Source organism: Ictidomys tridecemlineatus, chromosome 9, assembly GCF_052094955.1.
Source record: "Ictidomys tridecemlineatus isolate mIctTri1 chromosome 9, mIctTri1.hap1, whole genome shotgun sequence".
Classification (NCBI taxonomy): Eukaryota; Metazoa; Chordata; class Mammalia; order Rodentia; family Sciuridae; genus Ictidomys; species Ictidomys tridecemlineatus.
Window position 1 is genome coordinate 146,906,296 of NC_135485.1, and position 70,399 is coordinate 146,976,694.

General features: G+C 53.9%; 1 protein-coding gene across 1 annotated transcript; it reads left to right on the forward strand.

Moving 5' to 3' along the window:
* The first annotated feature begins 6,508 nt into the window (after positions 1-6,508).
* Positions 6,509-33,267, forward strand: Qrfpr (pyroglutamylated RFamide peptide receptor). The gene is made up of 6 exons (XM_078022170.1): positions 6,509-6,968; positions 23,216-23,374; positions 25,902-25,963; positions 29,424-29,659; positions 30,727-30,824; positions 31,489-33,267. Exons 1-6 carry the CDS (start codon positions 6,629-6,631, stop codon positions 31,887-31,889), a joined length of 1,296 nt encoding a protein of 431 aa, XP_077878296.1. The 5' UTR covers positions 6,509-6,628; the 3' UTR covers positions 31,890-33,267.
* The last annotated feature ends 37,132 nt before the right edge of the window (positions 33,268-70,399 follow it).

Sequence of the window (70,399 nt, forward strand, 5' to 3'; positions counted from 1 at the left end):
CAAACAACCATGGTCACTTCTCACGTCACTGTTCCTAACGCAACTCTGCCCCTCCCCTGCTGTGGTCCCACGCTTGGTCATTAAGCAGTACCCAGTCTCCAGAAAAGGCTGCCCAGGACCTGGCGGCCGGCCCTGCCTCCTGGGTGCGGGCCTGGCAGTGACGGCTGGTCTGGCCACTGGGGCTCTGCGCGGCTTCCTGGCCGCGGCCTCCCCGAATCACCAGACTCTGCGGTGCGCTTTCCCTGCCTTTGGCCAAAGAACCATCTGCTACTCAGAGCCTGAAGCGAAAACTGACTTTGCATTTTATGACGCTTGGCATTTTCCGGAAAGTGGAGCCGGGCGGGGAGATTTCTGTTTGAACTGGCAGTGTGTCGGCCACGCTTTCCCGGCGCTCCCAGCAGTGGTGTGCCACGTGCTCATGGACACACCCTGAGAAGAAGTAAAGACACCTGAGCACACACAGCATTCGGAGCAGAGCCGACGCCCCCCCCCCCCCCCCCCCCCCCCCCCGACAAAGCGTCTGCTCATTGGTCTTGGGCCCCATTAACTGGGCGATTATTTACGAGTTTGCAGTATTTTTATGATCATTCCCATAGAATGAGAGTCCATAAAACAAACCCAGATCACCTCCCAAATTGGGGCCACAAAGCTGATTCTTTCCAATTAGTTCTTTATCTGCAGGTTGATTAGCTGTCGTTAGTGGGTAGATTGGACTCGTTTGTGATTTCATTATAAAATCATCTCATTCAACAAAAGCCTGCTATTATAAAGCAAGGGAGTCATGGTTTATATCAGTGGTTCCCAGATTTGATCACGCAGAGTCCTTGGGGGGCTTTTACAGGTACTGATGCCCAAGTTGACTCAAATTAGGATCATCCAGTCTCAGCGGGTGGGACTGGCATGTGTCAAAGTCACCCAGATGATGCCAGCATAGAGCTGGGTTTGGGAACAGCCACATACAGGGAGGGTTTAAAATGGTAAAGGGATTCAGTAAGCTCTGAGGAGGGGAGCTTGATCTCGCCGTGTACCAGGCGGGCAAAACAGGTAAAACTGCTCCCACTATTGGGGATTCTATCCGCATCATCTGCATTTTATTAGCACTTTATCAATGTAAGCGTATGTGATCCTCCCTGTCACCCCATGATACTGTCCACATGTTAAAGCTGGTGAAAATAAGGGCCAGAAATCAAACAGCTTGGTTACAGCTGCCCATGTAACAGAGGACGGTGATTTCCACCCCGTTCTTCTGGCTCTGACGAACTTTCCCACGTCCAGGGGGTGGGCGCAGGGCGGCTTGGTCCTGCTCCCACTGTGGAGAGGCCACTTCTGAGAGCTCCACCTGAGGAGCAGGGGTGTGGACGCTGGGGCAAGCGCCAGCTCCTATCAGGGACTGCTGCATCCGACTCGGAGCAAGCCCCCTGCTCCCACCTGCAGGCCCCGTCCCAGAACCTGTGCGGCTCGCTGGACGCTCTCCTCCCCCGTTCCATGGCCTCCCCACGTGCCCACCGACTCGTGCCCACCGACCTCCCTTCAGCTTCCTTGACACCTGGATTCCACAGAAACCATTGCTTGGTCCCTTAGGGCTCAGGGAAGAGGAGCTGCCTTCCTGGAGGGGCAGGGGGCAGAGAGGAGGCCGCCCAACCTCAGCCCTGACAGGCCCCGCCTGTCCCTCCCATCAGAATCTGCAGCCACTTCCGACTTTGATGGGCCATGACGTCCCTGTAAACCTGCTGTGAGTTCAGATCCTCGTCAGCGGAGAACGCCTTAGCACCCTGACCTCCCGATGTCAGGGTCACAGCACCTGCAGAGCACAGGCTGTTCCCACTCACGGCCCTGCAGCTGACCGGGAGCCTCAGCTTGCTGCCCTTGAACATCCCGGGAGAGTGTGGTCCCGACCGTCACTGGCTGGTGAGAGAGCAAGAGCCAGATTCAGAGCAGTTGTGCTTCCTCCCCGTGATAGTTGGGGGCCTTCTGAGTTTCTGTCCTGCCCCGTGGGGACTGGATGGCTCCTGGCACCTGTCCCTTGCCAGCCCTGCAGTGGGCTGGGGCCAGCTGGGCCTGGCTTGGCCCTGGAACAGGCCTGCGAGGTGCCTTGGTGAGTTGACATGGCCGTGCGTGGACGTTGCGCACTGCCTGACCGTCACGGCGCTGGGTGGGCATTGACTGACTTCTGGGTCCACACTGCATCACGTCTGTCTTTCTCTTCTCCACCCTGACCCCTCATTCAAGCCTCTGACCTGGGAGGCGCCCCTTTCCTATACCCTCCGCTCACCAGCATCTCTTGTCCAAGGCCCCAACTCCAGCTGCCGGCCGGGTGGACACCTGCTGCCAGGTCTCTGGGGACTGTTCTCTGCAGCTGCGTGTTCCGTGAGCCCCTCGCTCCAGCCAGCTACTGGAGGGGCCTCAGATTCGCAGCTTGGAAGCCCTGTCTTCCTTCTCAGGACCCTGGGAATTCACCTGGACCTGGTCTCACGGCTTTCTTTGGCTTCCAATTCAAAAGACTTTCAGGGGCAGCTCTTGGGTCAAGTTGGCTGAAGTCTCCTGAGGCTTAAGAGTGACGCCATCCGTTGCCACCCCGTGCAGAAGGGAGGGGTCCGCAATACGGCTGAGGCCTCGACCTTCACACCCTGGTGGACAGCGTCTCTGTTCAGCCCCCAGCAGAGCTGGCCTCAGCCTAGCAGGCGACTGACCTGCGGGGCTGGAGTCCCCCAGGTGAGAGGGGTCAGGTGCTCGCGGGACTCTCTTCCTTGGGCCACCTCACAGGCAGCAGCTCACGCGGTCACATGGTTCTGAGTCTCCACAGGAATCCTGCAGAGGTGCCACCTAATCAGGCCATCGGTTTGCACCCCATTTGGCATTAGGAATGGCCACGTATGGAATGTCCACTGTGGCTGGCCACACCACCCACTGTGCACTGGATGCTTGTCCACTGCAAACTGATGCGTCCAGTTCCCCCCAGAGGGCGGGGCTGAGGAGGTGGACTCTTGGCCCCGGGGCCTATTTCTTCCTTGACAGGAAGGCAGAGCTCCCCCCAGAGCCGCTGTGGCCGCCTGTGGCCAGCTCCGCCCTGCACTCACCGCTTCCTTCTGACGTCCCTCAGTCTCCCTCCCTTCCCTCTTTCTAGCCAGGTTCTGTCCTAACAGTTTAGACGGGGTGGGGGCTGAAGACAGTGCGGTGGGGGCTGAAGAGTCTCACTGCCGGAATTTTGCAAAACAAGCTGGTTCACCTTCTTTGCTTATTTGTTAATCAGGTATTTTTGTTGTTGAGATGCAGGAGGTCTTTGTGTGCTTTGGATAATAATGCCTTATCAGATACGCAATTTGCAAATATTTTCCCCCATTCTGTAGATTGTGCTTGCAGCCTGTCATCTCCTTGGGACATGAGAGTTCTACTTTTGGGTTTGTGGCCTGTACTTTTCTAAAGAGTTTTATGAGTTTTATGGCTCTAACCTTATGGTTTTTTTATCTGTTTTAAGTGAGAAAGAAATCTCTAGGCCCAGATGGCTTGATGAGAGATTTGTAGAAAATTTTAAAGAATTAACACTAATTCTATACAATCTCACCCAGAAAATAGGGAATACTTTCTAATTCACTTTATGAAGCTACAATTACCTGGACACTAAAATTGGGGGGTGACTTCAAAAATAAAGAACTTATAGCCCAATATTTCTCCTGAAGATAGAATACCTTAAAACTCATAGATAACAAAACTCAGCAAGATACATAAAGAAGTTACAAACCCTGACCAAACGGACTTCATCTCAGACTTTCAGGGCTCACTCAATATTCAAAAGTCAGTCCATGTAATCTCCCACATGAAGATGAAAAAAAATCACAGTTGTGTTAATTGGTGCACGAAGGTTTATTTGACAACATTCAATGCCATTGATAAAAATTTCAAGTCAAGAATGGAAGGGAACTTCCTCGACTTTGTGAAGAACATCTGGAACCAATATCAGGCTTGATAGTAAGGAGGAACCAAAACCCCCCAGGGTTAGGGACAAGACAAGGAGGTCCACTGGCCCATGTCCACCTAAGGTCATAGTGGGTATCTGACCCTACACAAAGCAAACATGAGCAAACAAATAAATAAATAAAAATGAGATTAAAAGATGCAGACCAGAAAGGGATAAATAAAACTGTCTCCTTTCTCAGATGGCATGATTGTTAATAAAGAAAAGCCTGAGAAATTTACAAAAAGAAAAGAAAAACTCAAAAAAATTAAGCAAGTTTATCAACTTTGCAGGATTTAAGACCAACATACAAAATAAATCACATTTCTAAATATTAATAATGAATACATGTAAGCAAAAGTTAGAACTATACCTGTACAAATGCTTCAAAATAGAAATACTTGGGTGGGAATCTAACAAAATAGTATACGGGTTGTATGCCAAAACTGCAAAACGCCGTGGAAAGAAATCCAAGATCTAAAAACACCAAGAGATGCACTCTGCTCATGGATCAAGAGACTCAGCAGAGCAAGGTTTCCTGCAGACATAGATGAGCTTACTGCAAAATTTATATGCATGGGCACAGGCCCTAGGATAGCTATAATAAATCCGGAATATAAGAGTATAATAGGAGAAATCACTCCACCCACTTGAGTATTTATTCCTGGATGTGACTGTGGAGCAGAATGGTGAAACCAAAACACTTAGAAATAGACACGAGACAAGTGTGTAAGACACAGGGTGTGGTGAGTTGCAGGAGGAACACCCCAAGCACAACCAGTAAAGAAAAGTCCATCGGCCTGACAATGGAGCAGCAAGCCCTGCTCTGTGACAGGTCCTGGAGAGAAGTGCAAGCCACAGAGGAGGAGGAAATATCTGCAAAGTGTTTGCTTGGCAAAGGGTCGCACGTGGAAAGTAAAAAGGACCCTGACTCAACAGCAAAAGGTCGGACAACTCCACTGTGGAGTGGACAGAGACCAAGGAAGGCCACTTGACTGCAGTCGGGTGGCAAATGCCACCTGGACGGTCAGTGCCACCAGCTGAAACTCGCAGTTAAGATCCCAGGGTGATCCCAGGCCCCGAACCGTGGGATGCCAAGTGCTGCAAGGGCACCTGGCCCAGGGGTTCAGTGGAGCAGCGCTGGGAAGGCACTCCCGCCATCTCTTTTTTTCTTTTTTAAAGATATTTTTATTAGTGCATCATATTTACACATAACAGTGGGGTACATTTGATATGTCCTACATGCATGGAATATAATTCGATCCATTACAGTCCCCCGCTCTTCCTCTTTCCTCTCCTCCTTCCTCTCCATAGTTCCTTTTAGGATAAATTTTGAAAGAACAGACCACAGACCTTGATAACAAGTTGGGTATGAGAGGAAAAGGAGATAGGAAGATAAGAGATGACCCCTAGTCTGCACTTTTCTGGTTGTGTCGATAGTAGTGCCATCTACTGGGGTAGAACTGAATGGGTAAGATGAGGTTTGGGGGGAAAAAGATGTTTAGTTCAGTCCCTCTTCCCTGCCCTACTTGCTCTCTTAATTCCTTGACACTCTGCAGCCACCCTCAAAAAGAACATTTGCTCCATCTCAGATTCCACCGTCAGAGAATCTATACTTTATGTTGATACATAGAATTTCCTGGTCTCTATTAACTCTACACACTTCTCCTCAGGAAATCACTTCTTTTCCTGTGGCTTCAATTACTGTCTTTATGTCCATGACTTCCGATATTCTATTTCTAGCCCTACACTCTTCTCTAAGCTCCAATCCATATGGCCAACCATCTATTGAATGAATATCTTCCCTGATATCCCACATGCACCAAATTCTACTTGAACCAAATCAAAATTTTCATATTACTCCCTGTATATCTCTCTTCAGTATTTCTAGTTGAATCAGTGTCCTACTGTATGACCAAAGTTCCCTGACCCAGGAGCACATAGGTCATCTTTATCTGCTCTTAGTCCCCATATATGACCCAACTCTGACTCCCATACATGCTACTTTCTGTTTAATATAGAGTAGTGGTTAAGAGATTGAGTTCTAAAACCGCCTGCCTTCGCTTATATTCTAGTTCTGCAATCTAGTAGTCACTGAACTTTCTGTGCCTATGTCCCCCACCTGAAAAATGGGGATGATGATAATAGTACCTATGCCTACTTCATAAAGTTGTAAGGACTCAATAAATTAGTCCTGGTCCGGCCATCTCTTTATGCGACCTTTTGACGACAGTTCAGAGATGGAGAACCGATTAGTGGTCGCCAGGGGTTAGCAGTGAGCGGGGAGGGGCAGGGTGCGGCCACAGAGGAGTTTGGCGTTTTGATTTGGGTCGGTCTGGTTTCTGGCTTGGTGTTGAAGGATAACCCAGCAACTGCACAGTGGAGTCAAGCGAGCGAGGCTACAGGACAGCTGTGGCCCACGTGACTTCTCCGCAGGGGAGGCCGTGAGCCGGGAAACCCTCGGTGCCCACTGTCACTTGCACGCCGGACCCGGGGCGGGGCGCGCGGGGCGGGGACGGCGCTGTGCGGGCTGCGCGCGGGCTCTGCGCCCGGGAGGCGCGGCGGGCGGAGCGGGGCGGTCCGGCGCCAGCCTGCGGGCTGCCAGGGGAGAACTTTTTGGAGCGCGCCTGCGGGTCCCTGCCCCTGCCCGTGGATGGGCCCGGGCGTCGGCGCGGCATGCAGGCGCTCAACATCACCCCCGAGCGCTTCTCCCGGCTGCTGCGCGACCACAACCTGACGCGCGAGCAGTTCATCGCGCTCTACGGGCTGCGGCCGCTCGTCTACACCCCGGAGCTGCCCGCGCGCGCCAAGCTGGCCTTGGTGCTCACCGGGGTGCTCATTTTCGCCCTGGCGCTCTTCGGCAACGCGCTGGTGGTCTACGTGGTGACCCGCAGCAAGGCCATGCGCACGGTCACCAACATCTTCATCTGCTCCCTGGCGCTCAGCGACTTGCTCATCGCCTTCTTCTGCATCCCGGTCACGATGCTGCAGAACGTGTCGGACACCTGGCTCGGGGGTGAGTCCGCCTCGCGGGTGCGGCCCCCCCCCCCACCAGGGTTTCTTCCTCCCCACGTTACCGCCGGAATCGGGTTCTTCGGGTTGTTTTCCATTCTCTTGCACGGAGTCGACTGTCAGTAGGTCAGGATGCTAAATCGTTGGCCCTCCTCCGTGGGGGACTGTGAAACAGTGTGGAAAGTTTTAAATTGATTGACAGGTCAGACACTTCCTGTGCTCTCGGACCGAACTGCTGCATCCGGCATCTTTTGCCCGCCGCGACTCACTGCATCAAATTAATGGAGAATTGTGGGTCCGTTCATACAACTTGGGTTTTGAGGAGGAAATGACTTACATTTCCGTGTGAGATTGTTGAGGAGATGATGTGGGAGCTGGGTTTGAACAGTAGTAATTCAGACTTGTCAGCAGAGAAGGAGGGGGTGTTCTAGAGGGGGGTTCACTCCAACATGGGGAAGACAGACAGAAGAAGAGGGTACTTTAAGACATTTCGGGAATGTGCAGTTTGTATGTGGAACGGTGTTTGGAGGCAGTGGGCTGACGAAGCCTACCTGTGGTGCCGTGGGATGACAGCTCCATGTGGGTGACCAAGTCAGGTGGCGTCTTTACTGGGAGTCAGGAGACCCGGATGGCTACTTAGGCTCTAATGCACTGTACTTGAACATGTCTGGGCCTCAGTTTTGCAAAATGATACTAGGGATCAGAGAGGCTGGCTGGTCAAGTGAGGCCCCCAGCCGTTCTGAGCCATGTCGGGGAGGCCAGGACAGAGGGCGGCCCCTGCAGACGGCAGAGGGCAGCGCGGAGGGTTTTCTCGTCCCCTGTTTTCCTATTCATGGGGGCATTTCACGTTTGCTTGTCAGTACTGGAAAAAAGGGCGGTATGCTGCGGAAGTATTCTGTAGGTTGGAGAGAGGTGAGTGTTAGTGAGTGTGCTTGAACGAGGCGGGCCCGCGGGGTCCAGGTGTTGGTTTCTCCCAGGTGTTTAACGGAGGCAGTCTGTGGTAATCTGCAAGGCCACCTATCCACACCCTCAGTTTTGCAAAATGAAAAAGTAGAGGACACCTCGGCTGAAGTACAGGGGAGACTCCTCTCCCGAGAAATGGGTGCTAAGCAAGAATTAACCTGTGTGTTTTAAGGTAGAAGAGTTGCAAATGCGCTTGATGAAGGAACAAAAAGGAGTTCAAGAGCACGTGATCCAGGAGCTGACAATTAATTCTTAATTTATTATTTGACAGAGCCGTAGAGGCTCCTGGGGGGCAAAGGGTTCCACCTGGGAATGCAGGAACCAGGGGATCTCCCAGGTCCCCGTGGGCCCCAGAGACCAGCGCTGCACCCTGTGAGCAGATCCAGGGTGGACAGGTGGAGATCTGTGGTGGAGACGGGTGGGTCAGGAAGGCCCCGGGAGGAGGTGGTGTTTGGGGCTGGGCTTGAGTAATTCAGACTTTGTTCAGTAGAGGAGGATGGGGTGTTCCAGGAGCGGGGTTCACTCCACAATGTGGAGGAGAGGAAGAAAGTGGCGTGTTTTAAGAGCGCTGTGTTGGACATTTAAGAATGCACATCTTTCAGAGGGGAGTGGTGGGAAATAGACAGATTGATACAACTGGGAGGAAAATGCACGTTATGTAAAACCTACTGCAGGATTACCTCTCTTTCCTTCATGGATGAGGCAAGAAAGACGAGGCCACAAAGATCACCGGGTGGTGGCAGTGGCAAAGGGAAGACGCCCAGGAAAAGGACAGGCCTGTCCGGTGCAGGGGCTCAGCTTGAGCACATCACCCTTGCTGAGGTCACAACAGGTCCTTCCCCTCTCTCCAGAGAAGCAGGGAATATAGGTTTTTATGATGGCAGCAAAGTGTCATTGAGTCACAAAAGACACCTCTGTGAGCCTGCTCATAACTCACTACCTCCTGTTGGGACTTGGGACTTCTGTAGTCCAGCGTCCCTGATGTTGGCTGGGCTGGCAGCCACTGCTGATCCTCTTTCGGTCCACTCACCTCCCTCACTAGGACCAGCACACCTCCATGTCAGCTCCTGCATCTTGACAAGGTCCTGGTGATGGTGGCAGGTTAACCCCTGATCGGCAGCCTCCCCATGTGATATGCACTGCCGAGGGAGAGGCCCTGGGACCTGCCTGCACCAGGATCTGCTCAAGGGCTTTGGACCTCGCCCCTGCCGGCCTCCTGTCCTGCCAGCTAGCTTGACTCCATGCAGCCGGCTTGTGCTGACTCAGAGCCCCCTGCAGGCTCTGCCCAGCTCCCCTTCAGCAGAGCATGGTGTTGGCTTCAGTCAGATGTAGTGGGAGTATTTACAGCCTAGAGTTCAGCAGCTACAAATCAGGCCTGCAACACAGACCCACAAGTCAAAGGGCTGTTTCCCAGCACCCTATGAGCAAACTAGCACAGTCACATAAACATCCAGTTAGCTTAGGTTACTCTCACTGGAGTCAGGAAGACACCTCTGATGAGCAGCCTCCTCCGGCTGCAGCAGGATGGGGGTCAGAGTGCAGGGCCTTCCACCCACAGGCCTCAGGATCAATTACCAGAGCAGCTCCTCTGCCCCAGCAGAGGACAGTCAGCAGCCTGTGCTCACGACTTTCCCTTTATCCCTGAAATGAGGATGGGATTGGGTTGCCAGGGCACTTAGAGGTAGTTCTCAGGAGTTCTCTCTCTTGTCCCCTCTGATCTATTTTGTCAGGTGCCACCAGTGAATTTCTCAGTTGCCCTCTAAAAATCACATTTCCTGTCTTTACTTGCAACTTTCTTATTTCTCTCCTTCTCCTCCTCTTAGTTCTTCACAACTGCAAATGCTCCTCTGAGTGCACTGGTTGAGCATGTTTTGCTTCTAACTAAATTCAGAACAATTGATTTTGCCTGGGCTGAGCCTCAGGGCAATGCTCTCCTCTCTCCCTAAACTCCTGTTCCCTCTTTCTTCCTTTCTTCATTCTCCTGTGTCTCGTGTTCTGTCTGGGATGGCTCTCATGCCTCTTCCTTTTGGCCAGTGTCCACTGAAGCTCGTGACTGTCTCCTCTTTATCAGGCATCTTGGCGTGAAGGCTGTGGCCAGACCCTGCTGCCTTGTTGGTGGTTTTGAGCTTAGCATCTGACCCTCCCTGAGCCGTGGCCTTCCGGCTGATCTGCAAACAAGGCGTGCACCCGGGGGCATCTCAGCAGCAGCAGTACTGCCTCTGCAGCTTGTTCTTTTGCCTGCAGTCTAAACTCATCTGTGGCACATGAGCCATCCCTGCGTCTGGCCAACCTGGGTATTTGCTCTGTGCTTGGGATGTGGTAGGTTGACACAGCTGTGTCCTTGGGGAACAGCCAGAGTTCTGGTAAATCAGCAGGCGAAGGAGGCATTCGAAGATGGGAGAAGGAAGCATTTGAAGAAGCCCCGTAAAGGTCGGGGTTCCAGGGTGCGCAGTGCGAATGCTGGGAAGTGAAGAGCTTGAGTGGGATTGAGGGATGGCCCAGGAGAGGGCAGGATTCGTGGCCGCTGAGCTCATGCGGAGGGGGCAGTGATTCTGAAGATGGAAATAGACATCAGCTCTGGTTCTAGGCATAAGTAAGGGGAGAGGGGTGCTGCTTGGGGAGGGTGTGGATAGGTGGCCTTGCAGGAGCCTAGGGAGGGATGGTCTCCCCTTGTCACCCTGAGCTCTCTGGTGCTCCCTGCCCTCCTGTCGTGGCAGGGAGAGAGCTTTTTAACAGTGGCTGGCAAGTTGACTAAATGCAATTCCAAGAAAGGAGTTCCATCCTGAGTGGTGGGGAACCACGGGAGATGTACATGTCCTCTCACCTCCCCACATCCCAAGGCACTTGCCTGGGTCAGGAAATGGGGACTGTCCATTTCTTCTGCAGCTGCTACGAGAATGAATTCCCCTCAACAGTGGCTCTCAATTTTTCATATCTCTGGTTGGGGAGCTTTTCATATCTCTGGTTGGTATGTCTGCCCAGCACCTGCCCGCCCTCAGGATTCTGACTTTAATTGGTCTGAGTGTGATAACTGGTGTCAGGTTTCCCCAAGTTCCCGGAGTTAGAAAGGATTGTTATTTGCAGCCAAGGCTGAGAGACAGCGTAGGTGCTACCAGCACCAGCACGAGGGCGAGGACTGAGGACCAGGCTGCAGGAGTAATAGAAGCGGAGTTTCCAGAGAGCTGGAGCCTGAGGCGTGGCAGCCGTACAACTGTGGTGTCTGGAAGTAGGACGAGGAGGGGAGACCCCTGGAAGAGCAGTAATGTGTTGGTGACATGAGTCCCCGGAGGACCTTCGAGGCCATTGCTGATTGCAGGTCATGGAAACCGGACCTTTGTGGGGTCTTTCAAGATGAATGTGGAGGACTGGGACGCAGCTGGGGGGGGGGTGCTTGGTGGGTATACATAAGACCCTGGGTTCCTTTTCTGTTCTGTCCCTCCCTTCTCGCCTTCCTTCCTTCCTCCCCTCTTTCTTTTTCTTTTGATGCTGAGAATTTAACCCAGCTGCACTTTACTGCAGAGCTGAATCCCAGTCCTTTTGTTATTTTGTGTTTTGAGACAGGATCTTTCTAAATTGCTGGGGATCTTGCTAAGTGGCTGAGTCTGGCCTTGACTATTTGAACCCTCTGCCTCAGCCTCCTGAGGGGCTGGGATTACAGGTGCCCCACCCCTCCTGGCTAGAGGCCCTGGGTTCAATCCCCAGCACCAAGGGGGAAAAAAATTTAGAAAGGAGTAAAATGGTACAGAGAGTGGAATACAAGATATGCTAAGACAAGAAGCATTTCGTTGTCTGGAGAAGAGGATGCAGCTATAAATCAAGACACCTCCCTTGAAGGTTTCAGTGCCTTGTGCCCAGAGCCACGGCGACTGGCGTGGGTGTATGAGGGAGTGGGCAACCAACCCCAGGCTTCACCAGAATGGCTCCCGTGTCTATTTTTAATAAATAGAGCTTTGCATCTGACTTTAGATGAGAAAGAGAAGGATTTTACTGGAAGGAAAGGAGGGGAGGAACATGCTCTGCACAGGGCATGAAATATCCGGGTGGCTTTCGGAGCCTGGTGAGGCTTGGTGAAGGGGTCCAGGGGGCTCTGGGCTTTAACCGTGGGACTCCAGTTCAGAGCAGAGGCCTCACCCTGAAGCTTCTCCAGGTTCAGTTTATGATTCAGTTAGTGATCAGAAAACACCCATCACCTTTCCCTTAATGATTTTCCCTTTTCCACGACATTTCAGAAATGTACACCTGGTCAAGTAGGTGTAAGATCAGGAGCGAGGGGGTTCAGAAAATCTCCCGGCAGGAATGATGACAGCTGTGCAAGGAGAGGAAGGAAGGGACAGCAGGCTCAGGCGGGAGGTGAGGTCAGGCTGGTGCCTCCCAGGGGAGAGGGACGATGCGACCAGGCAAGAAAAGCTTCAGTCTTGGGAAGTGGAGGGCCGCCAGAGCCGGGATTTACATGGCAGATCTTTTCTACAGAGGACGGCAGCGATTCGCAACTGCAATAGACATAGAAATGGGTCTATCAAAGAGAGAGACTGAAGACGTCTAGGCCCAGCCCCTCGGCAGGGCTCACCTGCCTTAGCCTCCACCCACCAGGGCTCACCTGCCTCAGACCCCCCCACCAGGGCTCACCTGCCTCAGCCCCCCCCACCAGGGCTCACCTGCCTCAGCCCCAGCCCCCCACCAGGGCTCACCTGCCACAGCCCCCCCCACCAGGGCTCACCTGCCTCAGGCCCCCCCCCACCAGGGCTCACCTGCTTCAGCCTCCACCCACCAGGGCTCACCTGCCTCAGCCCCCCCCACCAGGGCTCACCTGCCTCAGGCCCCCTCCACCAGGGCTCACCTGCCTCAGACCCCCTCCACCAGGGCTCACCTGCCTCAGCCCCCCCCACCTGGGCTCACCTGCCTCAGCCCCCCCCCACCAGGGCTCACCTGCCTCAGCCCCAGCCCCCCACCAGGGCTCACCTGCCTCAGGACCCCCCCACCTGGGCTCACCTGCCTCAGGCCCAGCCCCCCACCTGGGCTCACCTGCCTCAGGCCCCCACCCACCAGGGCTCACCTGCCTCAGCCCCCCCCCCAACCTGGGCTCACCTGCCACAGCCCCCCCCATCAGGGCTCACCTGCCTCAGGCCCAGCCCCCCACCTGGGCTCACTTGCCTCAGGCCCCCCCACCAGGGCTCACCTGCCTCAGCCCCCCTCACCAGGGCTCACCTGCCTCAGCCCCCCCCCCACCTGGGCTCACCTGCCTCAGGCCCCCCCCACCTGGGCTCACCTGCCTCAGCCCCCCCCCCACCTGGGCTCACCTGCCTCAGCCCCCCCCCACCTGGGCTCACCTGCCGCAGGCCCCCACCCACCTGGGCTCACCTGCCTCAGGCCCAGCCCCCCACCTGGGCTCACCTGCCTCAGGCCCCCACCCACATGGGCTCACCTGCCTCAGGCCCAGCCCCCGCCCCTGCAGGGCTCACTGGCCTCAGGCCCAGGCTTCCCCGACATGTTTTGTGATCTTATTCTTAAGCTGTTTTGCAACCTAGCATAAATGGCCCCAGGAACTACAGACTCACATTTCTTTAGAACTTCCTATCTCAACCCAAGGTCCATTGTCAGATAAATAGACCAACTTGGTCCACACTCGGATGAAGCATCCCTCACCTGAGCAGGAGAGAAGCTCTGACACTCAGTACAAGGTGGATGAAGCCTGAAAACATTATGCTCATGGATCCACATTATTGACTGCACTTCCATGAGCCATTTAGAATAGGCAAGATTAGAGCCGTAGAACACAGATTCAAGGTTATGGGAAGAGTGTGGGGGCAGGGGCGAGTGGAAAGTGAATGTTTAGTCCTATGTTTGGGACCATGAAAGAGTTTAAGTGGTGATATCTCCATGACATTGTCAATATAGTTAATGTCACTTAATCACATATTTTAAAAAAGGCTACAGTTGCCAGGTGCAGTGGTGCACACATGTGATCTGAGCTTCTCAGGAGGCTGAGGTTGGAGGATCATGAGTTAGAGGCCAGTCTGGCCAATTTAGTGAGACTCTATGTCAAAATGGAAAAAAAGAAGGGCTGGGGTATAGCTCTGTGGAAGATGCCCCAGATTCAATCCCGGGAGGGTGGAAATCACATATTTGTGATGTACTTATTCTAAAAAAGGAAAGAAAGAAAGAAAGAAACTTTCTTTCTCAAAAGGACACTTTCTGGTAGCTCCAGAAAATTCTGGAAAAGATTCCAGCCAGTTAGGTCTCATTCTTCTCATGGGAAAAAAAAAAATGTTGTGATCTAAAAAAGAAGTCCTCTGCTCAGATCTAAGTCCTGTGTCCCATCATGATGGGGGACACAGAGGGAGGCTGTGTTACTTCCACTGAGGGACTTGGACGCAGTGCTTGATGGCTCTGGTGGGGACAGATGGACATATTCCACAGAGTGGACACTGTATTCCATGGGGCTGGATCCAACCCCTGGGAACCCAACTCTGGGAACATGTGTCCCTGGTGGTTCCTTTGTTCTGGGTCTGTCTCCATGGCCTAAGTCCTGACTTGATGTTTGAGGTCAAGGTCACCCAGAGCTCAGGAAAACTCCTCTTTTTCTACCTCCTTTGGCATCTCCCTTCCCTGGCCTGAGCAGGACACTGGCATCTCCCTCTGCTGGCCTGGGATGGCCACTCTGCAGTCCCCTGGCTGCTCCCTCCCGTATCTGTGTCTGTCTCTGCTGGCTTCAAAGCGGCCTGTGAGCAGGGCTGTCTTGAAATCAAGGATTCCTAATGATGAATCTGAAGTAGTCGAGCAAGTGCTTTTTTTTTTTTTTAATCTGTCTTTGCAAACTAAAACTAAGGCTAAGCTCATTCTTCCTGTGGCTGGGTTGCTGAGACATTTCCTGTCCTACCAGAGAGACGGTAGGTAGACTCTTAAGGACACCAGGAAGCTCAGAAGATGGAAGTCCTCTGCAGGGAAGGGGCTGACTGGCCTGGGGCTGGGGAGCCCACAGTTCTGTTGGAGGAGACTGCTCCTCCCAGAGAGCTAGAGCCAGGCTTCCCCGGGGCCGGAGACTCAGGGCTGGGCATCCAACTCACGTCACTTCTGTGATACAGCAAGTCCCACCCAGCCGAGCCCAGGTTTAAACCGCGGAGGATACCCTCCACCGCTGTGGGGTCCATGCCCCATCATGAAGGGGTTGGACAGTGATGGGAGGAACAGCCCGTGGCTTTTGGCTTTATGATCTGTCAGTTAAGTCAGTCGCCTTAGCTCTCGAAGCTGGGAAGGGTGGCCCCGTAGGCTCTGCTGGGTGGGGCTCCCGGGCAGTCAGGTGGGAGAGGGGACGGTCACTTCTTCGTGCAAACCCACTTTGGGCAGTGCGGTCCACCATAGCTCTCCCTCATACTCTGGTGCTGGTTTGGGACCTAGAGGGACATTTGCTGCAATTGTCCTTCGAAAGTTTTCCTGGAGATGGACTCTGCCAACTGTCCTCCGTGGCCTGCGCACACGTGGACCATGGCTGGTGTGAGAGTGACCTCCAAGCCGCTCAACAGCAGAAACTGTGTGCTGGTTGTTAATTATCTTTTCTTTACTAAGATTCTGAGAGCAATAAAGCATTCGTTTGTATGAAGAGAAATTTTATTAGATCAAAATTTAATCTAAGTTTTATTGTGAACCTGGTTCATGCAGTGACTTCTTCAGCGGGTCTGAGGAGGAGACGCCGGCGCGACGTTCTGCCACGGCAGCTTTCATGGCAGAGTGACAGAGCCCTGGAAATTAGCCCTGCCTGCTGCACACCATGAAGGAAGTCAGGACAGAATAGAATAAAAGGAAACTCTGAGCAAGATGCAGACTGTTAGAGTTTAGATTAGCCATAAATAGAATCGTTGGGTGTAACAGCCAGATGCTGACAGCTGGTTAATTCAGTGAACACGTTACTCAGACCCAGTTTGACTCAAGTTGCATTTTCAGTATTGAGGAAGTAATACCTGGATTTTGGATTTTGAAGACATGGTTCGCTTGCTGTCTGGAACGTAAGCTCCAAGAGGCCAAAGGCTCCTCGTTCTGTGCATCCAGCCCGCCTCTGCTCAGCACAGGAGGGTTCAGCAGCACACAGGAGATTCTCAGTCTTGGAGTAACTTAAGGGGCGTCCTCTGGTCCCTGTAATCCTGTCCCAGGCTTTTCAGGAATCGTGGGCTTTATTTGTGCAATGTTCACAAGGATGAGATGGTATCTATTTTGTGTACCTTGCATTTGGGCCTTTTTATTCACAAAAGCAAAGATTCTGAGCACGGCATATAATTGGGGTTTGGCAAGGCTACTTTGTAGCAATAATGAAAATGTGAGTTTAAGGTAAGTGGCACCTCCAGAAACTCCCGGGAGGCCCCAGCAGCCTTCGGTCTGCAGAGCTCAGCAGGAGGACAATGGGTCTGGGCTCAGGGCACGATGGGGACCTTGCTCCTCTGCTGCCAGCACAGTGGGGCTTGTTAAATCTGAGGGCTCTTCACTATGTGGCATGAATCCTGTCCCCAGCCTTCTGCCTTCCCCTTTACCCTAGGAAGTGGTGTACATCCTGCTGCTGTGGGTGGCTCCGGCAAGGCACAGTGTCACCTCCAAAGAAACGCAGTCCAGTGGCCCACACTCACCCTGACTTCAGTCTCCAACTTGCATTTAGAGAAGTTGAAAAGGCGTCCGGCTCCTTACTCTGGGATGTTTCTCCAGCCTCCTTCTCCCTTCCAGGGTCTGTCCTGCTGCCCTCCCCAGCCTGCAGGGCCCCTGTCTGTCCGGGTCACGCCCTCCGAGGTGCAGGGCTGCAGGATCACTGCAGCTTCCTGCCCAGCCAGGCAGCAGGTCCCTGCGAGTCTCCTCCTACGGGTTTGTTCCTGGTTTTCCACTCTCCTCTCTTTTCTCCCTACGTGAGTTGGCGGGTCTGGGTCTCGGGAATCCACAAAATAATGTGCTGGGATTTTGTCTTGTGGTGAAGGGATCCAGAGAGGGACTTCCTGTGTAGCTCTCTGTCTGTTTCCTCTTTAAACTTTTTCCTCTCTTCTTGGATGAGGGTGTATAGCAAATACACTTCTTTAAAAAGAGAAATGAAAAGACTTATTAACGCTTTTCTATGATTGTTAGAAAGTCCGACCTACAGATGTTCTAACTATCTGGGAAGCTGTCGAGAACGGAATTGGTTACCTTTCTTTAAAAACATCTGGGAAAGGGGCTGGAGCCTGGACACGGGAGGGCAGCTTTAGGAATCTCTGATGGAAACTGGCCAGGGCAGACGTGCAGCTGCCGTTGTGTGTAGCTGCTCAGGCTCTGCTTGCCTTTGGTGTCTTTGCAGCCTCTTTCACCAGGTAGATGCAATGTAGAGGATTACAGAAGACTGCAGGTGTTTTTTGGGGTGCTGAGGAGGGAGCCCAGAGCCTCCCACATGCCTGGCAAGTTCTCCAACTCGCAGCAGCACCTCAGCCCACAATGATTGTTTTTTAAAAAGTTTCCAACATAAGGAGATAAGCGAGCAGCGGTTGCTCCAGTGGTCAGCAGACGGTGCCGTGTCTCGAGGAAACTGCATCGGCTCTGGTCATGGGGGGGGCAGCAGGACTCGTGTGGGAGGCAGAGAAGACGCGGGAAAGGAGAGAGTGCTTTGATGAGGCACTCTGCCTGCAGCGCAGCACATCAGTGGACCCAGATCTCCCAGGACCACTCTGGCCTGGTTACCATGGTGACAACAGCAGTGGAGTCTCAGATGAGCCTCTCCTTTTCATGAGCTGGGTCTCTATCTGTGTTACACTTTTCCTGTTCTACCACGGACCAGTGCCTGCAGCGTCACCTCCACCTGGAACCTTGCTAGAAACCATCTCAGCTCCTGGGTCCGAGTCTATTTTCCCAGAAGTCCCAGGGGATCCACATGCACAAAGGAGATGGAGACCACTGGTGCATTTCCTGCGGTCGCTGGGCTTCAGTTTTGCTTCTGAAGGATGGGGATAGAGGACGCTGGCCCTGATAAGAGGCCTCCCCTGAGCACTTCTCGGCAGACGGCGTGGCTGTCCCTTCTCCCTCTTCTCTGTCGTACCGGCGAGGCCATCACTGGTAATCAGGACCCTGCATTAAGGTCTGTTTTCCACAAGGCCATCACACCCAGGAGGGGCGGGATTTCCTGCCCAGCCTGCTGCTTGCCTGCTGGATTTGTGATGGCCGATCCAAGCCCACGTCAAGTGGTGAACTGTCCTCAGCTAGATGGGCTCTTAATGACCCCGCTCGCTCTGGCTTAGTCCACTTTTGTTACTATACTGAAATACCCAAGGACGGATAATTTATAAGGTCTATTTGGTTCACTGTTCTGGAGGTTCAAGCGTCCCCTCTGGAGAATCCTAGGGCAGCCCATGGCCAGGGGCAGGGAGAGCAGAGGTGTTCTCTCATCTCTGTCCCTTCTTATAAAGCCACCAAGGTTCAACCATGGGCCTGCCCTGAGCTAGCCCTAACCTCCTTGTGGCCCAGCCACACAGCCAGCTAAGTCCCCTCCCTCTCAGTGCCTCGCAGTGGAGGCTGGACTCCAACATGGTGCCAGAGGGCCTGGACCACAGCACCTGGTCTTCAGGAAGCACCACTTTTCCTAATTCTAATTAGGGAAATCTCTTCTCTGTATCCTGTGGCTGGATTTTCACATTGAAAAATTGAAAAGATGTTATTGTCTGAAAACATTCTTCTGGCCAGGCGTGGTGGTGCACACCTGAAATCCCAGCAGCTCAGGAGGCTGAGGCAGGAGGATCGTGAGCTCAAAGCCAGCCTTGGCAACTTAGCAAGACGTTGTCTCTAAATAAAATATATTTTTAAAAGAATGAATGGGAATGCGGCTCAGTGGTTAAGTGCCCCTGAGTTCAATCCCTGGCACCAAGAAGTAAAAATTAAAAAAAAAAAAAAAAAAAAGACGTCTTCGAGTGGATTTTGATGAGGACAGCATCCCCTCACGGCTTTAAGGAGTTGCATTAGTGAATCATGAAGTCTTCCAGATGAGCACTATTCAAAAGTCCACCCATCTCCATGGCCACAGTGGGGAACAAACCTCCAACACCGCAGCCACACCCAGACACCAGCACCTGTCTTCTCTGTGTCCTGGGTTCCCACACCTGTAACACGTGGACGAGGACAGCAGTGCAAGCCCCACAGGACTCTCAGCCAGCGTTGCCCTGAGGACGGCACCTGGACCCCCTGAAGCACTCGTGGCTGTCGGCGGTGCCGAGGCTGCCCCAGTCCAGCTCTCGGTGCACGGGAGGCTGCGTGGGACCAGTTCCAGGGTTTGTTCTCCTGAGACTTTCTCCTGGGAGACCATCGACTCCGGCTCTGACAACTGCTCTCTAGGCTTTGCTTTGTTTGTTTTGATGGAGGGCTCTATAGCTGTTTTCATTAAACCGGTTTCCCAAGGATTCCTTCTTCCGTTTCTTTGATTTCATGACTTCTTATCTCTTGCATTTTACTCTTGTTTTTCATGAATCTTTCCAAGTAGCTTCTTAAAAAAAAAAAAAAAGCAAAGCAATCTATACTTAGAGGATCCAAAAGCCTCCACTAGAGACCTTCTATAATTAATTAATGAATTCAGCCAAGTAGCAAGATATAAAATCAACACCCATAAATGAAATGCATTTCTATACATCAGTGATGAACCCTCTGAAAGAGAAATTAAGAAAACCACCCCATTCACAATAGTCTCAAATAAAATACTTGGGAATCAACTTAACAAAAGAGGTGAAAGATCTCTACAATAAAAACTACAGAACACTAAAGACAGAAATTGAAGAAAACCTTAGAAAATGGAAAGATCTCCCATGTTCTTGGATAGACAAATTAATATTGTCAAATGGCCATACTACCCAAAGTGCTATATAGATTCAATGCGATTCCAATTAAAATCCCAATGTCATTCCTTATAGAAATAGAAAAAGCAATCATGTAATTCATTTGGAAAAATAAGTGACCCAGATTAGCTAAAGCAATCCTTAACAAGAAGAGTGAAGCAGGAGACATCACAATACCAGACTTAAACTATACTTCAGAGCAATATTAACAAAAATGGCATGGTACTGGCACCAAAATAGACATGTAGACCAATGGTACAGAATAGAGAACACAGAGACTAACCACATAAATACAATTATCTCATACTAGGCAAAGGCACCAAAAACATACATTAAGAAAAGATAGCCTCTTCAACAAATGGTGCTAAGAGAATTGGAAATCTATATGCAGCAAAATGAAAATAAATCCCTCTCTCTCACCATGCACAAAACTCAAAGTGGATCAAGGTCCTAGAAATTAGTTCAGAGACCCTGCACCTAATAGAGGAAAAAGTAGGCCCAAATATCCATCACATCAGATTAGGCTCTGACTTCCTTAGAAAAATTGCAAAATATAAAATCAAGAATTAATAAATAAAATGGACTCAAACTGAAAACCTTCTTCTCAGTAAAAGAAACAATCAATGAGGTGAACAGAGAACTTACATTTTGGGAGAAAATTTTTGCCATATGCATGTCAGATAGAGCATTAATCTCCAGGATATATAAAGAACTCAAAAAACTTAATGCCAAAAATACAATCAATAAATGGGTAAAAAGCTGAATAGATACTTAAAAGATATACATTCAATCAGCAAATATATGAAAAATGTTCAACATCTCTAGTAATTAGAGAAATGCAAATCAAAACTACTCTAAGGTTTCATGGCAGTTATCAAGAATAAAGACACAGTAAGTGTTGGCGAGGATGTGGGGGAAAAGGCACACTCATACATTGCTGGTGGGACTGCAAATTGGTGCAACCAGTCAGGAAAGCAGTATGGAGATTCCTTAGAACCCTTGGAATGGAACCACCATTTGACCCAGCTATCCCACTCCTTGGTTTATACCTGAAGGACTTAAAAAGAGCAGCTCACAGCAATGGCAATGTTTATAGCAGCTCAATTCACAATAGCTAAACTGTGGAAGCAACCTAGGTGCCCTTCAAGAGATGAATGGAGAAGGAAACTGTGGTATACATACACAATAGAATATTACTCAGCATGAAAAGAGAATAAAATCATGGCATTTGCAGGTAAATGGGTAAAGTTGGAGAATATCAGGCTAAGGGAAGTAACCAATCCCAAAAAACCAAAGGCCAAATGTTCTCTCTGATAAGTGGAAGCTGATCCAAAACAGGCATGGGAGAGGCTGGGAAAAACTGAGGAACTTGTATTAGGCAAAGGGAAGGGAGGGTAGCGAGGATTCAGTGGGGCAGGACAGATGGTGGAATGAGATGGACGTCATTATCCTAGGTACATGTGCACATATGGTGTGACGCTACATGTGCATAACCAGAGAAATGAAAAGTTGTGCTGCAATTGTGTATAGTGAATCAAATGTATTCTGCTATCATATATACCTAACAAATAAATAAACTAATAAAAAAATTTAAAAAGCAAAAGCTGTACGGCCTCAGCTGCCCGTCTGCGTCCTCAACACAGAGGCTCCTGTCCGAACGGTCCAGCCAGCACAGAGGTCTGGGCGGCATGTCAGATGAGGAGCAGAGAGGGAAACTGAGGAAGTGCAGGCTTAGGAGGGGTGAGAAAGCACTTTTCATCTACACAGGAGCTGCTGTTTAGGAAAGGTGGTTTTCTGGCTCTGGGATTCTCTGAATGCAAAACCAGAAGAGGTTGGAATTGAAAAGCACCCCTTCCTTCCAACTAGAGCCTCTTCAGAACCGAATGGGATACCTTTGGAGCTGAAGAGCATCCTAGTGATCCACTTTCTTCCATTCAATGAATATTTATTGAGGGCCTACTGTGTGCCATTCTAAATGTTGAGGATACATCAGAAAATAGACAAAAGTCTTTGCTCTTGGGATGTTTATATTCCAGTAGGGGCAGGGAGACAATAAATAATAGCAACAAATTAGTAATTACATGTGCATCTATCATACCTATGTATGGCTATGGGAGAAGGTGAAAGGGGTGGGGAAGGAGTAAGAGAGACATGAGGACATGGAACGAGAGAGGCTGCTTTAAACGAGGGCCTTAGGGTAGCTCGGCCTCAGTGGGAAGGGACTGCGTCAGTCAGGGTTCTCCAGAGAAGCAGATCATAGAGATGGACAGAAGGAGATTTGTCCTGAAGGACTGGCTGAGAAGCCCTGCAATCTGCCACCTGCAAGCTGGAGGTCCCGGAGAGCCAGGGCGGCTGACCTCCAGGGACAGGAGGAGATGTGTCCCGGGAGGCAGAGGGCAGTTCACCCTCCCTGCCTGCTCTTGGCCTCTGCACTCTGCCCGTGGGGTGGACGGCGCCCCCTGCACTCCCGACTCAGTCTGTCAGTTAAACCGCTGACTTCTTCCAGAAACTCATCCTGAGATACAGATGGTTCTGACAGCTCCCTTTGCCCAGGAACTGACACTTGAAATCAGCCATCACAGTGACACGTGAGCAGACGCGGGGACCACGAGAGGGAGCAGTCCTGGGAGAGGAAGCCTCGTAGAGGCCTCAGGTGGGAGGCGCCAGCAAGGCCTCTCTGCAGGCTCTAAGCTAAGCCTGGAGCACACTGGACGGACATGAGCAGATCTCTTTCTGCCTCCGCATGAAGTACTACATGACCTCTAAGGTCTGTTCCAGGTCGTTATGTGCCCTGAGCTTCCCGCGCTCTGACAGGCAGGCGGCAGGGAGCAGGGTGGGTGCCAGAGCAGGGCCAGACCAGGGCTCACAGATCCCGATGGTGAGGTGCCCAGACAGGTAGCACCAACACTTAAAGGACTGGCAGTGGACTCAGATATTTCTGGAAAAGTATTATATGAAGCAAACAAAACCTGATTGTGGGCCAAATCTCGTCCGGCTGCCACCAGTTGGAAGCCTTTGCATTAGAGAAGATAAAATCAGCTAAGAGTGCCAGGCACAATGTGCATAGGGAGTCTTGGACAGGAGTCAAAGAGAAGAAATCGGTGACATCAGAGAGTTTAATGACCATTGTTCCTTTGTGACAATTTGACGGGGAACCAAGAGGGAAGAAGAATCAGATTCTTGTGTGGTTTAGACCCCAGGAGGCCACTGCTCGCTGACTCTCCCTACTTATCATCAATGGCTAGATATCAGTCTGTCCCCCCACCCCGCCCCCCACTGTGGTATATACATGTGCATGTGGCATTTAGGAACTGGGAGCCCAACAGAGAGAAAACACAAGCTGGGTACCATCTCCACTGCTGTGGGTCTGTGTGTTGCCATAGCAATGGGGTCCCCAGCAGAGGCTTGGGACGCCCACCTGCGGCAGGTGGCCTTGGTCTGAGTGTGACGTGTCCCTGCTTCCTTCCGGCAGGTGCCTTCATCTGCAAGTTGCTGCCCTTTGTCCAGTGCACCGCCGTTGTGACGGAGATCCTCACCATGACCTGCATTGCTGTGGAAAGGCACCAGGGACTTGTCCACCCTTTTAAAATGAAGTGGCAGTACACCAACCAGAGGGCTTTCACAATGCTAGGTGAGGCCATGTGCTGAGCTGGTAGGGCTCAGGGGACCATGTGCGTGCCCTGGAGGGACGCACCCCGGGGCCTGCAAGCTCTGAGTGCCCGAGGTCTGCAGCCCCCCGACCTGTTTGCCTCTAGCCCCCCATCTCTCCTCAGGCCTGTCCCAACACTGACTTCCTGGGGTCACCTCTCAGGCAAACTTAACTCCCACTCCTCTGTGGAAACCCACCAGAGGCCGTGCCTCAACCTTTAGCACCCCAGCTGTCAGCCTGCGGTGAAAGGCACCCAGCTAACAAGGGCAGGCAGGTCCCCAGGGGACAGGGGACAGGAGGGCTGCCAGAGGTGCGCCTGGTGGTGAGTGCTCAGCAGGAGGCTTTGGCTGTGAGAGAGCAGAGTGGGTCCTGGATGCCCAGTTGGCTCCAGCTGCTCCCGATTAGCTGCCACGGTGAACGTGCCTCATGCCAAGTGGCACATTTGAAGTGCGTCCTATTGCCTGGCACAGTGACTTGGGAGAACTTCCCCGCTCAGTCATCCATAGCTGGATGAGCTTCGCACTGATGGGATTTATGCTGCTAAATCAACAGAGGCCCAGGAAGCAGCCGAGTGGGCATCAGAGAGAGCAAGTTTCACTACTAGATCAAGTGAAAGGTGTCACCAAGCACTTATTTCTGCTATGACAATTTAGTTAGTATTGGATTGTGGAATTACAGAAGGGATTCCTGAGGGCTTTGCAATCCTAAACTTATCTTGAATAATTGGAAATGAATGGATGAATCAACAGGGGAAAATCCATTAGTTTCAGTTATCTTCAAATTTATGCCATGTCTTTCCTATGAAGATTCAAAGGTCTCTGGGCTTTTGATAACTGACCACCTTGTAGCATTAAAATATGTGAAGTGGTGTGGTGGGGAGGTGGACGAGGAAAGGACACACGGAGGCAGTCGCCAGGCGGGAAAGGGAAAGAGGAGTTGGGTCTCGACACACGGAGGCCACGCTGACAGTGGGCCCGAAGCAGACCAGCTCCAAGGTCCTGGAGAGCAGCAGGTCCTATGGTCAGAGGCAGCCGGCCATGGGACCCTGCTGCCTGACAGCTCCCCACAGGTGGTTTCTCTGCCAGTGAACCAGCCCTGTCAGTCACACCTGGGTGCCTGGCCTTGTGCCTCCTCCTAGTGATGCTGCCCTCCCAGGCCCCAATCGGGGACCTCCCAGAAGTGGTCCTGGGTTGTGAGCCTGTCCCTCTCACCCTGCACCTTCCATCCTGGGCTAGTGGGGAGCCCAGGAGGACTGGCAGTGAGCCAAGCCCAGGAGACCCGATTCCCCCAGAATTTGCTAGGGATGGGGAAAGGACGGGACACTGGGCAGCTCCACACGACTAGAACCGGATAGACTGGGGGAGGGGGGCTGGAGTGCAGAGAGGCTCCCGAGCCCCAGGGCCACCTGGGGTCATTAGGTGGGGAGGACCTCTGCCCAAGGTGCCAGTTCCTGGGTCTCCTCTAACAACCTGGTGCCGCCCGAGTCTCGGCTTCTTGGAACCCAAGGAATGTGCTGTCTTATAATGACTCGCCCAGTGAAAGAAAGCCAGAGTTTGATTTTCCCCAAATCAAAGATGGCCCTTGGTTTGGCCTCTTCTTGATTTGTTAATATTCCTAGGCTGAAATGCTCCTGGGTAATGACACCGTTTTTCTTCTTTGCTGAGAGCCTATCAGTAAGGTAACTCCTCTCAACAAACTCACAATGGGGGGCAGGGTATTTAGAAAGGGCGGCTGGTTTCTAAAGTCACAATTAGGTGTTTCCTGGATCAGAAAAACAGTGTCCAGGTTATGTGGCCTAACATAACGCAGTTTAGATTCAAGAAGAGAAGGTGGACGTGGCCTAGGGCCGGTATGGAAGTGGCTAGTCTGTTCAGCAGACATGGGTCAGCGCCCACCGAGGTCCAGGAACTTTCCCTGGAATTTTATTTGGGGCAACAAAACAGTAAGTGGATCGTCCTCGACCACGGATGGACGGTGAGGACTGGCTGGCCAATGCTGATACGCGCAAGGGGGCAGTGCCAGGGGTGTGGAGCAGGGGGCCTGTGTGGAGGAGGGGCGGGGGTGGAGCAGCAGGGGGTGTGCATGGAGCAGCAGCAGCACACAGGGGCATTGAGCAGGGGTGAGCGTGGGGCGGGGTGGAGCAGCAGAGTCGGGGTGTGGAGCAGGGCGTGGAGTAGCTGGGGGTGTGTGTGGAGTAGGGGTGTGCAGCACAGGGGTTCCTGGAGCAGGGGGCGGGGCGCTGGGGTTCAGGAGGCAAACCAGCTGTGCTCGGTCCTCACTAGAGGACTCAGAGTCCGTGCCCAGAGTCGGGTTTACCTTACAGACAGGAGAACCTTATTAAGGAGTTTTGACATTTAAAACTGGTCGAGGGGGCCAAGGGTTGAGAACCCATGAGCCCACTGCGCTGCCCAGGGCAGGGGAGGCGCAGGGTGGTCGCGGGGCGTGGTGAACAGGGAGTCCTGGTGGCCCACCCTCAGCGCCCTCTTCTGATGACTTCTGCCTTCTGCAGGTGTGGTCTGGCTGGTGGCGGTCATCGTGGGCTCCCCCATGTGGCACGTGCAGCAGCTGCAGGTAGACTGGGGGCTGGGCTGGTGACGGATTGTTGAGCCATTTCTCACCCCTCTTAATTGCAGTCATTTTCTTTCCTTCAAGAGCATTGCAGAAAATTTGTGTGACCTCAGTTATTTCACAGGAAGTCTTTTAACCCGAGTAAAATAAGACTCCCCCACTCTGCTTTATCCAGCTCTTCTTGATATTGTGGAGATTTTAATTAAAAAAAAAACATTTTTAAATTTACAAGGTCACTTAATGCATTCCACAGCAAGGTGAGCATGCTGGTGTCTTTCCATGTCATGCTGCATTTTAAGAGTTCAATGATTGCTTTAGATTTTTCTTATATTTTTAAGTCACATAAAATTTGTTTTTAAGATTGTCTACTTAGTTCTTTCTTACCTGCCTCTGCTCATTGACAAATTGAAACTGGAAATATGTCAAGGGATCATCTCTGACTTCCCTCCCACACCTTGTCTGATAGGCCCACCCGGCCTGGGCTTCAGGGAGAAGGGAGCAGTGTTCATTGCAGGTGGCCCAGCCTGTGGCTGTGCCTCAGTGTGTCCTGCACAGGGAGCCTAGCACAGGCGGGCTTCAGGGACAGGATGTGCACAAGGCAGCCTTTAAAGGGACATGCCCTTTGTGCTGTGAATAGAGGTAGGCAAACGTGAAACTTTAGGGCCAGCAAGGATGTCAAGTGGGCCCCAAGATAATGGCACAGTTGGAAAGTAGCCAGTGCTTTTGGGGTTATAAGTAGCTGTGCTGAGTGGGCTGGACTGTGTGGGTGAGAGCACAAAGCCACTTCGTTCCATCTCTTGCTGCCCGAGTGGACCCCACAACTCCTCCAGCCACTCGGGTGATATTTTCCTCTGGTCACTTTCAGCCCCTTGTCAAACACCATGTCCGGAGACAGTCACATCACTCATACTTGCAGTCATTTAAACGTTGCCTTTCCCTCCGCTTGGAGTGATTTCAGGCCCAGCGCTGTGAGGGGCTGTGGTCAGCGCCTTCTCTGCCCGCCTCCTGTCTCTCTGCCACGTCTCTCTGCCACCTCTCTCCTCGGGAGCCCACACAGAGGGTGGGGGATGGAGGGCAGAGGTCCCCTGAAGGTGGTGCCCTCTGGGGATGGCTGTAGCCTGTGATGGACTCTTTGGTCCCTGGGTCTCCCCAGGATACCAGCACTGAGGCTTCTGATGGCTTCCCTCTCCAGCCAGCTGCTCAGGAAGACCCCTCATGGCCACGCAGCTTGGACCACAGCTCCTGCAGCTGACCTACCCTTATCTCAGCAGGAGACCCAGGACGTCAGCTCTTCCCTGCTGTGGCCAAGTACTCAGAAGAGCCACTTGGGCTCACACTTTCAGGGGTTTCTGTCAGACAGCTCCGTTGCTCTGGGCCTGATGTAAGGCAGAGCATCATGGTGGAAGGGAGTGGCCCAGGGAACCTTGGAAGCCAGGAAGCAGAGCGAGAGCCAGGGACAAGGTACAGTCCCCAGGGGCACTAAGGACCCACTCCTTCCAGCCAGGTCCCTCCTGCTGCAGTGTCCACGTCTCCTGGTACTCCCTTCAGCTCCGAGGACCTCGGTGGGTGATCTGATGAGGAGGTCAGGGCCCTTGTGGTCCAGTCCCTACCCCAAAGCCCCACCTCTGGCCACTGCCGATCAGGCCAGCCCTTGAGCACCTGAGCCTTTGGGGGGTGTTCCCTGTGCAGACCACGACCTGGAGTGCATTTCTAGCCGACGGGAGAAAACTGGGTCTACCAATCTCTTCAATAAAGTCATCTTATTGTGTACTCTAAATGGATTTTAATGTCCTTTATCTAGTTTGAGAGAATGTGTACTGTGTGATCTAATTGGCAAAGCTGCCCTGTCGAACCCAGATCAGCCAAATCAGGTTTGCCTCCTGTTCTGTTTCATTCTTAGTGCATTAGTAGGGCCACCTTCTTGCTCCTGGCTTCCACGGGGGACGGGCAGCAGCTGTCTCAGCACTGCTCCCGAAGTTCTGGGCCTTGCTGTCTGGCGGCCTCCCAGGAGTGATGTCTGACAGTTTCCGGGACCTAGAAGCAAGGAGGTGATTAAATCAAAGCCACCGTCCCTTCTGCCCCCTCACTGTGACCTGTGAATTCACAATGCCCCAAAACTTGTCAAAATACCATCTCCCCAAATGCCAGGCCTTACCCTGAACAGAAACAGGCTTTGACAGGGAAGCGAGAGGTCCTGGCATGGCTCCACTGCCTGGTCCAGGGCTTCACTGACGGCCACCGTTGGTGCTCCGTGTAGATTTGAGTAGGGAGAGGGTAATTATGAAAGAGGAGGTGAGAATGTGGGCCCAGCATGTCCCAGTCCCAGGACCAGCCAGAGCAGTGGAGGACCTGGTACTGGTGTCACAATCCCATCCAGGTGTGCTGTTGGAAAGCCTGGGCTTGTCCCAGTGCTGCAGAATCCTGTGTGGAGGCCACCAGTCTCCCATGTAGCAGTGGGATGTGTTGGGAGGTATCCCCCTTGACCCTCTAAGGTCTGCTACCTGAAGTTGGAATGGATTTCCTTTTTTAATCCCATTCCTGGGGAGAATTTTTCCCCCACTAAAGGTTACTGTTCCTCGTTGTATTCCCTCAACACCTGGATGAGAACTTAGATTTTCTTACCTTTTCAACGGATGTTGATGATTAGTGACAGAGTTTGCTGGGGGTGCAGGCAGAACATGCCTGATACCTAAGTATTCACCCGGAACACTCCAGGGTGATCAAAGTGGTTTTGACAGTTGGACAAATTCCCTCATTTTTATTCCTGTCACTCAGACATGACTTTCAAATGTGCTATAAACGTTTAGTTGGTCCTGAAACGAGCCCTTTTAGTAACCATTGACGTTGTCATGGTTCCTAATAATGTTTTTGAACGTACAAGATGAGTCTGCCAGAAACAGTATGAACACGACGGCAAATAAATACAATCGGACAGGAGTTTGAATCCAATTTGCTTTTTATCTCAAAATTGACCAGTTGCCCTTTTTGATCTGTTTCCAAGCAACCGGATCATTCTACTATGAGACTAGTAAAACATGTGGCTCTCAGCCTCTTGCTAGGAAGAAGTCTGAGGACTCCCAGGTCTGTTTCCTCAACAACTAAGAAAGAAAAGTCTAATTGATTGGTTCGGTGAATATTGAGCTAGCTGGCATCTGATGCAAAATGTTTTCAACATGAACTTTATTAATTGTGCTTTTTCCAGCCAACTGAAAACTCGTAGCCAGGGGAAACAAAAGTTGAGAAAGACAAAAAATGAAAATAAAAGCACAAAACTCTTAAGAACTTGAGCACTTGTGTGGAAAACACTTCTAACCAAGCAGTCATGGAAAAGTGATTCTGGGGGACCCGCACAGCGGGTGTCTGGGGGGCTGAGCAGGGCTGCGGTGTGACTGCTGGCTCTGGGCCGCGTCTGTCCTGTGGGTGCAGATGCTGGTCCTCTTGACCGTGTCGTTTTTCTGCCAAGATCAAGTACGACTTCCTGTACGAGAAGGAGCACGTGTGCTGCTTGGAGGAGTGGGCGAGCCCCGCGCACCAGAAGGCCTACGCCACCTTCATCCTCCTCATGCTCTTCCTCCTGCCCCTGCTGGTCATGCTGGTCCTCTACAGCAAAATCGGCTACGAGCTTTGGGTCAAGAAAAGGGTGGGGGACGGCTCCGTGCTTCGGACTATTCATGGGAAGGAAATGTCCAAGATCGCCAGGTGGGTCCCATGCTACATTCCTCTCTAAGTGCTTTTCCTCAGTTATGCTGGGGTGGGACATTCGCCAGGGCTCCCAGAACCCCTCGTGATTTACCAACTCAGATTTAGAGCCTGGCTGGCCTGTAACCCTGAGGTTTTATGAGATTGTGCGTGAGGCAGGAAGAGCAAGATTGCCTGCTCTGAGGTCAAAACAGGCGCTGTGGCTGTAGATAGAAACATCCCTGGGATTGGGCACACCGCTACATTTTTATCTATGTGTGACGATGGCATGGCCGTAGCTAAGGGCTGGTGCCAGGACCTGTGGTCCCCGGGGGTCTGCCCTGAAACTTGCCAGCTGTCATGAAGACCAGCACCTGGAGAGCAGGTCCTGCTCTCCCCAGACGTCCGAGGGGCCTGCACAGCCCATCCTTAGGATGTCCCTCACATACATCAACAATGTGTAACGGTGCTTTGAAACTGGAGCACGTTATTTTTAAAAATTAGTATTATTAATATTTTATTTGTACCTGAAGTCTGTACTTTTGGGTTTTATTCACGCATAGCAATTTTAAGACACAGTTTACTGGTATGGTACGTGCAGTCCACATATTTTATCTTACCATCTCTATTTATGACTGCTGGAGCAGTACGTGGAGAGGCCTGGCTATTCCACAGGTTCCACAGGGCCAGGTGTGCAGTGCCCTCTAGTGCCCATCTGTGTAAAGACCTTGCTCCCTGGACGTAATAAAGGGTTTCATGTTTGTTCCGTCCTCGGGCTCACACATTTCATAAGGATTTACAGTTTCCTGTCACGGGTATGAATGCTTTTCAACATGCCGTGAATAAAAGCTAGACTGCCTAAATTCAAATCCAGAGTGCCCCCCCACTGGCCATCTGACTCTGCAAAGTAGTTCAGCTTCTCTGTGCCCCTGGCTGCATCTGCCCGGGGCTTGTTGGGAACTGAGTGGCATGTTCTTGCCGAGCACTAGCCGAGCACCAGCCCACAGTGAGCACAGGCTGTAAGGGATGCCACCAGCTGGACACCTTTGCCGGGCAGAATGACGACCCGTGTTTCCCTGTGGGTCCAGGAGGAAGAAGAGAGCCGTGGTTATGATGGTCACCGTGGTGGCCCTCTTTGCCGTGTGCTGGGCGCCATTCCACGTCGTTCACATGATGAATGAGTACGGTGAGTGTCTGTGCTGGGCGAAGGGCTTTCTCGCTTGTGGGCTGCTAATGGGCGATGAGTCACTGGGATGTGTTCTCTCCACTCGGATAATCAAATGCCCGACATGGAATGCAGGACCTTCCTGGGAAGGACCGCCAGGCAGTCAGTGACAGGCAATCAGGCACCACTGTGACCAGGCTGTCCCTGATTACAGAAGACAAAGAGACGCTTTGAGACTCTTCTCCCCGGGACCCGTTGCTTCTCCGTCTTTAACGTGGGCGAGGTGGCACCTCATGGACCTTCTTCATTTGGAGCTGGCCTTCCCGGCATAGTGTCCTAAGGCCGAGGGTTCCAGCCAGACCCTCAGGGAGTCCTCCCTGGCAACCCAGGCTCCAGTGTGGGTCTTGGTGTGATTGTGTTCCTGGCACACCAGCAAGCATTCACAGGATGCTTGGAGCATTGGGTTGAATGACAGTCCCCGTGATAGGCACCAGGCGACGTGTGTACGACTGTTTCTCAAGAATGCAGCCTCGTCCCAAAGGTCATAAGATGCCAGGTGCCTCCCCAAGTGCTCTGGAGGCTTGTGGGCTCTGCCCCTTATGTGAATGTAAGTTTGGGGTGAAGGCGGGCCAGGAGCAGCAGTCTGTTTTATTCGTGGTAAAACAAGCATTCTGCTTTATTTCAGGTGATTTCGAAAAGGAGCACGATGAGGTCACCGTCAAGATGGTCTTTGCCATCGTGCAAATCATCGGCTTTTCCAACTCCATCTGCAATCCCATCGTTTACGCGTTTTTGAACGAGAACTTCAAAAAAAACTTCTTGTCTGCAGTTTGCTGTTGCCTAGTAAAGGAACCCTGCTCCCCAGCGCAGAGGCCTGGGGACTCGGGGGTCACCATGACGCGGAGGAAGGCAAAGCCATGTGGGAGGCAGAACCCCGTAGAGGAGACCAGGGCGGAAGCCTTCAGCGGTGGCCACATCGAGATCAAGCTGTGCCAGCAGCTGCAGGGCCCCAGGGGCCTCAGGCGCCCGCTGGCCCTCCTCAGCCCCGAGCTCTTGGAGAGTCCTGCTCTGGGCAGTGGGCATTAATGGGGTGGCTCCCGGGGTCAGTGTCCTGCAGATTGCCATCTCAGGTTATTTTGAGCCATGGTCAGAGACTTTATTTTTAAAATGATGGCAAGAAGGAAAATCAATTTTTCCAGTTAAACTTACCTTGTACATGAAGACGCGATTTTGAAAAAGTATTAGAGCATCCTGGTGATCATTAAGGTGGTCTTTTAACTGTCGTGTACAATGACCTTTGTTCATGGCTAGCGTGTCCCTGAGCAGTCAGTGGACTGTGACTCTCTGTGAATTGCTGCACCTTCTTCCTTGACCACCAGGTTAACCGGTGGACGCCACGCTGGACTGTTCGTGCCCTGGTGGAGTTGGTGTGGTCTTTTGCACATGAAGTCTGTGCCATCAAGTCAAAGAAGATGGAGAATCAGCGAGACCCAGGGGCGATGCCTGTGTTGCCGCTTCTTGTAGCTGTGGAGGGACCACTCTCTGGTGGTGGCTGTCACCTAAACTCTTTGTCTCCCTGTGTTCCCTCCCTACTGCAGTCCCTGGGAGCTCAGTGTGGAGAGGGTGGGAAGGCCCCTGTCCTGAGCTCCTGGGCTCTGCGGCCTGACCCTGCTCTTGTGTCTCATGTCCCCTGAGGTCTTGCCCTGCACAACTTCCCTGTGTCTGTTTTATAACTTGTGTCTCTGCTTCAAAGAAGAGTTGGGGGTCCCATTTGCTGATGGACTGTGAAGTATCGAGACCCCTCTAACAGTCTCCACTAGTGTTTCTGCCCCTTATTTTCACTAGCAGAATGCAAGACTTTTCCTACATACAAGAGATTTTCTGCGTAGGAAGTAGACGAGGGAGGGTCCACACCACGCCTGAGGGATTTTGCTGTGCCCAAGGCTGACACCCAGAGCTGGGTCAGGTGGGGAAATGGAGTCCCCATTCATGTTCCTTCCCTCAGCCTCCTCGAACCCAATCACCTTCTCTCCAGAATTCCGACTCCTGACTGTCGGGAACCCCAGGCCACCATAGGGCCCCACATTTCCCCTTTAACGTCTGTGATTCCCAGAGTCCAGTGTCCGCCTCATGGCCAAGGAGGCTTTCTGCCCCAGTTTTGCAGCATCCACTCATCCAGCGGGGTAAAGGGAAGGAAGGGAAGTCCAGCAACTCTCAGGGCCTTTTAGGATTTGAGCTTTAGGATTTGGGAACCAGAGAACCTAGGCCATTCAAACCCTCGAGTTACCTTTGACTTCATGTGTCGAAGCATGTGTGAAAAAGACGAGGAAACCGTGTGGTGGTGGGAGCCCTGCCGAGGAACTATGGGAAAGTAAAGCAGAGGAGGTGGATCGCGTGATTAACTGCCTGTCCTGCCTAGTTGTCCTGTGAAAAGACACTGTCATTAAACACTGAACCATGAGAAGTGGGTCAGAGTCACTGATGTGGGAATAGTCATGACTCCAGGCCTGGTGCACACGTGCTCCCTATTGGACGGTGAAACATGGCTGGATCAACAGCGCTGACCTTTTCATTATTAGTTTTAAACTTCTTAAGCCTTGCAGAGCTTGGTCTAGAGACATGCAGGTGTTAGGTGACAACAGACGTTCACCTCTGCTCACGTTTGTGTGAGGTAGAGGCACAAGTTGTCCTGGAAGCTGTCCTGCTCCTCCTTGACACACACACTCTCCTTGCTCTGTTAGAAAAGTTCAGGGAGGAGCAACGTGGGGCCTGTGTCTGAGAATTTACTTCTATTGGCCGGAGGTCTGGGCCCCGTCTGGACCCTGAGTGGGGAGGATGGTGGGGAGGCGTGGGTTTGGAGGGGCCCCTGAACTGGGCGGACACCGCCCTTCTCCCATCTCCCAGCCTCCCAGTGCCTCTCAGCCCTGTCTTCTGCCCCTGCAGTGCTTCCCCATTGGTTCTCCTCTGCGGACCTCACTCATTTCACCCACCTGGTTTTCCTTTATCTGGGGCCTGGAGTGAGGACTACAAAGGTTTCCTGGGATCCAGGATGTAGGACTGAGGTACAGAAAATCGTCTTCCATGTATCGACATGGGGTAAGACATCAATGAAAGCAGGAAAAAAGGTCTGTTTCACTGCTCAAACCTACAGTATGAATGTTGAGAGCCACAGCCGAAGGGGCCCCAGCAAACTTCCAGCTGCCGGCTGATGATTGGCTCACAGCGGCCCCAGCAAACTTCCAGCTGCCCGCTGATTGGCTCCTCTGCGGTGATGCTCATTGGGCTGTTTCCCTGCCCTTTCAGACCATGGAGCTGCTCATTGGGGGACTTTTTTGGCTCCGCCCACACCACCCAGCCAATCAGCCTCAAGAGCAGGAGGAGTGGGGAGGTTGAGAGGCTGGTGGAAGCCGGTGGTGGCAGTTGGGCTCTGAGGGTTGTTCCTGAGGAGCTGTGTGGTTTGGCGTGTGGTTCTAAAATAAAGTTCGTTTCTTTGACAAGTGGCTCCTGAATTGTGCCCAGCCAGACTGCAGCATTTGGTGGCTCGCACGGGCAGGGACTGAGGGTAAGTGATAAGGTAAACTGCTCATTCCTGAGGGCAGGGCGAGAGGAGGGGAAGCCATTTTAAGATTCCTCTTTTGTTTTGCTTCACTTTTGTTTTAAGTTGCCTGTCCCTGGAGATGAGTGAGACGGAAGAAAAACCGCTCACATCTGAGGAACAGATAGGGAGAAAGGACGGATGGACATTTCAGGAGGATAGAAAGGCTGATAGAATGATTTTTTGTTGTTTCATTTTTGTTTCATTCTGTCTTGGTTTTGTTTGGCGTCATCTTGTTGGGTTGTATTATAGTAGCAATATGGGATCAGAAATTAGTAAGAAACAAACCGAAAAGTGTTAAGTAAATTGTTAGAGGAAGGAGGCTTCCCAGTAAAATCAAGAGCCGTCAGGGCATACGTTGATACAATACAAAAATGTAGCCCATGGCTTTTTAAGGAGGAGTTGTTGAATATATCACAATGGGACCATCGTGGTGAAGATTTAAGGGAAAAGGAAAAGAAAAACCCAGGGACTCTGCCAGTTGGCACATTGCCATTGAGGATGATGATATGATTTTGTTTGCTCAGTTCAAACCTTTCAGATTATGGTAGAGGAAGGAGAAGACATATTGATTCAAGTAAACGAGGAAGGTCTCTCAAGTTAGTCAGACAGAGGAAAAGATTCAAGTTAAAGAGAAGGTCTCTCGAGCTGGTCAGAGGAAGAAAGTTTATAGCAGAAAAAGCCATCAGGGGAAAAGTTACAACAGGAGACTGTTACTAACACCTTTCTGTCACCAGAGGGCACAAGTGTCCAACCAACAGCGCCACCTCCATATGCTGGGAGGCCCCCCCATAGTTGATAGATGGGATCCTGAGACAGGACCTCAAATATTAACATGCCCTGTACTTGAGCAGGCAGGAGGACAGTGAATTTAACATGCTTTAGATTTCAAAACAGTGAAGCAGCTAAAAGGCTGTAACAACCTATGGTCCTCAAGCACCCTTCACTGTAAGCATGGTCGAATCCATTACCAACTTGAACATGACACCAGCAGGTTGGGCTAGTATGTGTAAAGCTGTGCTAAATGGAGGACAATACCTGTTATGGAAGGTTGCCAATGAGGAATTTTGCAAGGAGACAGCTAGGCGAAATGCAGCAGCTGGTTATCCTCAGAGAAATCTAGATATGTTGTTAGGAAAGGGACCTTATGAGGATCAGCAGCAATAAATTGCATATGATCCTGGCATATACTCACAAATTGCTGCAGATGCGGTTAGGGCATGGAAGACTTTACAAGGACATGGAGGTTTACAAGGTCAATTATCTAAGGTAATACAAGGAGCTAATGAACCTTACACTGAATTTGTAGATAGGCTTATTCAAACAGCTACCAGAGTTTTGGGGAATACATAACAAGCAATGCCATTACTAAAACAACTGGCTTATGAGCAAGCAAATTGTTGGTGCAGAGAGGTCATTAGACCATGGAAACATGAAGATTTAAACACATATATTAAATTATGTAGCGACATTAATGAACAAGGGCAAGTCGTGGCAGCTGCAGTACAACAGGTTTTAGATGCCAGGCCAAAAACATGCTACAATTGTGAACAAACAGGACATTTTAAAAGGAGTTGCCCCATAGGAGGAGGGTTTTACAAAACTAGATATTAAAGGAGTAGAATACCGGGTATTTGCCCACGATGCCATAGAGGGAGACATTGGGATAATGAATGCCATTCTCAAACCACCATAGAGGGTACTCCATCATCAAGAAATGAACAAGAACCAGGTGTCCATCCACGATATCATGGAGAAAAGCATTGGGTTCCATTGCCAAAAAATGGACAGGGGGGCCCAATGCTCTGGGGCCCAAGACCACAAATATACGGGGCACTGGAGGAACCTAGCAACCCCATCAGGGTGGTGCCCAGGACACATTGTCCATTAGATGCCTCACTAGACAAACCAGAGGAAGTGCAGGTTTGGACATCTGCACCTCCACCAGATCAGTACTAACTCTAGACATGGGAGTTCAAATCATTCCCACAGGGGTAAAAGGACTTCCTCCCAAAGGAACAGTAGGCTTATTATTGGGATGCGGTTCTTCTATTCTAAAAGGACTTATGATAAGTCCTGGGGTAATTGATCCCGATTATAAAGGTGAAATAAAAATTATAGCCAGTTCTCCAAAAGGTATATCAGTAATTTCACCAGGAGATAGAATAGCACATTTACTAATAATACCCAGCCTACATGATAAATTTTCCAGTCTTACTGTAGAAAGAGGTTCCAGGGGATTAGGCTCCACAGGTGTAGATTGGGCTATGCTTTCTTTAAATTTAGATTCTCGCCCCATGCTAAAACTAAATATTCAAGTACATGAATTTAATGGGCTACTGGATACAGGTGCAGACCTTAGCATCATCTCTCATCAAGAATGGCCAAAACATTGGCCATTACAACAAGCCACTCAAACGCTTCGAGGCCTAGGAATGGCAACTAATCCCCATAGAAGTGCAATGGTATTAGATTGGAAGGATCCTGAAGGATGTGAAGGAACTATTCAGCCATATGTATTGGATCATCTTCCCATAAATTTATGGGGACGAGATGTCCTAGATCTATTAGGACTAACATTAACAAATAACATCAATTCAAATGTGTCCACTATTATGGCTAGACAAGGTTTTAGGAAAGAAAAAAGTTTAGAGAACAAGAACAAGGTATAGCAGCACCAATACAAATAGATCAAGGAACAGACAGAATTGGATTAGATTTTCAGGAGGGGTCACTGAGACAATAAAAATTACTTGGAAATCAGAAAGACCAGTATGGGTTCCTCAGTGGCCCCTGACTAAAGAAAAGACACAAGCAGCCCATGACCTGGTCAAACAACAATTAGCAGAAGGACATATACAACCTTCTGTATGTCCCCATAATATTCCCATTTTTGTCATCAAAAAGAAATCTGGTAAATGGAGATTATTGCAAGATTTAAGAGCCATTAATAATGAGATGGTTATTATGGGACCTGCTCAATTTGGGATTCCCCAATTGTCTGCTTTCCCAAAAACCTGGTATGTTTTAGTTATAGATATTAAAGATTGTTTTGTTTTTCAATTCCAACTCATCCTGAGGATAGTCCACGTTTTGCATTTACTATCCCTGCACTGAATCATGAAGATCCTGATCAGAGATATGAATGGAAAGTACTCCCTCAAGGGATGGCTAACAGCTCAACTATGTGTCAAATTTATGTTAACAAAGTAATCCAGCCACTTAGAAATCAAAATCCTGAACTACAAATATTTCACTATATGGATGATGTATTATTAGCACACAAAGATTATAACACATTGCTAGAATGTTATGCCACAGTTACAAACTTATTAAAAAATTGTAATCTAGAGATAGCAATAGATAAAGTACAATTAAATTTTCCAATTAATTATTTAGAGTTCTATTATCCTCAACCATGGTCTGTCCACCAAAAATTCAAATATGAGTAGATCAACTAAAATCACTTAACGACTTTCAAAAGTTATTAGGAGACATAAATTGGATAAGGCCTTATCTAGGCATACCAACAGGAGAGTTGGGACCTTTATTTGATATCCTGAAAGGTCCATCAGATCGAAACTCACCCCACATGCTAACGCCTGAAGCAAAAAAGGCATTAAAAATCATTGAAACATATATGGAAAATATGCATTTGGATAGAATTGATATAAGTTTGCCTTTATTATTTATTGTACTACCAACAAAAAATATTCCAAAGGAGTATTTTGGCAAGAAGGTCCATTATTGTGGATACATTTATCTTATTCTCCTAACACTATTCTTACTAGGTATCCTGAGGCTGTAGGACAATTAATACTCAAAGGAATAAAAGCAGCAAAGGGAGTGTTTGGAATTTCTCCCAACAAAATTATTACTCCGTATACTATGGATCAAATTGATGAGTTAGCTAATGAGTTAAATACTTGGGCAAAAATCATGTGCAAATCTAATGTTTCATTTGATAACCACTTACCATCTAATCCTTTATTGTCTTTTTGGTCATCACATCCTGTAATTTTTCCAAAAATAACAAGAAAAACACCTATCATGAATGCTCCAAATATATTCACTGATGGGTCAAATAATGGTACAGCAGCAATAGTTACACCTGATCAAACTTTTACATTTTTAGTACCCAAACAATCAGCTCAAAAGGTAGAGCTTAATGCAGTATTACAAGCTTTTGTGATGTTTAAAGATTCTGTATTTAATTTATTTTCCTATAGTCATTATATAGTTAATGCTATAGTATCCCTTGTAGATGCTGGTAGGATTTCCCCTTCCTCTACTGTTTTCTCTTTGTTTTCCACTACACAAAGTCTAATCTGGGACAGAAAAGATCCATTCTTTATAGGATATATCAGGGCACATACAGGATTGCCTGGAGCCCTTAGTTTGGGCAATGATTTAGCAGATAAAACTACACATGACATACATATTTTCTCTACACTAGAAGAAGCTACAAATTTTCATAAAAAGTTCCATGTCAATGCTAATACTTTACAAAAGCATTTTAAAATAACTAAGGAGCAAGCTAGACAAATAATAGAACAATGTCAAAATTGTGTGACCTTTTTACCACAAGTTAATCTTGGAGTCAATCCTAGAGACTGATACCTAACCATATTTGGCAGATGGACGTCACACACTTGCCAGAATTTGGAAAATTAAAATATATGCATGTTACAGTTGAACTTCTTCCAGATTTTTGATGGGCTCCCTTCTTGCCGGAGAAAAAACTAAAGATATTATAGCTCATGATTTTCTTTTCCCTGTGATCTGTTAAGTTGGTGGGCTATGAACTAGTCTCCAGGTGAGAGTATGTTCTCTTCAAATTCCCCAATCCTCCTCCTGCAGATGTTGAAGGATGAACTGGATTAGTGTGGAACCTTATTCCAGCAGAGATGTACGTTCATGAAGCATAGAGTAACTTCCATAGAAAACCCTCTTTCATGCTATGCCGTACCAATGACCAGGTCTTCTCACTTTATAAAATATGTGAAAGTATGGAAAACATATTTATAAATGTATAAAAATATATTTTAAAATATTTGATTATTGCAGTACTGGGACTGAACACAGGGCCTTGTGCATGCTACCACTGAACTACATCCACAGTCCATTTTTACATTTTGTTTTCAGAAAAGGTCGCACTAAAGTTCTCAGGCTGGCCTTCAACTTGTGATTCTTCTACCTGGCTTCCCAAGTAGCTGAAATTATGTATAGGTGTGCACCCCTGTGACTGGCTCGGTTTTGCATTTTTTGATAGTTTAATCTGATTTTATTGGAAAGAGAAATCAAATGATTGAGATCAATGTGATTCAAGTCATGAAAAAAGACTCTCTTGCTTAGGAAAATGAAATATGGTTGGCACCTTTAAGCCAGTGCTGATCACTCTTTGCAGGCATCTCCTACCCACTAGAGAGTCACTAGACAGCTGGGAAGGGAAGACTCAAAACTTTTCAAGTTTTTTTTTTTTTTTAATTTGGAATTAAAAATAAGGTTTTTTTTTTCCCTCCAATTTTTCATGGTGAAAAGTTCCATCCCAACATTTTAAAGTGCACAGTTGAGTGTTGTAAAATACATTCATAATATTGTGCAGCCATAACTACCTTCCTACATTATCGTGCAGCATGATTTGATAAAGAGATGGCCTTTCCCAGGATTTATTCCTGGCATCTTTGTCAAATGTTACTTGGCTTGAGTTCTGGGCTCTCGTGGTTCTCTTGGCCAGCATGTCTGTTTTTATGCTGTTCACTTTGTAAGAGACAGACAGCTCTCTGTATCTTTGGGTTCTCCACCTGTGGATCCAACCAGTCATTGAAAAATGGCATCTTTATGGAATCTATACAGACCTTTTCTTGTCCTTATTCCCTCAACAATGCAGTGGAACAATTATTCCAGTGGCATTTACATTGTTAGGTAAGAAGAAATCTGAATGATCCAAAGGCTATGGGAGGATGTGCGTCAGCTCTGCGCAAACACTGGGCCACTTAACGCCAGGTCCCTGAGCGTCCATGGCTTGTGGTGTTTGTGAGAGGTCCTTCGACCATCCCCATGGATACCAAGGGATGACTGTAATGGAAATCTGTAGGTGTCATGACTCCGACTTTGTTCTCCCGTCTCAAGATTGTTTTGCCTATTAGTGGTTTTTTGTGGACCCCTGTGGGTTTTAGGATTGTTTTTCTGTTTCTGTGAAAAATGCTATTGGAGTTTTGATAGGAAATGCTTTCACTATCTGGATCCTTTGAGGCAACACGGACATTGTGGTAAAATTAATTCTTCCCATCCATGAGTGTGAGATGTTTTTCTTCTTCAGTTCATTTCACCAGTGCCTCAGAGTTTCAGTGCCCACAGGTTTCCCTTCCTTGGTTAAATTGTTTTTCCTATGGCTTTCGTAGCTCCCTGGGAGGGTCCTGCACTGGCAGGAGTGGCCCCAGACGTGGACTGTGAGGGCCAGAACTGCGTCACAGTGCTGCTTCGGCCGAGACCCAGGTCTGCAGGCTTCCCAGGGCATAGGCAGCCTGCTTCCTGCTGGTTTCCTGGGCAGGCACAGCTGCCTCTGGACCACAGCTGAGCAGGTCTGGAGCTGGGACCGGGGCTCCTTGGGGATCTGCAGTCTCACCAAGGTTGGCTGGCTTGCCTCTGCGGGCGTGGATACCTGTGTCTCCCTGTTGGTCCCTGGGAGGAAGACAACTTGTGCTTATGCTGTAACTGGGAGGGATTGGGACCAATTGTGGGGATGGAGCTGTTTCAGGTCCTGCTGTGGGAGAGGGGTCTGCAGGCTGCTTCTGGGGGCACAGACAGGCATGCCTTCCAATGGGTTCCTGTTGGGTGCGACTGCTCTCAGACTGCAGGGGGCAGCGCTGGGGCCAAGTTACAGAGCTCTTCAGCATATGCCCTTGCAACTGAGCCTGGCAGCCCAGGCACTCGGCACGTAAGCGGGCATGACTCTGGGACCCTCGGCAGTAGTGCTGGTGGTAGCACCAAGGCCTGGGGTGGGGGTGCGGTGGCCAGGGGCACAGGGGCTCAGGCCATTTCCAGGTCTGTAGGCAGCACCAGAGTGGACAGGCCGGCCACCTGGGTGTGGGCCTGCCCTCATCAACAGCACTCCTCAGGCGGCATCCTGCAGCCTGTGATCTGGGTCCCTGAGTTCCCACAAGAGCCCTTCTCTAGGTGGATGGCTGCCAATCCTAGTTGCTCTGCAGGGACGTGAGGAGGTCCCTGGCACTGGGGATTTGACTCAGGTGTGCTCTACCACTGAGCTGCATCCCCAGCCCTTTTTAGTTTCTGTTTCGATACAGGGTCTACCTCAGTCACCTGGGCTGGCCTTAAACTGGGGATCCTCCTGCCTCAGCATCCTGAGTAGCTGGGATTAGGGGCGTGCACCACTGTGCCTGCCTCTATGTTACCCTTCTACATGTTTTATTAGTGGAACAAACTATACTTAGCTTATGCTAATGTATAAATGGCTAAACTAAGTGGGCTAAAATCATATTTGTTTTATATTTGCACATGTGTTTCTCTAATGGAGATGGAGTCAAAGTCTTCTGTACACTTTATTTTTTTATCTATTACTGGTTATTGGATAATGTGGACAAAATTTTTCTTTCAATCCACGTATACATCACAAAGAAACCATACTGGTATTGAGTTTGAAAGTGCTCACCTTAAAAGGGCCTGCAGGTTAAAGACTGTGTGGGTTGGCTGGAGTCGCCGTCCACAGACCCCACAGCCTGGGCTGCTTCCACAGCAGCAAGCTATTTTCTCACAGTCCAGGATGAAGGTGTGGCAAGCTTAGCTTCTTCAAGGCGTGTCTCCTGGGTTTACAGATGACCACCTTCTTCCTCTGGCTCCCTAGCCTTTCTCACTGGTGCCCCTGGTGCGTCCTAATGTCCAGATTTCCTCATTTTGTCAGAGCAGCAGTCATTCTATCTGAACCATCTCCTTGGAAGCCCTATGTCCACACAGTCGCAGTTTGAAGTACTGGGCTGGGACTTCAGCACTTAAGGTTTTGAGGCACATAGTTTGAGTCCACCAAACACGTCACTAGGTGTGGATATCTTGGCCTTTATCTTACTGCTTGATGTTCCCTAGGTTCCTGTCCTGTGATCTGGTGTCTGACTAAATCAGGAAATTTCTCAGTCGCCCTTGCCACCAGTGAGCATTATTTTGGGTGGTGTGGAGATTCAACCCCAGGTGCTCCATCACTGAGTCGCATCCGGCCCTTTTAATTGACTTTTACTTTGAGGCAGAATCTTGGTAAGTCGCACAGACTGGCCTGGGTCCCCTCTGCGTAAGCCTCCCGAGTCCCTGGGTTCTCACGTGTGCACCAGTCATTGTACCTGGAAGTTACTGTGGGTCTTGTCTCTTTGCTTTTCATTTTCAGAAGTTTCTGTTCAGGGTTCCTCCAGCTCCCTGGTCCTTTCTTCAGTCACATCTGACCTACTAACTGTCCCATCAAGGCCTTCTTGGTTTCTCTAGAGTGACTCTGATGTCTACTGCAGCTTTTTGCTTATTTTGAATATCCACGTGGCCACTTACTTCCCACTGTTCTTCCCTGCTGTCTACTTGTTCTTGGGCACAGAAAGATTTAAATTATTAATATATCATCATGAAGGCTTCCTAATATACACATCTTTTCCTGAGAGCTGCAATTGAGTCTGCACAAACGTCCTCCTGGCTTTAATGTAGGTGTTCAGATGAGAGTCCCCCTGAGGCGTTCTTCATTCAAAGCTCCCCACTCCTGAGCGGCAGTGCTGTGGACAAGGGCAGTCCTAACAGAACTGCCCATCGGCCTCTCTTGCAGTACTGGACACCTGCCATCAGCGACATCTCCAGCCCCTTTCACTTATGACACAGGGCCTCTTTAAATTGCCCAGGCTGCACTTGAACTTGAGATCTTCCTGTGCCCGCCTCCCTAGATGCTGGGACGACAGGTGTGTGTCACCATGTCCGGCTCTTCTAATGTTTTTAAATAGAGGTTGCAATGTAGCTGTTACTATGATAATTCAGGAATCTAATAGTCAGATAGCTGAATTAATCCTTTCCAGAGAAAAATGAGAGTCGAACAGCATCTCTACATTGGTTTTGAATAGATTCAGTTGATGACATACATTTGAATTTGTGTTGCTTATGTGTGTCTTTATGTATCAACCTCCTAAATCCTTTTGACTTAGAATATTTAAACACACCACACAGAAACAAATCACAGACTGATCATCATAAACAATAGGCATCCTGGAAACGTGTGAGTGTATAGCAAATTATTACAAATTTGCAGCACACTGATGAAATGCAAAAGAATTCTAGTGTTCAAACACTTGGAAAAGTTCTCCCCAGCCCCATGTTCTACATTTTTATCAGTGCATTAGAGATATACATGATTGAGGTTTGTTTTGACATAATTATAGAACCATGAGACATAATTTGCTCCAATTCAGTCCTCAGGAATTCCCTCTTCCCTTCCCCCTCCTTCCCCATTTCCTAACTGAAGGTTCTCCTGTTATCATCTTTTAACATCAGTGCATTCTGCATACACATGAAGGTGAGATCCACTGAGGTCCATCCATACAGGAACATAGGAAAGTTTGACCAGATTCCGTCACGTCCACTCTTCTTCCTTTGACCTGTCCCTCCCTCCTCCTCCTCAACCCTTTCTCTGCTCCACTGATCTCTCCCTTATTTTGTAGGATTAACCCACCCCTTTTATCCTTAATTCTCTTCCACCTCTGAGAGAAAATGCTCATTCCCAGACGTGCTGAGTCCAGCTTGCTTCACTTAGCATGATCTCTTCAGTTCCACCCATTAACCAGGAAATGAAATAATGTCATTCTTGTTCATAGCTGAGTGATACTCATATATATATCACATTTTTTATGTTGAAATAACATTTTGTTAAGGATTATTACAAATAGTGTTTTAAAATGCACATGATTAGGGCTGGGGTTGTGGCTCAGTGGTCAAGTGCTTGTCTAGCATGCTGAGGCACTGGGTTCGATCAGCCTGCCACCCCGAGCTCCCCAGAGCTGGGGCGCAGGTTTGGGCAGGGGAGGGTGTGTGGCCAGAGCCCCCAGCCCGCAGGAGTCGAGGGCTGGCAGGGAGGAGCGGATTTCTGGGTCTAGTGTGTGGAGTGAACCTCTCAATTCCCATCCCTTCGACTCGGGTGTGGGCTCTGCCCCCCTTTCTTTGCCATCTCCGTGGGGTTTCCATCGGACGCGGGTCAGAGATCCCAGTCTGATGGGAATGGAGGGCGGCCTCACTTCCATCCTGTACTAGGTACGGACCCCACCCCCTCCCCCTGGGTCTCTGATGTCACAGAGCCACCCGTGTGTTCCTGGTGGGCTTGGTACCCCAGACCCTCCACCGAGGCTTCTGAATGGGTCCCTTCCCCGTGGACAAGAAAAATGAGGCCAGATTTTGTACTTGTCAGGAACAGACCTTCCCAGAGACCCCTGTGTCTTCACCCGTCTCTGAGTCCCTGCCTCAGGTCATCCAGTCCACCACCAGGGACTCCTCTCGTGAAGGGCAGGTGCAGGGGAGACCGAGTCCCTTGCCTTTGGTTTCCCAGGGCCGTGGTTGGAGGAGTGTGTTTCTCCAAAAGTGCTGCTGAGACTCCCCTCCCTCTGAGGGTGTGGTGTGGTGGTCCTTCAGGAGGGTGAGGCCCCGGGGCGCCTGGCTCCCCAAGGGGATGTGCGCCTCAGGGCTGGACCTCCTCTGGCCGGCAACAAGGCCCTGGTTCTACCCTCTGCACCACACATGGTGGCCCTTGGTCTCAGGTGTGCTCATGCACACACCCGCCCCCCCCCCCCACACAGACACAAAACGGAGACAGACACAGACATGTCACGGTGGGCAAGGCGGTGACTGCCTTTCTACTTGTGGGTTGGGGAGGCCGAGCAGGGGCATCGCCAGTTCAAGACCTGCCTAGGCAAGGGTGTGAGATCCTTCGTCAAAGACAGTAGAAAGGTCTGGGAAAGTGGCTCAGGAGTCGAGCGCTGGCCCCCGGGGCTTGGGCTGCCAGGGTGGGCCCCGCAGATGCACGGGCAGCCACAGGTGGGGCTTTGTGGGTCCCTGTCCGTCCCGTCCCCTGCAGCTTGGCTCCGGGCCCAAGGTGGGGCGTCAACACGCCCGCCATTCACTCCTGGCCCCTCTCGGCCTGTGAGCAGCAGCAGTGGCATCAGCCTGAGGAGCAGGAGCCTTCAGGGCAGGTCTCCATAACTAGGAGCAAGGAGGAAAGAAGGGAGGAGAGCGGGGAAAGGGATTGAAGGGGTGAGCCCAGTCCTCGGCCCTTTCAGCCATGTGGTGTGGGGACACGGCAACAAGGTCCCTCGCCGGAAGGAGAGAGCGAGACCTCCTTAGACACCCGGCCTCCTGGTGCCTGACACGTGGACGCCTCAGGTCCCAGAGGGGGGAGCGGTCAGTCTGTGAGGTTCCAAAGGAGCCAGCCCAGGCTCTGTGGACAGAGCAGCAGAAGGGACCGGGGCATGAGGGACGCCTCCGTCTCTCTGCACCCCAGGATGGGCATCTGCTGGCCCTAGGGTTCTCGGCTGGCAGGTTCGGCCTTCATCCCCGGAAGGCGACCCACCCTCTCTCTCTCCTGTGGGCTGCAGGCAGGGTTCTGGCGAGTGACCTGATAGGACCTTGTGGGGCAATGATGAGGCAGGCGCCTGCCGTGGCTCCCACATCCCACGGAGGTCGGGAATGTGGTCCTTGGGCTCAGGGGGCAGAGCGTGAGGGGACCGCTACCACGCCCTGGACGCCGGTGTGTGCGAGTTGGAGGAGACGGGCGCTGAATGGCTCCAGAGGACCTGGGCCGGGGTGTTTCCGGGGCGAAAGCCACGACCGAGTTGTGTACTGGTGAGGCTCGGGCCCCGGGGCCTGGTCCAGCTCCTCCTTTCTCGGCAAGGAGAGGTCGGGGTCCGGAACACACGGGAGCACCGAGGCTCCACAGACCCTCCTCGTTCTGACCAGGAAGGTGGCCAAGGTCCCGGAGGCGCGAGTGGGAGATGCCACCGTGGGCCACCACCCCCCCACCCCCCGTGCGAGTGGGCCACTCCTGCCTGTGACCTCACAGCATTGTGAGGCGCCGGAGCCAGCGGGGATATAAGGCCCGGCCGAGGCCGGGAGCTTGTCCACAAGCACAGGAAGCTCTAGGCAGTGACCTGTGGGACTCCCATAGTTAGCGCGTTTGGTGGTTGGTGGTTTGGTGGTTCTGGTGGCGGTCTCGGGTTGCTTCTTTGATTTGGGGCTTTGTGTTGGGCTTTGTTGTGTTAGTTTTGCTTGTGTTCTTTGCTTTGTTTGTTGTGTTTGTTTTTAGCCAGCGGCCTTAGTGGGCGTGGGGCCCAGGATGTCTAGAGAGGGCAGTGAGCGTAGTGGGGTGCGGAGGGGGTGGCGGGACCTCGCGGCCAGCTCCTCCTTGGAGGAAGCCCTCACGGGCCGCTATGAGCCCCTGGGGGTCGTCGGGCAGGGCAGCTTTGCCAAGGTCTTCCTGGCCCGACACATCCTGACGGGGACGAAGGTGGCCGTGAAAGTCCTGCGGAAGGGGGCGGGGCCCACCTTGTCCTGGGTCTTGTCGGAGCTGGACATCATGAAGGGCTTGGAGCACCCGCACGTGGTGCGGCTGCTGGAGATCGTGCAGACCCCCGGCACTGCCTACGTGGTGATGGAGCACATGGCTGGGGGCCAGCTGGGCCAGCACATCCCGGAGGTCGTGGGCCTGTGGGAGGACGAGGCCCGCACGCTGTTCGGGCAGGTGGCCAGCGCCGTGGGCTACTGCCACGCGCAGGGCATCGCGCACCGGGACGTGAAGGCGGACAACGTGCTGCTGGATGCCGCGGGCCGCGCCAAGCTGTGCGACTTCGGCCTGGCCTGCAGGTTCAGGGCCGGAGAGAAGCTGGGCCTGCTCTGCGGCACCGTGGCCTACTGGGCCCCGGAGCTGCACCGGCAAGAGCCCTACGACGGCCCCGCGGTGGACGTCTGGAGCCTGGGTGTCCTCCTGGTCCTCATGCTCACCGGCTGCATCCCGTTCACCGCGGCCAGCTACGCGCAGGCCAAGGAGCAGGTGCTGCAGGCCAGGTACCACCTCCCGTTCCACCTGTCCGACGAGGCGCAAAGCCTGGTGTCCTGGATGCTGACCCTGGAGCCCGCGCACAGGCCCACGCTGCAGCAGATCCTGGGGCACCCGTGGCTGAGCCAGGATGGGGAACGCTGCCCGAGTCCTCCCGCCGAGCTGCTCCCCAAGCGCCCGGACACCTCCATCCTGCTGGCCATGCTGGACCTGGGCTACGGGCTGCAGGAGACCTGGGTGTCGGTGGCGACGCGCCAGTTCAACCAGGCCATGGCCACCTACCTCCTGCTGGGCCACCAGAAAACCCGGGGGGCGGGCTGCCAGGTGCGGCTGCAGATACCCGGGCGGCCACAGGTGGGCCCTTGCCCGTCCCTGTCCATCCCCTCCAGCTTGACTCTGGGCCCAAGGTGGGGTGTCAGCGGGCCGGCCATTCGCTCCTGGCCCCTCTGGGCCTGTGAGCAGCAGCAGCAGCAGCAGCAGCAGCAGCAGCAGCAGCAGCAGCAGCAGCCTGAGGAGCTCAAGCCTTCAGGGCAGGTGGGCAGCAGGAGAGCCAGCCTGCCCGCCATCATGCTGTGCTGCCTGTCGGCCAGCGTCCCTACTGCAGGCCCCACGGCCCCTCTGCCCGGGTCCTCCAACTCCACCGAGCAACCCCCTGCTGGCACCAGGACCCCTGGCCTGGCCCGTGACACCGCCAGGGGATGGAGGGGAGTGTTCCGGAGGATGGCCACCGGTCTGGCGAGGCTGTGCTGCTGCGGGCAGGACCCCAGGACCGGCTCCGGACGCTCCAACAGAGTGGCTCCCGCAGCTGGAGGGCCAGCGCCACCAGCACCAGCACCCAGGGACCCCCCGGGACCTGCCCCCACCAGAGGGCAGGCCCTCAGAAGACTCTTCAAAAACAGAGTGGCTCCCGCAGCTGGAGCGCCAGCGCCACCAGCACCAGCACCAGCACCCAGGGACCCCCCGGGACCTGCCCCCACCAGAGGGCAGGCCCTCAGAAGATTCTTCAAAAACAGAGTGGCTCCCCGGCCAGCGCCCAGCTGAGACGCCCACGGAGCCGAGTAGGTGGAACGGTGCTGCCTTTGGTCTCACGTGTGCCTCGTTCGATGAGTGTCATTTCCAGAGGATGAATGGACACCCTCTGCCCTTGGGGGGTGCCACCAAAGATAGGTCCACCTGGGCACCACAGAGTGGCTGACTCTGACTCCTAGCCCCTCTCATGGCCCACAGCCAGGTGGCCCGGGTTCTCCCTCACGAGGGCCAGCCGCTGGAGCGAGGAGTACAACCTGCCCTGGCCGCCGCCGCCTCCCGGACCCCTCAGGCAGGAGGACACCCGAAGACACCCGGACACCAGTGGGCCCCTGCGCCCCACCCGGATCCCACGTCAGGGACTTCTCCTTGGACACGTGCCCCGGCCCTGCTCTCCTCTGCTCTCTCTCCCACCCTCTTGGGGCAGAGATGCTTCCCAATCAGCTCTTCATCCCTTCCCGCGTCCCACGGATCTTGGAATAAATGGGGTGCTCCGTGGGGATCAGCTGTTGCGCTCCTTGGCCGCCTCCTGGCAGCAGTGGGAGAGTGGGTGGTGGTGTCACGGTGGGGAAGGTGTAAGGGAGCAGTGACAGGGAGCCCTCCGGAGGTCCCCAAGGGCAACACGTGACCCAGAGTGGGCCCAGGGGAGGAGACTCCGACTGAGGGGAGGAGCCTGGGTGGGGGCGGGGACGGGGAGAAAGGCAGGCCCTGTGCCTGAGCTGACACTGACGGTGCCCGGTCACCACATTGGGAAGTGAACCGTGGACAGGAGGAGCCACGAGCCCAGGCCCATCCTGGGGTGACGCCCAGATTGGCATGAGGAGGCTCCGGGGGCAGTCAGGGTAGAGCTGTGGGTGCCTCCCCCAGAGAGGCTTGGGGGCTGCCGCTTGCTCCCTCCTCTGGCTCTTGCCCTGGTGAAGCTTTATCCTCTCTAGGTCTTGGGCTGCGCGGGACGGTCCCTGTGAGCGTCCTGACCCAGGGACGGGCCCTTCAGCCTGCCACCCCGAGCTCCCCAGAGCTGGGGCGCAGGTTTGGGCAGGGGAGGGTGTGTGGCCAGAGCCCCCAGCCCGCAGGAGTCGAGGGCTGGCAGGGAGGAGCGGATTTCTGGGTCTAGTGTGTGGAGTGAACCTCTCAATTCCCATCCCTTCGACTCGGGGTGTGGGCTCTGCCCCCCTTTCTTTGCCATCTCCGTGGGGTTTCCGTCGGACGCGGGTCAGAGATCCCAGTCTGATGGGAATGGAGGGCGGCCTCACTTCCATCCTGTACTAGGTACGGACCCCACCCCCTCCCCCTGGGTCTCTGATGTCACAGAGCCACCCGTGTGTTCCTGGTGGGCTTGGTACCGCAGACCCTCCACCGAGGCTTCTGAATGGGTCCCTTCCCCGTGGACAAGAAAAGTGAGGCCAGCTTTTGTACTTGCCAGGAACAGACCTTCCCAGAGACCCCTGTGTCTTCACCCGTCTCTGAGTCCCTGCCTCAGGTCATCCAGTCCACCACCAGGGACTCCTCTCGTGAAGGGCAGGTGCAGGGGAGACCGAGTCCCTTGCCTTTGGTTTCCCAGGGCCGTGGTTGGAGGAGTGTGTTTCTCCAAAAGTGCTGCTGAGACTCCCCTCCCTCTGAGGGTGTGGTGTGGTGGTCCTTCAGGAGGGGGAGGCCCCGGGGCGCCTGGCTCCCCAAGGGGATGTGCGCCTCAGGGCTGGACCTCCTCTGGCCGGCGACAAGGCCCTGGTTCTACCCTCTGCACCACACATGGTGGCCCTGGGTCTCAGGTGTGCTCATGCACACACCCGCCCCCCCCCCCCAGACACAAAACGGAGACAGACACAGACATGTCACGGTGGGCAAGGCGGTGACTGCCTTTCTACTTGTGGGTTGGGTGGGTTGGGGAGGCCGAGCAGGGGCATCGCCAGTTCAAGACCTGCCTAGGCAAGGGTGTGAGATCCTTCGTCAAAGACAGTAGAAAGGTCTGGGAAAGTGGCTCAGGAGTCGAGCGCTGGCCCCCGGGGCTTGGGCTGCCAGGGTGGGCCCCGCAGATGCACGGGCAGCCACAGGTGGGGCTTTGTGGGTCCCTGTCCGTCCCGTCCCCTGCAGCTTGGCTCCGGGCCCAAGGTGGGGCGTCAACACGCCCGCCGTTCACTCCTGGCCCCTCTCGGCCTGTGAGCAGCAGCAGTGGCATCAGCCTGAGGAGCAGGAGCCTTCGGGGCAGGTCTCCATAACTAGGAGCAAGGAGGAAAGAAGGGAGGAGAGCGGGGAAAGGGATTGAAGGGGTGAGCCCAGTCCTCGGCCCTTTCAGCCATGTGGTGTGGGGACACGGCAACAAGGTCCCTCGCCGGAAGGAGAGAGCGAGACCTCCCTAGACACCCGGCCTCCTGGTGCCTGACACGTGGACGGACGCCTCAGGTCCCAGAGGGGGGAGCGCGGTCAGTCTGTGAGGTTCCAAAGGAGCCAGCCCAGGCTCTGTGGACAGAGCAGCGGAAGGGACCGGGGCATGAGGGACGCCTCCGTCTCTCTGCACCCCAGGATGGGCACCTGCTGGCCCTAGGGTTCTCGGCTGGCGGGTTCGGCCTTCATCCCCGGAAGGCGACCCACCCTCTCTCTCTCCTGTGGGCTGCAGGCAGGGTTCTGGCGAGTGACCTGATAGGACCTTGTGGGGCAATGATGAGGCAGGCGCCTGCCGTGGCTCCCACAGCCCACGGAGGTCGGGAATGTGGTCCTGGGGCTCAGGGGGCAGAGCGACCCGCACCAGCGTCCTGGCGTGAGGGGACCGCTACCACGCCCTGGACGCCGATGTGTGCGAGTTGGAGGAGACGGGCGCTGAATGGCTCCAGAGGACCTGGGCCGGGGTGTTTCCGGGGCGAAAGCCACGACGGAGTTGTGTACTGGCGAGGCTCGGGCCCCGGGGCCTGGTCCAGCTCCTCCTTTCTCGGCAAGGAGAGGTCGGGGTCCGGAACACACGGGAGCACCGAGGCTCCACAGACCCTCCTCGTTCTGACCAGGAAGGTGGCCAAGGTCCCGGAGGCGCGAGTGGGAGATGCCACCGTGGGCCACCCCCCCCGCCCCCCCCCCCCCCTTACGAGTGGGCCACCCCTGCCTGTGACCTCACAGCATTGTGAGGCACCGGAGCCAGCGGGGATATAAGGCCCGGCCGAGGCCGGGAGCTTGTCCACAAGCACAGGAAGCTCTAGGCAGTGACCTGTGGGACTCCCATAGTTAGCGCGTTTGGTGGTTGGTGGTTTGGTGGTTCTGGTGGCGGTCTCGGGTTGCTTCTTTGATTTGGGGCTTTGTGTTGGGCTTTGTTGTGTTAGTTTTGCTTGTGTTCTTTGCTTTGTTTGTTGTGTTTGTTTTTAGCCAGCGGCCTTAGTGGGCGTGGGGCCCAGGATGTCTAGAGAGGGCAGTGAGCGTAGTGGGGTGCGGAGGGGGTGGCGGGACCTCGCGGCCAGCTCCTCCTTGGAGGAAGCCCTCACGGGCCGCTATGAGCCCCTGGGGGTCGTCGGGCAGGGCAGCTTTGCCAAGGTCTTCCTGGCCCGACACATCCTGACGGGGACGAAGGTGGCCGTGAAAGTCCTGCGGAAGGGGGCGGGGCCCACCTTGTCCTGGGTCTTGTCGGAGCTGGACATCATGAAGGGCTTGGAGCACCCGCACGTGGTGCGGCTGCTGGAGATCGTGCAGACCCCCGGCACTGCCTACGTGGTGATGGAGCACATGGCTGGGGGCCAGCTGGGCCAGCACATCCCGGAGGTCGTGGGCCTGTGGGAGGACGAGGCCCGCACGCTGTTCGGGCAGGTGGCCAGCGCCGTGGGCTACTGCCACGCGCAGGGCATCGCGCACCGGGACGTGAAGGCGGACAACGTGCTGCTGGATGCCGCGGGCCGCGCCAAGCTGTGCGACTTCGGCCTGGCCTGCAGGTTCAGGGCCGGAGAGAAGCTGGGCCTGCTCTGCGGCACCGTGGCCTACTGGGCCCCGGAGCTGCACCGGCAAGAGCCCTACGACGGCCCCGCGGTGGACGTCTGGAGCCTGGGTGTCCTCCTGGTCCTCATGCTCACCGGCTGCATCCCGTTCACCGCGGCCAGCTACGCGCAGGCCAAGGAGCAGGTGCTGCAGGCCAGGTACCACCTCCCGTTCCACCTGTCCGACGAGGCGCAAAGCCTGGTGTCCTGGATGCTGACCCTGGAGCCCGCGCACAGGCCCACGCTGCAGCAGATCCTGGGGCACCCGTGGCTGAGCCAGGATGGGGAACGCTGCCCGAGTCCTCCCGCCGAGCTGCTCCCCAAGCGCCCGGACACCTCCATCCTGCTGGCCATGCTGGACCTGGGCTACGGGCTGCAGGAGACCTGGGTGTCGGTGGCGACGCGCCAGTTCAACCAGGCCATGGCCACCTACCTCCTGCTGGGCCACCAGAAAACCCGGGGGGCGGGCTGCCAGGTGCGGCTGCAGATACCCGGGCGGCCACAGGTGGGCCCTTGCCCGTCCCTGTCCATCCCCTCCAGCTTGACTCTGGGCCCAAGGTGGGGTGTCAGCGGGCCGGCCATTCGCTCCTGGCCCCTCTGGGCCTGTGAGCAGCAGCAGCAGCAGCAGCAGCAGCAGCAGCAGCAGCAGCAGCAGCCTGAGGAGCTCAAGCCTTCAGGGCAGGTGGGCAGCAGGAGAGCCAGCCTGCCCGCCATCATGCTGTGCTGCCTGTCGGCCAGCGTCCCTACTGCAGGCCCCACGGCCCCTCTGCCCGGGTCCTCCAACTCCACCGAGCAACCCCCTGCTGGCACCAGGACCCCTGGCCTGGCCCGTGACACCGCCAGGGGATGGAGGGGAGTGTTCCGGAGGATGGCCACCGGTCTGGCGAGGCTGTGCTGCTGCGGGCAGGACCCCAGGACCGGCTCCGGACGCTCCAACAGAGTGGCTCCCGCAGCTGGAGGGCCAGCGCCACCAGCACCAGCACCCAGGGACCCCCCGGGACCTGCCCCCACCAGAGGGCAGGCCCTCAGAAGATTCTTCAAAAACAGAGTGGCTCCCCGGCCAGCGCCCAGCTGAGACGCCCACGGAGCCGAGTAGGTGGAACGGTGCTGCCTTTGGTCTCACGTGTGCCTCGTTCGATGAGTGTCATTTCCAGAGGATGAATGGACACCCTCTGCCCTTGGGGGGTGCCACCAAAGATAGGTCCACCTGGGCACCACAGAGTGGCTGACTCTGACTCCTAGCCCCTCTCATGGCCCACAGCCAGGTGGCCCGGGTTCTCCCTCACGAGGGCCAGCCGCTGGAGCGAGGAGTACAACCTGCCCTGGCCGCCGCCGCCTCCCGGACCCCTCAGGCAGGAGGACACCCGAAGACACCCGGACACCAGTGGGCCCCTGCGCCCCACCCGGATCCCACGTCAGGGACTTCTCCTTGGACACGTGCCCCGGCCCTGCTCTCCTCTGCTCTCTCTCCCACCCTCTTGGGGCAGAGATGCTTCCCAATCAGCTCTTCATCCCTTCCCGCGTCCCACGGATCTTGGAATAAATGGGGTGCTCCGTGGGGATCAGCTGTTGCGCTCCTTGGCCGCCTCCTGGCAGCAGTGGGAGAGTGGGTGGTGGTGTCACGGTGGGGAAGGTGTAAGGGAGCAGTGACAGGGAGCCCTCCGGAGGTCCCCAAGGGCAACACGTGACCCAGAGTGGGCCCAGGGGAGGAGACTCCGACTGAGGGGAGGAGCCTGGGTGGGGGCGGGGACGGGGAGAAAGGCAGGCCCTGTGCCTGAGCTGACACTGACGGTGCCCGGTCACCACATTGGGAAGTGAACCGTGGACAGGAGGAGCCACGAGCCCAGGCCCATCCTGGGGTGACGCCCAGATTGGCATGAGGAGGCTCCGGGGGCAGTCAGGGTAGAGCTGTGGGTGCCTCCCCCAGAGAGGCTTGGGGGCTGCCGCTTGCTCCCTCCTCTGGCTCTTGCCCTGGTGAAGCTTTATCCTCTCTAGGTCTTGGGCTGCGCGGGACGGTCCCTGTGAGCGTCCTGACCCAGGGACGGGCCCTTCAGCCTGCCACCCCGAGCTCCCCAGAGCTGGGGCGCAGGTTTGGGCAGGGGAGGGTGTGTGGCCAGAGCCCCCAGCCCGCAGGAGTCGAGGGCTGGCAGGGAGGAGCGGATTTCTGGGTCTAGTGTGTGGAGTGAACCTCTCAATTCCCATCCCTTCGACTCGGGGTGTGGGCTCTGCCCCCCTTTCTTTGCCATCTCCGTGGGGTTTCCGTCGGACGCGGGTCAGAGATCCCAGTCTGATGGGAATGGAGGGCGGCCTCACTTCCATCCTGTACTAGGTACGGACCCCACCCCCTCCCCCTGGGTCTCTGATGTCACAGAGCCACCCGTGTGTTCCTGGTGGGCTTGGTACCGCAGACCCTCCACCGAGGCTTCTGAATGGGTCCCTTCCCCGTGGACAAGAAAAGTGAGGCCAGCTTTTGTACTTGCCAGGAACAGACCTTCCCAGAGACCCCTGTGTCTTCACCCGTCTCTGAGTCCCTGCCTCAGGTCATCCAGTCCACCACCAGGGACTCCTCTCGTGAAGGGCAGGTGCAGGGGAGACCGAGTCCCTTGCCTTTGGTTTCCCAGGGCCGTGGTTGGAGGAGTGTGTTTCTCCAAAAGTGCTGCTGAGACTCCCCTCCCTCTGAGGGTGTGGTGTGGTGGTCCTTCAGGAGGGGGAGGCCCCGGGGCGCCTGGCTCCCCAAGGGGATGTGCGCCTCAGGGCTGGACCTCCTCTGGCCGGCGACAAGGCCCTGGTTCTACCCTCTGCACCACACATGGTGGCCCTGGGTCTCAGGTGTGCTCATGCACACACCCGCCCCCCCCCCCCCCCGACACAAAACGGAGACAGACACAGACATGTCACGGTGGGCAAGGCGGTGACTGCCTTTCTACTTGTGGGTTGGGTGGGTTGGGGAGGCCGAGCAGGGGCATCGCCAGTTCAAGACCTGCCTAGGCAAGGGTGTGAGATCCTTCGTCAAAGACAGTAGAAAGGTCTGGGAAAGTGGCTCAGGAGTCGAGCGCTGGCCCCCGGGGCTTGGGCTGCCAGGGTGGGCCCCGCAGATGCACGGGCAGCCACAGGTGGGGCTTTGTGGGTCCCTGTCCGTCCCGTCCCCTGCAGCTTGGCTCCGGGCCCAAGGTGGGGCGTCAACACGCCCGCCGTTCACTCCTGGCCCCTCTCGGCCTGTGAGCAGCAGCAGTGGCATCAGCCTGAGGAGCAGGAGCCTTCGGGGCAGGTCTCCATAACTAGGAGCAAGGAGGAAAGAAGGGAGGAGAGCGGGGAAAGGGATTGAAGGGGTGAGCCCAGTCCTCGGCCCTTTCAGCCATGTGGTGTGGGGACACGGCAACAAGGTCCCTCGCCGGAAGGAGAGAGCGAGACCTCCCTAGACACCCGGCCTCCTGGTGCCTGACACGTGGACGGACGCCTCAGGTCCCAGAGGGGGGAGCGCGGTCAGTCTGTGAGGTTCCAAAGGAGCCAGCCCAGGCTCTGTGGACAGAGCAGCGGAAGGGACCGGGGCATGAGGGACGCCTCCGTCTCTCTGCACCCCAGGATGGGCACCTGCTGGCCCTAGGGTTCTCGGCTGGCGGGTTCGGCCTTCATCCCCGGAAGGCGACCCACCCTCTCTCTCTCCTGTGGGCTGCAGGCAGGGTTCTGGCGAGTGACCTGATAGGACCTTGTGGGGCAATGATGAGGCAGGCGCCTGCCGTGGCTCCCACAGCCCACGGAGGTCGGGAATGTGGTCCTGGGGCTCAGGGGGCAGAGCGACCCGCACCAGCGTCCTGGCGTGAGGGGACCGCTACCACGCCCTGGACGCCGATGTGTGCGAGTTGGAGGAGACGGGCGCTGAATGGCTCCAGAGGACCTGGGCCGGGGTGTTTCCGGGGCGAAAGCCACGACGGAGTTGTGTACTGGCGAGGCTCGGGCCCCGGGGCCTGGTCCAGCTCCTCCTTTCTCGGCAAGGAGAGGTCGGGGTCCGGAACACACGGGAGCACCGAGGCTCCACAGACCCTCCTCGTTCTGACCAGGAAGGTGGCCAAGGTCCCGGAGGCGCGAGTGGGAGATGCCACCGTGGGCCACCCCCCCCGCCCCCCCCCCCCCTTACGAGTGGGCCACCCCTGCCTGTGACCTCACAGCATTGTGAGGCACCGGAGCCAGCGGGGATATAAGGCCCGGCCGAGGCCGGGAGCTTGTCCACAAGCACAGGAAGCTCTAGGCAGTGACCTGTGGGACTCCCATAGTTAGCGCGTTTGGTGGTTGGTGGTTTGGTGGTTCTGGTGGCGGTCTCGGGTTGCTTCTTTGATTTGGGGCTTTGTGTTGGGCTTTGTTGTGTTAGTTTTGCTTGTGTTCTTTGCTTTGTTTGTTGTGTTTGTTTTTAGCCAGCGGCCTTAGTGGGCGTGGGGCCCAGGATGTCTAGAGAGGGCAGTGAGCGTAGTGGGGTGCGGAGGGGGTGGCGGGACCTCGCGGCCAGCTCCTCCTTGGAGGAAGCCCTCACGGGCCGCTATGAGCCCCTGGGGGTCGTCGGGCAGGGCAGCTTTGCCAAGGTCTTCCTGGCCCGACACATCCTGACGGGGACGAAGGTGGCCGTGAAAGTCCTGCGGAAGGGGGCGGGGCCCACCTTGTCCTGGGTCTTGTCGGAGCTGGACATCATGAAGGGCTTGGAGCACCCGCACGTGGTGCGGCTGCTGGAGATCGTGCAGACCCCCGGCACTGCCTACGTGGTGATGGAGCACATGGCTGGGGGCCAGCTGGGCCAGCACATCCCGGAGGTCGTGGGCCTGTGGGAGGACGAGGCCCGCACGCTGTTCGGGCAGGTGGCCAGCGCCGTGGGCTACTGCCACGCGCAGGGCATCGCGCACCGGGACGTGAAGGCGGACAACGTGCTGCTGGATGCCGCGGGCCGCGCCAAGCTGTGCGACTTCGGCCTGGCCTGCAGGTTCAGGGCCGGAGAGAAGCTGGGCCTGCTCTGCGGCACCGTGGCCTACTGGGCCCCGGAGCTGCACCGGCAAGAGCCCTACGACGGCCCCGCGGTGGACGTCTGGAGCCTGGGTGTCCTCCTGGTCCTCATGCTCACCGGCTGCATCCCGTTCACCGCGGCCAGCTACGCGCAGGCCAAGGAGCAGGTGCTGCAGGCCAGGTACCACCTCCCGTTCCACCTGTCCGACGAGGCGCAAAGCCTGGTGTCCTGGATGCTGACCCTGGAGCCCGCGCACAGGCCCACGCTGCAGCAGATCCTGGGGCACCCGTGGCTGAGCCAGGATGGGGAACGCTGCCCGAGTCCTCCCGCCGAGCTGCTCCCCAAGCGCCCGGACACCTCCATCCTGCTGGCCATGCTGGACCTGGGCTACGGGCTGCAGGAGACCTGGGTGTCGGTGGCGACGCGCCAGTTCAACCAGGCCATGGCCACCTACCTCCTGCTGGGCCACCAGAAAACCCGGGGGGCGGGCTGCCAGGTGCGGCTGCAGATACCCGGGCGGCCACAGGTGGGCCCTTGCCCGTCCCTGTCCATCCCCTCCAGCTTGACTCTGGGCCCAAGGTGGGGTGTCAGCGGGCCGGCCATTCGCTCCTGGCCCCTCTGGGCCTGTGAGCAGCAGCAGCAGCAGCAGCAGCAGCAGCAGCAGCAGCAGCAGCAGCCTGAGGAGCTCAAGCCTTCAGGGCAGGTGGGCAGCAGGAGAGCCAGCCTGCCCGCCATCATGCTGTGCTGCCTGTCGGCCAGCGTCCCTACTGCAGGCCCCACGGCCCCTCTGCCCGGGTCCTCCAACTCCACCGAGCAACCCCCTGCTGGCACCAGGACCCCTGGCCTGGCCCGTGACACCGCCAGGGGATGGAGGGGAGTGTTCCGGAGGATGGCCACCGGTCTGGCGAGGCTGTGCTGCTGCGGGCAGGACCCCAGGACCGGCTCCGGACGCTCCAACAGAGTGGCTCCCGCAGCTGGAGGGCCAGCGCCACCAGCACCAGCACCCAGGGACCCCCCGGGACCTGCCCCCACCAGAGGGCAGGCCCTCAGAAGACTCTTCAAAAACAGAGTGGCTCCCGCAGCTGGAGCGCCAGCGCCACCAGCACCAGCACCAGCACCCAGGGACCCCCCGGGACCTGCCCCCACCAGAGGGCAGGCCCTCAGAAGATTCTTCAAAAACAGAGTGGCTCCCCGGCCAGCGCCCAGCTGAGACGCCCACGGAGCCGAGTAGGTGGAACGGTGCTGCCTTTGGTCTCACGTGTGCCTCGTTCGATGAGTGTCATTTCCAGAGGATGAATGGACACCCTCTGCCCTTGGGGGGTGCCACCAAAGATAGGTCCACCTGGGCACCACAGAGTGGCTGACTCTGACTCCTAGCCCCTCTCATGGCCCACAGCCAGGTGGCCCGGGTTCTCCCTCACGAGGGCCAGCCGCTGGAGCGAGGAGTACAACCTGCCCTGGCCGCCGCCGCCTCCCGGACCCCTCAGGCAGGAGGACACCCGAAGACACCCGGACACCAGTGGGCCCCTGCGCCCCACCCGGATCCCACGTCAGGGACTTCTCCTTGGACACGTGCCCCGGCCCTGCTCTCCTCTGCTCTCTCTCCCACCCTCTTGGGGCAGAGATGCTTCCCAATCAGCTCTTCATCCCTTCCCGCGTCCCACGGATCTTGGAATAAATGGGGTGCTCCGTGGGGATCAGCTGTTGCGCTCCTTGGCCGCCTCCTGGCAGCAGTGGGAGAGTGGGTGGTGGTGTCACGGTGGGGAAGGTGTAAGGGAGCAGTGACAGGGAGCCCTCCGGAGGTCCCCAAGGGCAACACGTGACCCAGAGTGGGCCCAGGGGAGGAGACTCCGACTGAGGGGAGGAGCCTGGGTGGGGGCGGGGACGGGGAGAAAGGCAGGCCCTGTGCCTGAGCTGACACTGACGGTGCCCGGTCACCACATTGGGAAGTGAACCGTGGACAGGAGGAGCCACGAGCCCAGGCCCATCCTGGGGTGACGCCCAGATTGGCATGAGGAGGCTCCGGGGGCAGTCAGGGTAGAGCTGTGGGTGCCTCCCCCAGAGAGGCTTGGGGGCTGCCGCTTGCTCCCTCCTCTGGCTCTTGCCCTGGTGAAGCTTTATCCTCTCTAGGTCTTGGGCTGCGCGGGACGGTCCCTGTGAGCGTCCTGACCCAGGGACGGGCCCTTCAGCCTGCCACCCCGAGCTCCCCAGAGCTGGGGCGCAGGTTTGGGCAGGGGAGGGTGTGTGGCCAGAGCCCCCAGCCCGCAGGAGTCGAGGGCTGGCAGGGAGGAGCGGATTTCTGGGTCTAGTGTGTGGAGTGAACCTCTCAATTCCCATCCCTTCGACTCGGGGTGTGGGCTCTGCCCCCCTTTCTTTGCCATCTCCGTGGGGTTTCCATCGGACGCGGGTCAGAGATCCCAGTCTGATGGGAATGGAGGGCGGCCTCACTTCCATCCTGTACTAGGTACGGACCCCACCCCCTCCCCCTGGGTCTCTGATGTCACAGAGCCACCCGTGTGTTCCTGGTGGGCTTGGTACCGCAGACCCTCCACCGAGGCTTCTGAATGGGTCCCTTCCCCGTGGACAAGAAAAGTGAGGCCAGCTTTTGTACTTGTCAGGAACAGACCTTCCCAGAGACCCCTGTGTCTTCACCCGTCTCTGAGTCCCTGCCTCAGGTCATCCGGTCCACCACCAGGGACTCCTCTCGTGAAGGGCAGGTGCAGGGGAGACCGAGTCCCTTGCCTTTGGTTTCCCAGGGCCGTGGTTGGAGGAGTGTGTTTCTCCAAAAGTGCTGCTGAGACTCCCCTCCCTCTGAGGGTGTGGTGTGGTGGTCCTTCAGGAGGGTGAGGCCCCGGGGCGCCTGGCTCCCCAAGGGGATGTGCGCCTCAGGGCTGGACCTCCTCTGGCCGGCAACAAGGCCCTGGTTCTACCCTCTGCACCACACATGGTGGCCCTTGGTCTCAGGTGTGCTCATGCACACCCGACCACCCCCCCTCCCCACACAGACACAAAACAGAGACAGACACAGACATGTCGCGGTGGGCAAGGCGGTGACTGCCTTTCTACTTGTGGGTTGGGGAGGCCGAGCAGGGGCATCGCCAGTTCAAGACCTGCCTAGGCAGGGGTGTGAGAGCCTTCGTCAAAGACAGTAGAAAGGTCTGGGAAAGTGGCTCAGGAGTCCAGCGCTGGCCTCAGCAAACTTCCAGCTGCCAGCTGATTGGCTCCTCTTCGGTGATGCTCATTGGGCTGTTTCCCTGCCCTTTCAGACCATGGAGCTGCTCATTGGGGGACTTTTTTGGCTTTGCCCACACAACCCAGCCAATGGGCCTCAAGAGCAGGAGGAGTGGGGGTGTTGAGAGGCTTGTGGGAAGCCGGTTGGTGGCAGTTGGGCTCCGAGGGAATTCCTGAAGAGCTCGTGTTGTGGCGTGTGTGTGTGTGTGTGTGTGTGTGTGTGTGTGTGTGTGTTTTCTAAAAGTTCGTTTCTGCTTGATAAGTGGCTGGTGAATTATGCGTAGCCAGACTGTGGCAACTGCTCAAACCTGTAAGCCTTTTTTTGGTTTTAAATCATGGATCATGGTGCCAAAGAGAGGTGGGTATCCTTTCTCCACCAAGAGCACTCCCTGATCCGACAGCCTGGCTTGGGTCAGGACAGCAGCGCTGTACACACTAGTTCTGTTATAGACAAACCACCAATTCCAGACAATTTTATTTTATTTTTACACAATATCTTTATTTTCTTTTAATGTGGAATGAACCCAGTGTCCCACATGTGCAAAGCAAATACTCTGCCACTGAGCCACAACCCCAGCTCCAGAACCATTTTAAAAAGGAGAACTCAGTGACCTTCACTACCTCCCTCAAAGTCTTATCATAAATCACAGTAATTCAGAGCACATGGCAGTGGCCTGAGGGCAGATCTCTATCAAATACAAAAATATGAGATATCAGATATAGCAGAGGCGCAAACGTGTTTCAATTGTCTTGGTCAAAGTGGCAATGAATCAGTGGAGATCCCACTCTTCCAAACAAATGTCTCAGAACTTGGATATCCAAATACAAAAGTGAAGCCTTGATCTATACACTATATACAAAACTCACTTATTATGCACCATAGATTTAACACAAGAGCTAAATCTGTGAAATACATAGAAGAAAATCCTCATAATCTGGGTTAATTGGGCACTAAATGCAGAAAACAAAAGATTGATTGAACTAACTTTGCCAAATTTCATAACTTCTGCTGTTTGAAGCGCACTGCTATGGAAGTGAAAGACAAGCCACAGATTAGGAGGAAATGTGTGCAGACGTATCTGGGGAAGAGCACGTATCCATCATGTTTGATAAACCCTTACAACTCGATAATAATGCCGGCAAAAAAGACCTCCAATAGTCACATGAGAACATGCTCAACCAGTGGCCATCAGAGATCCAAGAGAAGAAATGCCAACAAGACACCAGCGCAGAGCCTCCAGGATAGCTGATAAGAATTGGCATGTTGTGTAACTGGGATTCCTGTGTGGGGCGGAGGGACGGAAGACGGCACAGCAACGTGGAAACAATTTGCTGATAAGCTGTATTTATTCTGCACCCCAGGAATTCTACTCCTTCTAGTCCTTCAAGAGCAATTGAAACATAGATTCATACAAATACCTGGACCTAAGTGTTCAAAACAGTTTAATTCCTGATTTAAAAAACCTGGAACCCAACCAAGTGCTTATCAGCTGACAGATGGATAGACAAATTGTGACAACGCTGTCCGACTGCATGACACTCAGCAACAAGGAGTGAGCGATGACACTTGGCACAGGTAGCATTGATTTCAAAAGCACTGTGCCAACGAAAGAAGCCCCACATAAAAGACCTCACACTCCGTGGACTTCCAGGGGGGACCAAGGCTTGGGGCAGAAATAGGCAGGGGCCAGGGGGCTGCTCGGAGCTAGTGAAGTTTAGGCAACCGGAACAAGGCTCGGAAACATTGTTTTGAATCATAGAAAGTGGTATTTTGATTCTGATAATGCTCATTTGACTCTATATACTTGTCAAAATTCACTGAATTTTATTCTTTAAAATGATAAAATTATTACATGCAAATTATACTTTGATTTTTCAAAGTAAGTAAATTTCACTTTGAAATGCAAATTGCCTACTCCTCCCCTGCTTTCCCCCCTACAGGAGGGAAAGGCTCTGAAACTGCCTGCCACCCCCTAGGACCAGACCGAGGCCATGCTGATTCTTCCCAAGAGAAACACAGACCAGTGCTGCTCCTAAGGGTTTGTGCTGTGACAGGTGTCCTCGTCCCAGACTGCCTGATTCCCTAATCTGACCTCTACAAAACCCGGGTGGGGTGCGACCAATGGCAGGAGGCCACCACAGACCTGACAGTGCCAGATGTCATGCGGTGCTGGCCCCGGGACCTGGCTGGGGTTCACCCTAGCCATAGGCACGCTGTGTACAGCTGCTGGTCAGGGGAATGGGAGGCTTTCAATCCCAGCCGGGGAGCGCAGCAGAGGTGTACTTGACACGGTGGAGCCCAACATCTTGACCAGGGCACTGTCCTGATAAAGGCCTGAGCCTGCCTGGATAGTCGACAGAGGGTCACCTGGGCCTGGCGTGTTTGTGACATCATGTTATCAGCAAAAGAAAAAACAATGGGGAAGATTGTGCTCTGGGAGGACACCTGTGCCCAGAGCGTGAGAGAGCAAGAGGTGGGACTTGGAGAGACTGAGAGGTGTCTCCCTGGGAGTGTTCAGGGGTCGGACTCCCCTCTGAATCGAGGCAGCAGCTTCCTACCTCGAACTCCTGCCACTGATGGATGATGGCGAATCCTCGGGTCTGCAAGCATTTCACTCTGCTCCAGGGGCACAGCTTTGACCTGCCATTGGTGGAGTGGCAGGCAGGTGGCTTTGAGTGTGTCCCAAAGTGAGGAAGAAAGCTGCAGCACACGGCTGAGTCCCTGTGGCCTAGAAGACCCAGTGGTGCAGGCTACGGCCCATGAGAAAGCCCGTCACTTGGATTAGATGACCCGTAAGACCCCATAGTCCTAAGGTGTTGTGGAGACAGGGGTGTGCCTGGGGGCCCCTGGGAGGTCCCTGTGTGGGGAGCCGCCGTGTAGGAGTAGGAGCTAGACTTCTGGAACGAGCAGCCTCCCGTAGCCGACAGCTGTCCAGTGGGCCAGGTGGAGACCACGTGCTCTCTCCAGCACTCCGTGGCCAGCACACCTTGTCATGCATGGGTCTGTCATCATCATTGATATTAGTAATGGATGGAAGTCGCTCCTCCAGGACCACGGGGAGCAAGTCCAGGACACACAGGAAAGTCGCAGGAACTTCCCCTTGGCACCCCCACCCGGGGCGTGAGCCCGTCCGACCGTCTCCACCGAGGTCTGCCCTACAGCTGCCAGCTGTGCGCAGGTACCCGAGGGGTGAGGATACCTGCGTCCTCTAGCTGGTCCATCTATCATTGTGAATGTTCCGTTTTGTCTTTTAGCAACTGGACGAAAACTGCATTATTGAAAGACCATTTCATTTCTGAATATACCTGATACAATGTTTAAAAAACTGCATACTACTGTTCAAAATAGAAACAATTGTAAAAGGACTGGGGTGTGGCTCAGTGGTGGAGCACTTTCCCTGCATGCATGGGTCCTGGCTTTGATCCCCAGCACTGCCACAAACAAAACCAAACCAAAAAATGGAGGAGAAAACCCCTGCGCACCTACCAAGAAGAAGGTGAGAGGGAGTGGGTGGCAGCCCGCCCTCTGTTTCCTGGGTGCTCACTGCTGGGGCAGGCAGGAGGTCACACTGTGAAACCTCCCCCTCTCTGGAAGTCCTGAGGGTGAACTTGACCTTCTCCACTCCCACCTCGACCTCTCCCCGCCCCTGCACCAGGAGTCTCAGCCCCTATCTCCGTGGTCTGTAAGGTCAGCAGGCTCTAAACACAATGTTGAGAGCGTTTCTACTCCTGGAGTAAAGAGGCGGTCAGGCCACTCACAGAATGCAGCATCTGGGGCTTTCTAGGGAGCCCGGGCCTCAGCTAAACCCAGAGCATCTTCTGGGAGCCCGGACGGGCAGTGCTGTCCTCATTCATTTACTCAACAATAGTTTTGAACCTCAGACGGAGATGCCCTCTTTCATTCCAGATCAGTTCTTTCTTTTCTAAACCAGGTAAGGTTGGAAAAGGTTGGTTGGCCAATTAAATAATAGAGGAAAGAATTTAAAACCCAGGTGACTTGTAAGCTTCCGAGGCAGCCATAACTACTGACTCAGCCCTGGGTCCCCCTCTCCTACTGGCCAAACTTTTGTTTTTCAGAACTAATGCTATGATTTATTGATCATTATTATTATTGCTTTTTGATTTTTGGAACTGGGGATTGAACCAGAGGCACTAACCACTGAGCAACATCCTCAGCCCTTTTCATTTTTATTTTTTTTTTTTTAGTCAGAGTCTTGCTAAGCTGATTAGGCCTTGCTCCTGCTGTTGCTGAGACTCACCTCTAACTTGCAGTCCTCCTGCCTCAGCCTCCTATGATTTGTTGATGGTGAAAAAGAAATAAGTGAGGTTAAGCACAAACTCTAGGAGACAGGAAGTCGAAGTCGAGGGGCTCTTGTCTGACCCCAGTGGCTCTGGTCACCAGGCCAGCCTCCTGGGCTGCTGCCTTCTGCAGGATACACTCACTCAGGAAAACTCACAGAGAAGCCATGGAAAAGGAGTCACCTGTCTCTAACGACTTCGCAAATGCAGCCTTTAAAGAAGGAATTTGAAGGAAGAGAAACATCTGGGAAATGGTGCTGCAGGTCCTCCCTGAGGGGAGCCAGACAAGGGGCTTCAAGAGCAGGTGTGGAAAGTCTCTCCCTGCAAAAGGCAGTGAGAACAGGTTCACCCTCTCCCCACCCAGGATCCTGCCAGAATGGTTCACCCTCTCCCCCGCCCAGGACCCTGCCAGAATGGTTCACCCTCTCCCCCGCCCAGGACCCTGCCAGAATGGTTCACCCTCTCCCCCGCCCAGGACCCTGCCAGAATGGTTCACCCTCTCCCCCGCCCAGGACCCTGCCAGAACCCAAAGCAATCAGGAAGAAGAGGGCCACTGAGTGCATGAGGACCCTCAGTTAGCTTCTCAGTGGAAACTGGATGTTGATTATGCGTGATTGTAACCTTGAAGAAAAACAGGAGGTCATGCCCAAAGCAGAGAACTGTGTCTTCCCCAGAATACCGGGCTGGGGATCTTTTATTTTTAGCTAATGGAAAAAGAGAGACAGGGTGGGGGACAGAGAGGGGGAGGAAGATGGGGGAAGGAGGTGAAAGTGTCTACAGAGAACAACTAGCCTTCTGGTCTACCCCGTGAGACACCAGGAGCAGAGCGGCCATCCAGAAGGCACCACCCCACCCCGGCGCACACCCGTTTCCTCTGTTAAGACGTTGGAGGTGCCTGGGGAACGCAGCAGTTAGCATAAATATAGGTAGGTTCTGGGAGGCTGGGGCGTCCATGCCTGGTGACCCAGTCACCCCAAACCACGGCCAGCCCCGGGCCACCCTCAGCCTCTGACCCCACACACATTTCTCCACTCTTAAAGGATGTTAGATAAAACCCTGAGAAATGGAGGAGCAAGACTAAGATAAAGAGATGGAGAACTCCTGTGGCAGAATCAAATAGTTTAAGGTAGCAAAAGAGAACTTAGAAGTGGAGCCTAGTTAGTGTTCTCCTGGGGCCTGAGAGTCTGTTTTCACAAAATCATGATAAAGTGTGCTGATGAAAGGAAGAACTGGATCAGCAAAGCTCGCAGGGGTTAAAAGCAGATGGCCAGTTCAGCACCTTCATCTCCCAGGTACTTGATGGAGCCTCTGCCAACGTCTTCAGAGTGTTCTGCACCGTGGGCAGCGGAAGCCTCTGGGGCCTGAGCACTGTTCAGAGCTGGACACCAGCACTTTCCCCAAGTGGCCTGAGGACAGATGCACCAAGGGACCGTACAGAGAAGTGAGCAGGGTGCAGAAGGGCAGGAGCTTAGCACGGCCTCGCCTCCGGTGATGGCAAGGCCCTGTTGCCACCCCAGGCCCCATGGGGAGACAGGCAGCCCAGGGGAGGGGGAGGAGGAAAAGCAGAGGCCTGGAGGAACAGACACCTGTGTGTGGAGCTCCAAGCTGGGCAGAGGCGGGCGGTGCAGGCCACCCCTGGAGGAGATGCGCGGCCCTGACTCCAGCCTGCCTCCGACCTGCTGGTCACCTCCATCCCCAACACCAGGCATGGCGAAGGATTCTCAGGGGCAAGGAGGGTGGTTCTGGGCAGGCACAGCCCAGTCCAAGGCTCAGAGGTCAACAGTGGTGGGTGTCAAAGTCTAACTCCCTTCAGCACGGCAAGTCTGTACTGCTGATGCATCTGTTCCGAATTCTGACATCAGGCTGAGATCCCTGTTTCTCCCTCCGACGTCTTTTCAGACTTACCCCTTGCCTAGATCCTGCACATCTCACCCCCATGCATTTAGGCGTAGGTTTTGTATTCTGTCAGTTTAAGGTTTTCCAACACCTGAGGTTCCTAACTCCTCTTTGGAGAAGTTCTTGGTCATCATCTATCCCTCTCTCTCTTTTTAAAAATTCTCCTTTTGGAATTTCTAGCACATGGATTTGATACTTCTCTATTCACTTGACTTTTCATGAGCAGTTTTTTCATTTTCTTAAGCTTCCTTGATACTTTTTGGGAGGTTTCTTAATCTGATATTCTCACCCAATGATTTCTTCCTTTGCTGGGTCCATTCTACTCTTTGTCCCAACCTACAATGCTTTCATTCCATTCTGCATTTTGCAGGTCAAGTTCACCCACTTGGTCATTGACTTAGATGTCCTTCTCCTCTTCCTGCTACCAGAACACTCTTACTCTCTGGGAGCACGTTCCTCATGCCTACTTCAATTCTTGACTTCCTCATTCATTTATTTTGCCTGCTGACTGTGGATGGGGTTGCCACTGTCTTTAATGTCAGCTGTGTTCCTTGGAGTTCTCCTAACTTACCAGTGGTGCTGAGGATCCAACCCAGAGCCTCACACATGCTAGGCAAGTGCTTTACCACTGAGCCACAACTCCAACCCCAATAACTCATACTTTTAACCGTGGCCTTATTAAGGGCCCTGAGGTGGGAAGAATCTCATGATCTCTGCCCTTGGTGTTTGCTGTTTCTCAAGCCAGCAGAATACATGTATGGAAACATAGGAGCAAAGGGTGGGTGGGAAGAGAGGCAGGTATGTTACCATGGATACTCGGAGCCAGTGCCTGCGGAGTTGGGCAGACAGCAGGGAAACAGGGGGACTGGACAGCTGAGACCAGCCATGGGGTTGCTGTGGTCTGGAGGAGAAGTCTTGTTCAAGGTAAGGAAAATTCTGCCAATAGAGATTCCTGGACATGGTGAGGGAGCATTTTGTAGGAATTAGAATAAGACAGTTTTGAGTCAAGGTCATCTATTCAGTGTAAGACTGGTGTATGGAGGTCAGATGGTGCAGAAATGGCCCAGAGCAGTCACCTATGGGGAAGGTGGTCACCAGGGATGGTTGAGGAGGCTTCTGAGTGGACGGTGGGGCAGACAAGAATGAGATTTCACAGGCCAGGGTCAAAAAGGCACCATGATCTGACCATATTTCCCACCAATGCCAAAGAGAAAAATAGATCAGCAGAGATGAGGATCACAAAGAGGTGTCTCCTGAAGACACAGCTGTTCTGCTTGATTAATGGGAAAAAGCCATGAGAAGCAGAAGACAGGGTGGGAGGGAGCTGACCTGCTCAGGACCAGTGGGTGTGGCGGGTCACCTGGGTCACCAGGCACGCGGGGGCTGGGAAACACGTAGGACAGGCTTGTGTGTGTACGCGGGACGGAGGGTCGTCCTCCGTGTTGTTCCAGCTGGAGCCTGCGTGTGGCCGAGCTTGGGGACCACTTGCCCTCACGGGGCTCTGAACGAGTGAGGTCTCTGGTTTCCACATCTGGGCTCTGGCCCCTGCAGAAGACCTTTAGGAACTCAGCACCCTTGGGAAATGCAAGAGGAGAAATGCTCGACACCAAGACTGCCTGAGATGACCCAAGTGCTGTGCCCTAGTTAGGGCCAACGTCCGACTCCCCAGCAGCTCTATCCTGGACATAAGCCCATGTCGCAAGACAGATGAGGTCAGGTACGGAGCCGAGTCTCTTCCAAGATGTCAGTGTTTACTGGGCAGAGAAAGGCAAAGAGATGCCCCGATCTTTATATTTTCTGGGCCGTCTCCCTGTGTGGTAGACAGAGCAGGCCAGGTTTTCCTGAAGAGCTCTCTCCAGGTGCCTAGGGCACGCACCCTCATGGCACACGTCTCCGGCACGGCTCCTGCGCTGCCTTCTGTTGTGGCCTGCGAGCTCCTTGGTCCTCGTGTCCCCCTGTATCGTGTACGTGTGGATAGACTTCTGTCTGTCTGGGGCAGGCTCCCTCGTTTCGCCCTCTCCGGGTCCCAGAACCTGGATGGCGGGTGAAGACGCGTGGCCTGTGCCTCGCTAAGTCCCGGGGCGTCATTGAGCCCATGGCAGCTGTGACTCTGTGGGTGAAGAGGCGTCTGGGCTGTGCTGATGCTGGGCTCATGGCCTTGCCCAGTGAGGCTCCCCAGCTCATCCGAGACCCGCATTAGGAGGCTGGGGTTGGTCTTCTTTCACCTCTTCTGAAAGCGGAGCTCTCTGTTGGAGGAGCAGGTGTCTGGCTGGGTGCTGCCTCATCTCTCCAGGCTCTGTGGATGCCAGCACCTTCCTACCCTGGCACAGTGATAAAGGAAAGGGGCGAAGTCCTGCGGGGCATCTTGGTTCCCAGTATCTGCCACACCAGAAACGTTCACTCTCTTTCCTGTGAACATCTCCTCCTTCCCCAGGCCTCTGACTGGAAATGCCTTACCCCCAGCTCCAGAAACTTCCATGACTAGTGGAAGCGCAGTGGTTGGCTTGGGGATGAACACATGGCCAGCGGGTCAGCCCAGGTGTGTCCTGCCCCATAGGAATGAAAAGCCTTCGCTTTCCTGCGCTCCTGGGATCGGGGGCCCGTGACAGTCTTGGGAATGGCCACTGAAGAAGTGAGACCCAGAGGAGGAGGAGACCCCAGACCCCGAGTCCAGGGTCATCCAGCGAGATCAGATCCAGGGGTGTTCAGATACGTGTGCCAAGAAATTTAATTCAGCTCCAGCCATTTATAATTTATTTTTATCACTTGCCACTAAGAAGATACAATCAGCTGAATGTGTGTTTCCCTCTCCACCTGGAATCTGAAGTGCACAGGGATCCCTGGAGTACCGCCTGAGGCTCATTCAACACGTCTGTGGGGGGCTTGTTCGGAACCAGAGATGTTGCTGGTTCTGGAATCCAGTGGCGAACCAAGCAGATGTGTCCTCTGCCGGGAGGCTGGACACTGGACAAGGAAAGGTTACCTGGAATCAAGGCAGGGAGAGTCAGAGAGGTAAAGAGCTGTCAGCAGGAGGACAGGCAGGCTTTGTCCGTGCCTGGTGCTGGGCGGGCAGAGAGCTGGACCCAGGCTCCTGGCACGTGAGAGGTGGACGGCGCACCACATACAGAGGCAGAGAGTCTGGAGGGGAGCAGGTGTCCGCCTGCTAGACATGTCCAGCTGACTTGCCTTTACACCTCCAAGGGACCCCCAAGCCAAGTAAATGGATGGGTAAAGCATTAAATGTCCTCCTTGACAAGTGGCTTCAGTTGCCACTCAGTTATTTCATGCTTAATATTGTGTGGCTCGCATTTATGCCTTGTCTTGCCAAACAACCCGCCGGCCCCTGGGCAGGGGAAGGAATACGATATGGATATTTATATATGGGAACCAAAGCACAGGGCTTTGAACATCACAGCGATGCAGTCTGAGTTGGTGGATTTGAGTTGACATGTCCCTTTCTTTTGTACCCAAGAGTCATGTGGATTTATTTTCACTCTGTATTTATAAACAACTGACATGCTCTCTAGGCAAACAAGGCTGTGG

Excerpts from the sequence above, each read along its gene's own strand:
- Qrfpr (XM_078022170.1), top strand. The coding sequence starts at position 6,629 with ATGCAGGCGCTCAACATCACCCCCGAGCGCTTCTCCCGGCTGCTGCGC. Across the intron at positions 29,660-30,726 it reads GAAATGTCCAAGATCGCCAG|GAGGAAGAAGAGAGCCGTGG; the intron begins GTGGGTCCCATG and ends CTGTGGGTCCAG. Across the intron at positions 30,825-31,488 it reads TCACATGATGAATGAGTACG|GTGATTTCGAAAAGGAGCAC; the intron begins GTGAGTGTCTGT and ends GCTTTATTTCAG.